General features: G+C 39.1%; 7 non-coding genes across 7 annotated transcripts; 2 read left to right on the top strand and 5 right to left on the bottom strand.

Moving 5' to 3' along the window:
* Positions 1 to 5,381: 5,381 nt before the first annotated feature.
* trnan-guu (transfer RNA asparagine (anticodon GUU)) lies at positions 5,382 to 5,455 on the bottom strand. Its single transcript has one exon. It is a non-coding gene; the product is annotated as a tRNA-Asn (tRNA).
* A 4,163-nt stretch (positions 5,456 to 9,618) lies between these two features.
* On the bottom strand, positions 9,619 to 9,690 carry trnaa-cgc (transfer RNA alanine (anticodon CGC)). The gene has a single exon. It is a non-coding gene; the product is annotated as a tRNA-Ala (tRNA).
* A 31,845-nt stretch (positions 9,691 to 41,535) lies between these two features.
* trnas-gcu (transfer RNA serine (anticodon GCU)) lies at positions 41,536 to 41,617 on the bottom strand. Its single transcript has one exon. It is a non-coding gene; the product is annotated as a tRNA-Ser (tRNA).
* Positions 41,618 to 51,769: 10,152 nt separating this feature from the next.
* Positions 51,770 to 51,852, bottom strand: trnal-uaa (transfer RNA leucine (anticodon UAA)). The gene has a single exon. It is a non-coding gene; the product is annotated as a tRNA-Leu (tRNA).
* Positions 51,853 to 55,383: 3,531 nt separating this feature from the next.
* On the bottom strand, positions 55,384 to 55,471 carry trnay-gua (transfer RNA tyrosine (anticodon GUA)). The gene is given in 2 exon segments: positions 55,384 to 55,419; positions 55,435 to 55,471. It is a non-coding gene; the product is annotated as a tRNA-Tyr (tRNA).
* Positions 55,472 to 64,675: 9,204 nt separating this feature from the next.
* Positions 64,676 to 64,748, top strand: trnak-uuu (transfer RNA lysine (anticodon UUU)). Its single transcript has one exon. It is a non-coding gene; the product is annotated as a tRNA-Lys (tRNA).
* A 2,851-nt stretch (positions 64,749 to 67,599) lies between these two features.
* On the top strand, positions 67,600 to 67,673 carry trnat-agu (transfer RNA threonine (anticodon AGU)). The gene has a single exon. It is a non-coding gene; the product is annotated as a tRNA-Thr (tRNA).
* The last annotated feature ends 4,416 nt before the right edge of the window (positions 67,674 to 72,089 follow it).

Genomic DNA, 72,089 nt, shown 5'->3' with positions numbered 1-72,089 from the left:
TAACCTCTAGAGGGCTCAGGATTGGGTTCCTTGAAGTTAAGAACAGGTTAATTAAGGAGCTGCAGGCTGAGTTCGTTGTAGTCTTAAATTCAAGAATTCTTCGATTTTAAGAAAAAAGACAGGTATGTTTTGTGTCTCATGGTGATCCTCTTCTCGATCCAAATGAAAGGTTTAATATGATCCCTCTAGAAAAAAAATAAGTCAATTTCCGCCTGGAGTGATTGATGCCCCATCAAACATTGTGTAATATTCCTGGACGTTTATACAGTAGAATCCTGGTTCGTGTCTTAAATTCAAGGTAAACAAGACTAAGGAAACGAGTTGGAAACTTGATGTTAAACTGGGATTTAAATCACCCGGAACATGACACTACATTGGGCAGTATGTGTGAAGAAACAACTCCTGTCATCCCTTCGATAGCTCAGTTGATAAAGCGGAAGACTGTTGTGGAAACAGCGTTGAATCCTTAGGTCGCTGGTTTGACTCCGGCTCGTAGGAAGGTCCCTTTTGTGTACTTTAATCAAAGACAATAAATAATTTTCACTCAGACGTTGATCAGAAGCTCAATAAACGACGAAGCAGAGGCTCCTGTTCCGAATTCCCCTCACGTCTGATGGTCTTGTTCTAACCGAGATCAATCTAAAGTGGTACAAGGAATTTTAACAAATCTGTTCTTTGAATTCAGGGACTGCTCTGTCTGCTTTGTGCTGACCACATTTATATGTCTAAGGTATGTGTTTAATAGAAGTATATTCTACATCTTTTGCCCACTGGGCCAATTGCTGTTCACGAGCTCCTAGCCCCACTTGTTCCCAGTGGAACCAGCCTGAAGCAGCAGAACAGAGGTTTTGTTTCATTATATTGTCTGCTGTTGTAAAACAAGTCATCCCTTAGGGATAAAAACTCTCCCTCGAGTAACGCGTCTCCCGTATTTGCCCCATACGCCCAGGGCTCATCTCTCAGCTGAGTGATCAAAAGCTGAGCTCCAAGATACTGAATTTCAAGTTGAGGTACAACAGACCCTGCTGTGAGATTGGGCAGGGGAGAGCTGGTTGTGCTCCTGAACTAGTCCCTCCTCTCTTAGTTATTCCTGTATTTGCATCACAGTCTATAAACTCCAGCAGTGCCCTATTGCTTTTCTTCCAGTTCCCATATTTTGTTATAAAAACAGCTCTGGTGAGTTAGGTATCTAACTCAAATTTCACAAACCTATCCAAAACGAGTTCTGGTACAATTCCTTTTTTACTTGAAGGTCTTTAGCTTAGTTGGCAAGACCTGGGTTCGAGCCTATACAGTGAGGCATGAACTAGGGCGGGAGCGACAAGGACAGAAACCCTAGAACCCGTTACAATAACAAAAGGACAGAAATATATGGGGATAATTTCGAAATCGCAAATATGAGATACCATAGCGAGGTTTTTTCTCACTCCCTGGCGGAAATGGGCTTCATTATTATGTGTATTCTTGATACATTACAAGGAGGTACTGTTCTCTTTATCGTAGCCACGAACACCTCGTATGGAGTTTGCGTGAGTGAGGTCAGTAACGAGCTCGATCAGACCCAATCTACTGCTTTCATCCAAAACAGCCCTTTATTTGGCTTTAAACTCCACCTGTTACCCCTCACACTCAATGTTTCAGAAAAAGGTTTTAATTTAAGCTTTGCCCAGCAGAGTATTTGAGCAGAGAAAATGAATAGAAGCGCTATTCGCGCCAGTCTAGCACAGTAACCACTAACTCCAATAATAAAATAATAATAATAATAATAATAATAATAATAGCAGCGAAAAAATCCCGGCTTCTGCTTAAAAAAACAACTATTGAAATTGTACATCTCCAACACTGGCTGGAGACTTTGGGTACCCGGGCTCAGCGGTTATATAGGACAGGACTCGGCGAGCTGCTGGTGAAACTCATTGCTCTGCACTCTCCGTGCGGAATGTGCGTTTCCTCCCTCCAGACTCGTCACACCGCCTTCATACTCTACAGCGGGGGAAAAAAAACTCCCCTTTACTGTCTTCATACATCCCTCTTAAATCCCAGAAACACCGAAACTCCGGGGCGTTTCTGTGAGTCAGTACTGGGTTTTTCTGTTCGAGGTTACAAGCAGAAACAATAAAAGCGCTGAAAGCAGGAAGTTATTTCTGCTCTTAGGCATAAACGTGTAAAAATACATTTTCTGATTCCTAAAACCTAATAAAATCCATGTAAGTTTCCCTTTTGTTCCCAATGCACATAACTGAATATAAACCAGTCACTAGTTGTGGCGCAGTTCTTACAACAAAGATACTTACATTACGAACTTTTTTTTCATACGAGCTCTTGCCGTTTTTAAATTGAATATTTTGTTTCAATTCGCTAAATCACACGAAACACCAGCAACACTCAGCGTAAGCATCTGACCAATCACATTACTGAATTTTAAAAGTATGAAGTATTTATTTTAAACTTTTTTTTAATTTTATACACCTGTTTTACATATTCTTGCCATTTTTGGCATATTGTAAGTGGATTGTAACTTCAAATTGATCATTCCTGAGCTTTATAACTGTGTATCATTTCTTTTAACCTTATTTTAATATTTTTTAATTATTTTTGCATTTTACAGAACATTTTAAATATATTGTGAGCATTTTAGCATAATTTTAAAATAGGACTATCAATGCTCCTGACTTTTAAACCTGTATTTCTTCTGACATTAATCTCTCCACCTGCAGATGAGGAGGGAGGTATTTGATTTTAAATTGGTTGATTTAGGGGGGGGGGGGGGAATGTACATGCATTTCCTTGTGTGTATCACCAGTGGGAAACTTGGCATTTTTGGATGAATTGCAATCTATACTGCAAGGCCTTAAGACTGATATAGTAATGACTGGAGATTTAAATAACACATTTGATACATCACACAGGAACAGCATAACATCTAAAATGGCAGAACCCTCTAAATCACTGAAAAAATTCAGGCACATTCATAATCTATAAGATGTTTGGTGGTTACTGTGTCCTGCTTCCCTTTCATATTTTTTAGTGTGCACGAATCTGTCCCTCTTCTTTTACTAGTTTTTAAGGAATATTCTGAAATCTCTGATTACAAGATCAAGCCAGAAAAAAATGATGACAATTAGTAGGAAGAAAGATTCAGTACAATGTATTGAAAATGTATCAGGATGGTTAGGAGGCGGGCTGCGAGAATGTCCTGCCCTTGGGAGCCTTTCTGCTCCTGGGCCGTCCTTCCCTGGAATTCTTTAGAATAGTCTCGCACCCCTGGAATTCTCCTTAGAAATTCTCCTTCTGGGAGCTCTGTGTTGCCTGTTTTTACCTGGAGGAACTTCAGCTCATTCATTGGCTGAAAGTTCCATGGGCATCAGAATTCCACGTAGGTTACTCGGCCCTACCAGTCCCTGATTGGTTGATCAAGGTGAGATATGAGTCACTTACTCCTGACACTTAGGAATGCAGTCCAGATGTCCATCTGGCACTCCCTAGACAGATAGGCGCCAATGGATGACCATTGATCATGATAGCCAGGCTTAGCTAAATGCATCCCCATTTGGGAGCTGTCCCTTATCAAAAGAAAACATCTTTAAATCAGCCTGCATGAATAGTTTCTCTGTGGCTGCACCACAGAGATGAACAGAGAGATGAGGCCTCATTTGGGAAAGCACAGCAACACTTAATTCTGTCTTATTAACAAGCATTGCCGCTACAATTAGTAGGAAGAAAGATACAATGTATTGAAAATGTAATATGTTTTAAAGGATTAAAGGGAAAAGAAATACTTTATCTACGCAAACTAATTCAACTGAGCTCCTCTAAACAATATAGCCTGAAGAATTGCCAAAGCACAATGTATCAATTTGGGTGACACTGGGGGAAAAGGATCACAACATTGAGAACCACAAGGCTTATTTTCAACAGCAAACTTTGTGCTTGAAAATATTTGACAAAAAAAGGAATATTACACGCACGGAAACCAATATTTACCACTAGGGTAGAATGCAGCATAGAACAGTTGAGGTTGACTTGTTCACAGTGAACTGTCCTCCAGCAATAGTCAGCTGTAATCACCGACGCAGACATGATGTTAATACTCTGACAGCACCTTGGCTGATTTGGTTAAAGTATTTTCCCCCTGGTTATAAAAACGTCTCAAAATTCTGACACTGAGGTGTGAGACACAATGTAACAGGCTCTCATAATCCCAAAGTACAATAAATTTTACTGTAGTGTTTTTTAAATTTGATCCTGTGAACATTGCATGTCCCTCCTTCCTCATTACCAAAACATCTCAATGTCACCAACAGTATGTACATTTGTTATTACAACACTTCACTGTTGCATTTCTGAGTTGTGACGTTGTGAACATGGCATGTTAAAGTATATAGAATATCTAGATCAGAACAGGCTAAATGCAATTCATAGTGATTTATCATTTTCTTATTTTCTAAATGAAAAAAAATATTTTTTCAGTGATTATGACACTTCGGTATGATATAAAATATGCTTCAATGACAGAATAAATAATCATGGAAAAAATACCCACAGTGGTATTCATATTTGTGATTATAGGAATGTTAAATATCAGGTGAGTAGCTGCGTCAGCATGCGTAGGCTGCAAAGAAACAAGTAAAGGGTTATTCCATGCTGAAAAGAGAAGAAAGGAAACACAACGTGTTGGCCGTGGAGCCTTCTTCAGGTGTGAGAAAGACAGGGCAGTAAGCAAAGATAATTTTCTTTTTATCTTTGCTGACTACAGTTTATCTTTGATGACAACATCAAAGACATTAAGTAATTTTTACTGCTAACAGCTCCACATCAACTTCCTTTTATATCTAACCTCATCAGATCTCTCAACTCCCAACTCTTCCAGTTTCTCACTTCAGAGAAGGATAAAACATTCAATCATCCTCTACAGAGAAAAACCATCAACACCCCTACCACCTCCACAAATCCTAACCTTGTTGTTACTATACCCTCTGACCTTTCCCTTTCAACCCTTTGCATCCTCAGCTGACATATTTTAAAATTACAATAGACTGTATAGTATTTATGTTTAAATTTAAGGTAAATATGTCAAAATATCAAAATCCAACTGCACAGTGCTATCGTAACAATGCTTGTCAAGTTCTCAAACAAACCTGCATTGTATTTTTAATATATTTCAGCAGAGGATTCAACTGGAGTATAAATGACGATTCGACGATCATTTTTCTTGGGTGAATATGGTTTTCTGGGGAGTTACGATGTTGGGCATTATTGGACATTTCCTGGTGATCCTGACACGTGTTAAACACTCGCATTTGTTGCAAATATTAAAATGGCTATGGTTTCGCTGAGAAATCCAATCGACCGAAGACAATATTTACATCGCCAAAGAAACTCGTCCCTGGGTGGAATCAAACCACCAACCTTTCGGTTAACAGCCGAACGCGCTAACCGATTGCGCCACAGAGACTGACATGTAGGTTTTTCTCTCGAATCACAAATTCCCGGTTAAAAAAAAAAATCTCTAACCGTTTATTTTGCCAGCCGGTAATATTTCTTCTGCACTGATAACCAAGAATTGGATTTCATTTTCCGCAAGCTGTGTGAATTTAATCAAAAATAAGTTTTCAAGAAAGGAAATGAACACATGCATTTAACGAAAACAAGCCCTTTGTGAGTGCCCAAAATGGTACGTTCTGTACTACAAGAAAGGAAGAAAGACACGGCTGGGATTTGAATTTCGTTTTTTTTTGTTTCATAAAGAGGCGCTTTAACCAACTAAGCTACGGTGACAGGACAACCATCACCTTTTACAGCCACTTGGACACACCGCTCTGAGACATCTGCGTTTAGTAAGCGCTGAACCTGCTCTCAGAGCAAATTGCCTCTTTTACATAGCAGCCCCGACACTGAGAAACGAAGAGAACTGGCTTTAATCTGGCATTTTTCATGTCCAATGCGTTTGACATCTCCCAAGGGCGACAGAGTTCTTTTGCGACACTATTTCTTCTTCTTTTTTCTTTCTGTACGCTTTGATAAAAACGAAAAATCGTGCAAGGGAAAAATGAACTTTTTTTTCATAGAGAAAACGTGCACCAGGAAATGTGTTGAGAAGAAATGATTTAACATGATACGTGACCTAATTTATCGGAGCAATTGCTCACCCAGCAAGGTCTGGAGAGGTTGGAGAGTCTGGTGGATGTGATAATTATACGGTGTTGTGGAAGAAAACAGTCTTTCTCTGAATTCTCAATCAATCGGAATTTCAGTGCGAAACATAAAACCCTTGTCATATTTAAAGAGATTATATTTTAAAACTCATAAAAATCAGAAAACACATGTTTTTCACTTTGAAATTTTAGACGGAGCGGTGCATTACTAGTAGCGGCGCTGAGCACACTATGGGGGAATTCAGGTTATGTGAAATGCCAGCGGTTTAGTAAATAACGCGTCTGATTTCGGATCATAAGATTGTAGGTTCGACTTCTACCTGGCTCGTGTAAATTATATTCAAGCTCCTCAGTAATAGATGTCTATTATGTAATGAACCGCACCTGAAAGCAAACGTTGGGTCTGTTTCCTTTGTTTTCCAGCATGAAATAGCAAATCGTTACAAAAAGCACCTGCAAATGTACAATAGCGTTTTTTTTTTCAAATTACATTTTCAGGCTTCAGACACTTTTTTAATAAAACAAAAGTGTCCGGAAACTCATTAACTTTCAGGTTTGATTGAACCTGAATTAAAAGAAGTTATCTGAAACTTCCGGGATTCCATTCTCTGATGCAGCTGTCTCTAAAGTTGGACGTGATGTTTAGCAGATGTGAACGGTGCCTTTTCTCTTGTGTTCAAGGCTATTCGCTGTGTGAGCTCCACACTGCGTGTCCTGTACTGCTCTATTTTGTTTAGATTATCTATGTGGTGAACTGATCGTTGATAGAACTCAACTGCATGGTGTGAATTCCGTGTTCAGGACCAGCAGAACCTGAAAAACCAATAGCTGACACGCAGCTTTCTGATCTGGAATCAGACGCGCTACCGTTGCGCCACGAGTTCACATCTGTCAGTGCCTTTGAATTCCCCAAAGGAGACAAAAAAAAAAAAATCCGTTAAGAGCGCCGCTCTTCCGAAGAGCGTCTCTTCTTCCCAGACCACATTTTATTCTTCCTGTGCAGCTCTTGTGCAGGTGTTGTTCTCAATTACAGATCCAGGAACACTGATTTTTTTTCCTATTTTTTTTAAATTAAGTACCCCATGGTGCAACGGTAGCACGTCTACGTATATCGGAGTCAACTGATACTGATCAGGTTCTGCTGCTACTGAACCCGCAGTCTTCACCTTAAAGTTCAATTCCCCAAGCCTTTTGACCTTATATGTCCATCCCTTCTCGTCAAAACTCGTATTTCCACAGGGTACCCTCCAGAAATCGCAGTATAGAATGAAAAAACTCCAGTAGATCTCGGCCGCTGTTGGTGATTTTCATTTAAAAATAAATGAATCTCTGGAAATTTTACGGAGTGTATCACTTTCACCGAGACCGAGAAGTGTTAAGCTGTACATGAGTCTTTGTGGTTCGGTTGTTAACCAAAAGGGTGGTGGGTTGAGCCCTCCCAGGGACGCTATGAGCCTTTTAATGTACACACCCGTCTCACTTTAACTCCACGGCCGGTCCTGTACCGCAATCAAATACAGAGCCCGTAGGAGGCAGTAAGCCCGCGTATATAGCTCACTGTGTGTATAATGAAGAAGCAGAGGTTAGTTTCTCATCTGCGCGTTACAGAGCCTTACGCAACTCGTACTGTACGAACAACTAGAGTTTGATCCCTGCACGGGCTATTAGTTGAAAGGCCATTGTAAATGACGTGTAAGAGATTTATAGATAGATACTTTATTGATCCCGTGAGGGAAATTAATAAAGCTTATCCAGCTGGCGTTTATGTTTCACACTAAATTGCGATCTTGAAACCAAAATAATTAGAAATATGGAACACAACCGTTGTTCCCCAAGAAGGAAAGCTGTTTAACACTGTCGTCACTCCTTTTTATTTAACCCAGATTGTGAAGACAACTCTGCCCTATCAAAGGAAAATGTTGCACAAAAGTTGGAAAGCACACTCTGAATCCATCTGTACTGTATACTTGATTTCCGCGATCCGTTCAAGGCTGCTTGGTGCTTCGCTAGCGAGTCATTTCAGGGAAGAAACTCAGTTTAGAGAACTACTGGTGCATTTTCACTCATTGAATTTGATCTTTGTTTCATTCTCAGCTATAATATTTCAAAATTACAGTTCGGATTTGTTGGAAAACTTCGCAGGCATTATTAAGTTAGAACTGTACAATTGTATTTTAATATCTTGGTATATTTACCTTCATTTTAATATGGATGTAACCATAAATGTTGTACTTTTGTCGTACTTTTTAAAACATTTTAACTGAGGACGCACGACGACTATTATACCATGTGATACATGCAAGACATCTGTAAACGAAGATGTAATTACAGTCAAATTGGCAATTAACAGAAAACCACAAGTTGTATAATATTATTTCTCTATGTCGATGATTAGTTGAAGGATTTGAAGAAACTATATATTATTCCTCGATATCGATGATCAGTTGAAGGATTTGGAGAAACAGCAGCGATAGCAGGTGATTTTGGTTTTGAACCCATCTTTACACCTCAATAATCCATTTGTCCTCGAAAAAAGAAAAGACAGGCATGTTTTGAGTCTCATAATGATCATATTCTCGATCCAAAGAAACGTATAAATTTGATTCCTTCCGTAGTATTTTGGATTTTCTTACAATGATCTCACGAAGTATTGCCAGGATCTATATTACCGCTCGGTAGCGATAACACTGCTGATATTGATTGAGTAGAAATCGATGATGTATTGACAACTTTATCTGAAGCGAGAAGTCCTAGAACACTGTCTATGATGTGTTAGGATTCATACCAAGATATACTTTTTGTTTTCAACCCAAAATGCTGCTATTGCATTACACATTATATGAACATTACCAGTTTTGGTAGCTTCTCTGCGCGATTTTTCAAAACTGAAACTAATTACAAAATTACTTAAGATCAACCATGACAAAAACGTATAAATCAGGACTAATATTAATATCAACTGATGTTACTACAGAAAAAAACTACAGTTAAAATTTAACTGAAATATTAATAAGACTATGCAAGCCTAAAAAGTAGAACAATTAAATTTATATAACTTTTTTTTGAGAAATGGGCTCACACACCGGAAGACACTAACGTTTCTCTTCGTTAGAGTATGTGAATAACAGTTTAACTAAAAATGTTTGGAGTCCAGAGGGAGGACTCGCTCGCTGAATGATCTCTCAAGAAATCCCTGGTGAGATTCAACAGGTGTTTCCTTCAACAGCCACTAAAAGTCTGATGACCTTCTCTGGATTTTCTGAATATGACATTAAATTAGTTCAAATCATTTGGTAGTTAACAGAACGAAATGCTTTGGAGGTACATTTAAAACAGCAGAGCAACACTGTAGCACTTCGTGTGTGACTGAAATTAATTGTGTAAACCTGGCTCTCTATGAACACGAGCAAAGAGTTCTCACTCAACATAAGATTGCGATGTGAGCACAGTAACATAAGACACCTGGAGATGCCGGGGATTGAACCCGGGACCTCACACATGCGAAGCATGCGCTCTACCACTGAGCTACATCCCCTAGCCTACTGATGGTGGAACTGACGTAAAGATGTTCATATGTTTACTGAACACAATCCACCCTTCACGAAGAATGCCTGCAGTTTCCCACTTTCGCGTTTCTTCTACTACAAAGTAAATTAATGGGAATGAAGAAATAAGGAAGGGAAAATAATCGCATCGAAGCTTCCAGAGACTGGGCAAAATGAATAATTTATTTTTATATCCAGTCACATGGGCGACGGTGGTTGATTCTTCAACGGGGGGGGGGGGGGGTGCGTTTTTCTACCTCCTTACTCGATTGTCTTTCAATTATGTTTTCCTTGAAACCTTTTTGCATCTTTTAAGTGCTTGCGATTAAATTACGCATAGAAAAACACCAGTACAGTTGATGTTCATGGACCGATGCACACAACTCCAGTGATAAAGCCCTGTCTGTAAATATTGTAGAAGAACGTTAAAGGGCGAAACAACGCTCCAACCACGTGAATGGTAACAAGAAGGATCGTGTTCTTATTTAATATGTGCTTTTGAATTGCCTTGTCAATACACACAGGCTTTAGAGATGGACAAATAATTTACAGTGGTGTTTGTAAACAAAGATGGACCATGTTTTTTCTATACCAGGAAGAAAGGAGCAGACTCTTAAACTTTAAGAGGCAGAAACAACACCTCATCACAGCTAACACTAATTAAAACGACATCACAACAGAAGAGTGAAGCCTTGAGTGAATCAAATCAGTTTTTGTTGGTCGTCTGTGTCTTCATAACTTTGTAGGTGAGAGAGAGGATTGCGAAAATGTGCAGGTGCTTCTCAGAAGTGCGTTGGTGGTATAGGTTCCTTCAAATAACTGAGGCAGTGCATCCCAAATCTTTTCAAGATGATCTGTGATCCGGTAAAACATCTCCTGAAACAAACATTCGAGGTAGGAAGCATGCTCTTAAACACCAAAACACTCAAAAAGGAAGAAGCAGATCTCTGTACACAAGACGGCAGTGCGATATTAGAATTTCTGAGTTCTTGATGGATTCAGGCTCCTTCTCAGAGGTCCTTGCTCGCCAAATAACTTTGCATCTGAGGAAGAGCACCACGGAAAAAAACCCAACTCAACAAGCGAGCGCGTTGGTTGCTCTTGCTCTTAATGCAAGGAGCTGTTTTTTTTTTTTCCTCGCAATAATCATTATTAACCAGAAACAGCAGCACAGGTAGGTCGCATTTGTGATTATGTCACTTCTCTGCTTCAGCAAGGTCAATAAAAGACTCTGAAAGTAGTAAAGCAAAACTGAACTCAAAATCATATTAGGAATTCTGAGCGATATCTCCATACAGGTAATCCAATAAGAACGTTGAAATATTTGAATATCATCTCTCTGTATATTGCGCTGCTTTTTACCCAGAGTAAAACTATTGGATTGAAGGAATGCTAACCGCTGGGTTAAAATGTATAGTTGTTATTTGGAGAAATCTATAAACTCGTGATCTTTTATGTTTTAAAAGACAGCACAGGAAAAAACGACAGTGCTTATTATTTTCCGGAGATGGAGCACTGATGACCTATCCGAGCTGATTGATAAAGCCCACCCAGTGGATACACTAGCAGAACGTCAAAGAACATTCACCTTTGTATCCAAAGAAACCACAGGAACAACATCAGGAAGCACAATCAATTCCCCTTTTAAATCTTTCCTGTAAGTTATGCTATGTGAATTCATGAAGTTAATCCTCTGATCTCTTTTGATCATGAACAAAGTATTTCTGATGGAGCGCTTTGTTCAAAGGTTTAATAAGCTTTTCCCCTGCCAACGATTCGGCGTTAAGAATTAAAAGTTTCACAGACAAAAGCAGCTCACCACCACAGCCAATATTAAATGTGCTTGCCGGAACACTATCATGTGCACTGCCTCAAAAGTGATCTCGGCAGACGTTGTTCCCTACATAAAGCTGAACATGCCAAAGAGAATTTCTGTTGAGAAAACAAAATATTTCTTCTGCCTTGATGTTAAGCTGACAGCCTGTCTTTTAGAAAGTCTATCTCTAAGCACCTCCCGCAGCCTAACAAAAAGCGCTTTTACTGATCGTATTGCAGGTCTTAAAACACTAACATTTGGCAGCGGTGGGATTCAAACCCACACCCCAAGAGAGACTGGAGCCTAAAATCCAGCACCTTAGACCACTCGGCCACACTACCTTCCGCCATACACATCTTCCTCACATTGCTGGCTTGGACTGGGGGGCTTCAGCTCTTGTCGTCCGATCTAATGATATCATGACATGTGGAAGTGACTGCACCTTCATCTTCCGAGATGCTTTCAATAGCACAAACGCTACTTTAACCGGCACAAACTTAGCAATAACAAAGGAGGTGGGATTCATCCTTTGTGCTGTTTGTAGGGGCGCAACTCTACGGTGATGCAAGAGCAAAAATCAAAATCCTTTGCTACTACTGTTGCTTTTTTCATAGTTTCTTCAAATCCTTCATTTGAACGTCGATTTTGAAGGATATTGATGATAATACCACATAAATTGTGGTTTTCTTGTGATCGCCAATTTTATTCAAATACCAGCCTTTTTTACAGTTCCTTCTGTGTTTCACAAGGTGTAATAGCCCCCCTCGCATCCTCAGCTAACATATTTTAAAATTACAATAGATTATACAGCATGCATGTTTACATTTATATTAAAATTAAAGTAAATAAACCAGAATACATACAGTGCTATCCCAATAATTCTTGTCAGGTTCTCCAACAAATCTGCTGAGGGTGCAACAGGAGTATAAATGAATTTTCCCGCCAGCCATTCAAAGACCAAATTCCATGAGTGAACATTATTTTCTCAGACGTTGCCGGCATTGGACTTTGCCGGTGGTATTGAATTATGTCCACAACTGTTGTAGTAGTTCCTTCTTGAAGTTCGACACGTGCAAAGCACTCGTAATAACATAGGTGTTAAAGTTTCGCTGAGTCTAATCGACGTATTTGAAGCCGTTTTGTTATTCTGCTGTAAAAGCCGAAACCCGAAACAATAGTAGTGTTAAGAGGAAATGCCTCCTAACAGCTGACAAGCGCTCCTAGTTAGTGTCATGGTGTGTATCCCTGCCTATCATTGGGAGACGGGTAGCTTTTTTACACTCAAGATTCCAATCTTCAATGCTTTGTGTGAGAGCTTACATAACTTTCCTTTTCTCACATTTTCTGACGACTATTCCAAAGGGGCACCCTGTCAATTCCGAATACTTTTCAAAAATCTGCCTGCATGTTTGATTATTGTAATTTCATTTCGAAAAAGTTCAATATTGATCATAACTAAAGAAAATAATGATCACGAACAAAAAAGGGATAAAAATGCGAGTCGATCTTGAATCACAGCTGGGTGACACGGGCTTCTGTTCTGATATGGTTGTACGAGAAACAGGAGGAATCGCCAATCTCCTATAGAACATGAGTTGAATCAGGAGTGAGACATTTCGTATACTCGTGCATATGTCAACGCCTGACCTACATCGTAAAACTAACATTAAGTTGTCAGAGATATTCATTTATATACAAACAAGAGACAGACCAAGTAATAATTCTACATTAGTTCAGGTGGGTACACCTGAACTAACTAACAAACCTATTAATAATTCTACATTAACGTGTCCTACACTGATCAGACTAATTGACATGGTCTGATTCAGAGCCTGTGCAGTTCGTGCTAATTACAACAACGACAGTTCTGAACCCTCATCACCGAACTGAGCACAAGTTCAGCTGTTCTCCAGTTTTGTTACACATGGTTTTTCATTGCAAATGAGTTCAGAGCTGGAGCTGATCTCCAGACAATACAGTGTTTTGGGTAATTTGTCAAAATTCGCATGAGGCTGCAGACAACTTACCCAAGGTGTTTTCTATAGCTTTCAGGTGCAGTTCATTTATATTAAAGAATGTAAGTGGTATAAACGCAAGGAGTCAGATGGCAGTCGAACCTATAATTTTCTGATGCGAGGCCTGACGCGTTATTCATTACGCCGCTGACCCTGCTATTGTAGTGCTAAAAAAAACACGTTTTCTACATTTATGTCTGTTTAAAAATCACTCTCTAAAAAAGACAAAGGGTTTGTGTGTCGCGCTAAAATTCCGCTTCATTTTGAATGCAAATAAAAACCGTTTTATTCCAAGAAATCATAAATTTGTCACATCCTTCATACTATACTTCTCTCTTGTATTAGTAAAGCATTTTTATTTAAACTGAACAATATATGAAAGGTTTCATCTATACACTTACACATAATAAGTATACGAATAAATACTCGGAAGAAGCCGCAGCTCAGGTATTAGAGAGATTTAAAATCGGATCAGATGGTTTAGAGTCCAGACTGCAAACCAACAGCTGACACTGGTCTTTTACAGAACCGTTTTGATTTCCTCTACTTTGTCCCCGTGACGTCATTGTCCTGCTCGCAGCCGAGCCCAACACACGTCTGGTTCTTGTCGCTAGGCGCACACCCTGCGGTCCATGCGGGTCCTAATACCCCAGTACAATAACGGGGACACTAAACTGTAAACAGGTGCCGTCCTTCGGCTGAGACGTAAAACCGAGGTCCTGACTCTCTGTGATCATTCAAGAGAATGGTGGTGGTGGAGGGGAGTCCCCATTACCTGTAAAGCGCATTGAGTGGAGTATCCAGAACAGCGCTATATAAGTGTAAACAATGATGATGATGATGATGATTAATATTATTATTATGATGATGTAAAATGCAATAAAAAATGAAAAAAATATCAAACTTTGATTCAAAATAGATGAATGTAAAAACTGATAAAGCTAATGCTTTTTTCAGGGCTATATCTACTTTTTTTTTAAAAAGCGAAGTCTGTCGCGATTGTGAAAGTTAGAGAAGGTGTACCAGCGGGTGCCTTCATATCGCGAGCGTCAGTCTCGCCCGTAGCTGCGAGAAGGTTAAAAGCGCACAATTGAGCTGTCTTTCGTCAAAGTAATTGCCGGAGCAGTAAGACGCAAAGCACCATCCAGCAGCTGTAGACGATGTTCGGGGAAGAGCTAATTCTGTTTTTAGCACAGGGAGTGAGAATGAGCTCAGTCCGGCTCCCAGCAGAATCCATCCTGATTTGGTTACAGTGCGTCTGAGGCTCTTTGGATCGTAACGTAAAAAAAAAACAATTGCTCACATCGTGTGACTTCCACGACAGGAAGGAAAAGTATCACTTAAAAAAATCAGAACTGAAGATTTGGATCCTGGGCCTCAATTTGATCAAATTATTAAAATAATAATTATCAAAATATCAGACTGTGTTTCTGCAACATTTCGTGCACAGTACGCCATTTTAATCTAAAACAGTCACAACGAGGGCTTTACACGCAGTGTGGGGTATTTTTCCCTTTTATATTTTTGCCACTTTATATCGAACCTGTTATACTCCCAGAAGTGCACAGTAGCTTACACTTAATAAAAATGTACAATTCACCGCTGGTATAAACAGATGTGTGCCGTGTTTGCCGTTGTTAGCATTTGTTTAAAAAATAAGTTCACAATACGATAAAAACACAGAAAGCACAAACTTTATAATACAACGATACAAAATCAATACCAAATCATTATGCCAATTAAGTACCTATCCTTTGAAAACAGAGAACACCTTTATATCTACAAAAAAAAACTTGACATTGGTATGCATTTTTGGATTACAAAGCAGACAGTGTAGTCCCTTAATTCAAAGATCAGATCTTGGCCAAAACAAGACAATCAGACGTGGGCTGAATTCGGAACAGGAACCTCTACTTCGTCGTTTATTCAGCTTTTGATCAATATCTGATTGAAACAGATTCGCTTTTTTAACTCTTTGATTAAAGTACACAAAAAGCACCTTCCTTCGAGCCAGAATCGAACCAGCGACCTAAGGATTCCCCGCTGATTTCTCTACAGTCCTCTGCGCTACCAACTGAGCTATCGAAAGAATGTCAAAAAATACTTTCTGGCATATACTGCCCAATGTAGTGAAATGTTCCGGGTGATTTAAATCCCACTTCAACATCAAGTTTCCAACTCGTTTCCTTAGTCTTGTTTACCTTGAATTTAAGCCACAAACCAGGATTCTACTGTATAAACTTCCAGGGATATTACAAAATGTTTGATGGGGCATCAATCATTCCAGGCGGAAATTGACTCCTTTTTTATTCTCGAGGGATCATATTAAACATTTCATTAGTATCGAGAGGAGGATCACCATGAGACACAAAACAAACAGTTTCTTTCTGTCTATTAGAAAGTAGCGTTTGTGCTACATTAATAATATTTTCGTGGAAATAAAGAAGTTGTAAATTTTAAAATTTATATTTGAATCGAAATGTGGTTTTGAGTTAAATATTAGCGTGTTCATGTAATTAGTTTGTGTTTGTCATTACTATATATATATATTGCCATGTTACTAGAATTTGTAACTGAAGTTTACTAGTTGTGTTGTTTTATGATGATTAGACATTTGTTGATTACAATATTGTATATAATCTATAATTTGAACTACATATTTTTCAGGTGTGAATAATTGTATATTTTAAGAATACATTTCTAAAATAAATCATTGGCTTTATTTACTAGTTTCTACACCTATAAAAATCTTTCTTTGATGTATAATAGACCTTTAACTATATATTTATTAAAGTCTTCTAAATTTATCCGTATAATAGAACTCCAACCATTTATGTATAATAAACATATAATCATAGATGTCTAATTGACGTATAACGATATACGTATATTAGAATTTCATTCTAGACCAGTTACGGAGCACATTTACACGTCTAAGGTATGCGTTTAATAGTCGTATATTCTACATCTTTTGCCCACTGGGATGTGCCGATTTTAACTTAGCAAACCAAGATACACATTTTCTAATGAAGCCTTAATTAAAAGACAGTTTGTTTCTCGAAAGCGTGTTATGTAAAAAAAGAGAAAAACGAAAATATATGGATGACAATCTTTCAAAGCTGAAGATTTTACTTTTGAAAAATTGACATTTTATGTATGCAGATGCATTCGCTGGTTTTAGAACTTTGCTGAACTTCCTGAATCATTTTCAGTATTATAAAGTGGGTGTAGATTTTTCTTTCAGGTTAGGACGCGAGTGTGTACATGTGTTTGATTTTCGTTTCACTGATTCTAATTGAGGATTTGGGAATTAACGACGAAAGAATCAGTTGCCTCGGAAAGCAGAAGGTTTGGTTCTCAACGATATTGAAGACACGCCCATGTAGAGCAGCGTGTGATGTTTTGTACTATAAAAGACCAAGTGCTCAAAGTGACGTCTGCGTTTACCGTTTAGACTTTTCATCTCGGGCGCACTTTTAGAAAGCAAAGATAGAGCATATGTGTTGAATCGCCAGATAACAGCTGTCAGCAGAGTGGCGCAACGGAAGCGTGCTGGGCCCATAACCCAGAGGTCGATGGATCGAAACCATCCTCTGCTATGTGCACTTTATGCACGATTGATAAGCACACTATCAGTTTAATGAAGTGCATTAAAACTGATTTTTTCTCTCGTGTGTTTGCAAGCTTTACACTTAAGGTACTCTTTCATCTTTACCAATAGCAGATGCCCAAGTGTATCTTTGGTTGTTCTGCGATCCTTCATAGTTTCCTCAATTCCTTCAAATGAACATCCATATCAAAGCAATTATGTATATATATATATTACAATTAAGGTACATATTAAAAATATCAACGCACATTTGTATAATGCTCATTTAATAATGATTGTCAAGGATTGTCAAGTTCTCCAACACATCTGTGTTCTAATTTTAAAATATTTTTGCTAAGGATACAACGGGTGTATAAATGAATTCTCCCAACAGCCAGTTAAAGAAAAATTCCACACGTGAAGATGGTTTTCTTGGACATTGACTTAGGTACTTAATTGTTTACTTGTTGTAGTTGCACACGAGTAAAACACGAAGATTTCCTGCAACATTCAAGAGGGTTTGCGAAGAAATCCGTTCAATTTTAAGCGGAGATTATGTTTACATCATCACAATCTGAAGCGCATCCCTGAGTGCGTTTGACCCACCAGCCCTTCGTTTAACAGCTGCACAAGGACACATTCCCGTTGCTTTTCACAAATCACTGGCATTTTTTTGCAGCATTTCTTCTGTCCTGAGAAGCAAGATTTGTATTTTCTCTTTCAGAAGTTGTATGAATTTCTTGAAGTTCAGAAACAACTTGTTCCAGAAAAGAAATGAACACCTGCTTCAAAGTAAATCAAGACGTATGTGTCTCTTGCTGTATGTGCTCTTATCTGTCCATCTCTCTCTCCTCTTCTCTCACTCTGGCAGTCTGTGCAGAGTATCTGAAGGAGATGTAACACCACTTGGAAAAGAAGAAAAATTCTCAGGAAAAATTCTCAGGAAAATTCTCAGGCAGAATAAAAAATCATTATTCTCTTCTCAGTCAGATTCACAGCTCAGACTCACACTCAGACAGGATCTCAACTCCGTACTGCTCTCTATCCTCACAATCCAGAACCAGAAGATATTCAGACAATCAGTGCTGCTACATGAACAATATCAGACAGAACAGCCTGGACTCATGTCACATTTGCCCCTTTTATCCTTCCTCCCAGCCCTCTTAGAGACATAAAAGAGCTCCTGGTTCTCCTCTCTGTGAACTGGGCTCAGGGGTCACTGATCTGGCAGTTGTGGGCTCTGATCCAGGTCAAAAGCAAGAAGGTTTTATTAACGCTTTCCAGGACTTCCAGCCCTTCAGTATTACTTTCTTTACTGTATGTCAGCCTCCCAAAATGTTTATAAATGTTTTATAACACATATGAGTGTGGAATTATCTTATTATTTATATATAGTATTTATGTAATAAACACCAATAGTGACACTATGATCAGTATATTGATTATTTGTAGCCGATGGTCCGATAGTCGTGTCTACAATAGTGACCATTTGACCAGTCTGTAGCTCTGAGCAGTGGGACTCAGATCACACAGAAGACCTGTCTGTGTGTGATTCCATACCAGCCCTGGGATTCAGCTACTCTCACAAATGTCTCATAGACCGTCTTATAAATTTACAATTTGATGAAGTCATGTAACAGTTTTACAGATAATTTAAATAATCAGACAGCAGTTTTGCCAGTGGATACATCTCCACATGGGGGAAAGAAACTGAAATATATGTGCTCACTGTAAAGTAGGAAGAGGTGGTCAGACAAGCAATACAACTTTGCAGGTAATGTGAAGTGACATTGTTTTATGTCAATCAGCTCACAGATTTCACTTCATGTGCCTTAAGCTGTGCAATTTGTATGGTTGTTGAATGAGATTGATTTCTTCACAAGCCCAGTCAATTGCCAGTGGAGAGCTTGCCGACGCACACCTTCATGAAGACTCTCTTTAAGATTTCATTGTCACGTCGCCTTCGTTGCATACAATAGTAGCTCCGACACTAAGAGAAAGGATGAGAAATGGCGTTTATCAAGCGATTGCAGTGTTTGTTTGACTGAGGATCCTTGTGTGCTGAACTGGCCTCTGAAGAAAGTGTAGTGCAGTAAAACAGAAGGTTTGTGTCACTCAAGATTGTTACAGAACAATACAATTACAATACTTTTATGAGAGTAAATATTACTGGTGCATCACAGTTCTTATAATGGTGAAAACAGGAGCACTTCCTCTACATTTTTGACTGAAGTATTTAAACGGAAAGAAATACTATTACTATGCAATTCATAAATGCAATTGAGCTCCTCTAAATGTTCTAGTCTGATGAAACAATGTATAGAATTAGGTGACAATATCGGAATTCATTCAAATGCACAAGATTAATTTTCAGCAACAAAAAAAGTGCTTGGAAATATTTTACAAGAATGAAACCTTACATTCACCTAAATAAACATTCACCCTCTACATTAGCAGAGAACAGTAGGACAGAAGGTTAGTGTCACTGGACACTGCGTCAGAAAGGCCGATCTCTTCTCCCTCATTATGCAGGCTTACCCACTCATGATGAACTGTCCTCCAGCGATACTCAGCTGCCATCATCAACTCAGACATGACGTTCATGTACATATCATACCTTAATATAGCACTGCGTTACAATAATTTGATCAAAACAACTAGTGAAAAAAAAAATCAAATATTTCTTTCCTTCTTTTAGTAGATAAAGACTTTGTCCAAAAAAGAAGCATTTATACCTTTACTCTCCTACCAGCCCTTACAAGTCACCCAGTTTTTAATTTAGAGCTGGATTAAAGCTCTAGTCTCTTTGGGGGTGTGAGTTGGAATCCCACTGCTGCCAAATATCTCCAACTATCTTAGTGTTAAGAAGCAAAAAACACACATTTGCTGCAGAAGTAACAGGAGAATTTGTGCCATTCAGCCTTATAGCGTGATGTCATTTTCTCATGCTCATTTTTAGATGCTTGTGATCGAATCTATGATTATTATGAGTGTGCCCTCCATAAAGGTAGCACAGATATAACGTGCCAAGTTTTCAGAGAATCGTATTAAATACAGGTCAGAAGAAGGTGACAAAGTGTCTGCTAGACAGTTCAGCAATTTCAACGGTGTTCTCTGTTGTTTAGGTCCAGAATGACACCCGTTACAACCAGGAAACACACAGTGTCAGGCATCAAAAAGACTTCCCAAAACCCTGATCCTCTCCTTGATCCGGTAATGGCATCCAGACATTTCCTGCAACAAAGCCAGGATACAGTCTTCAACAACACGAGTGAAAGGCTAATTCCCAACCTTTGCAATCCTTTACAAAGAAGGACCGCATGTGCTCAGTGTTAAATGCACTGTTCATTATTATTAATAATAATCATCTTTACATTATATAGGGGCTTTAAAGGTGGCATTTCAAAGTGCTTTACAGAATGAAACCAATAAAGTTAAAAAATACACAAGATAAGCAGGATGAGAATACACAGTTAGAGGAGACAATAGATGGTGGTATTAAATAGAGTAGGAACAGAGGGGTAAAGAATAGTTCATTAAAGGCTCTTCTAAAGAAGAGGGTTTTGAGTCTGGATTTGAAGGAGTTTAGAGAAGGTGACTCTCTGATATCCTTGGGGATAAAGATCCAGAGCTTTGGGGCAAAACAGGAGAAGGCCCTGTCACCCATAGAGTGTAGATGGACTGGGGGACAGATAGGAGACCAGAATTAGAAGAGCAAAGGTTGTGAGGTGGGGAGTAGGGCGATAACCCAGACAGGTACTGAGGTGCCAACCCATGGAGAGCCTTATAGGTGAGCATGAGGATTTTGAAGTTGACAGGAAGCCAGTGCAAGGAGTCCAGGACAGGAGTAATGTGATCACAGTCCAGTGCTAATTTCTTTCTTGTGGCTGCTGGTTCATTTTCAACTGTGGACTCTTAAGAAGTCCTTTATTTGACTTGATCAACACCAATCCCTAGAGGATTTCGAAAGGTTGAATCAAAATGATACATGACTCTGGTGGGACTCGAACCCACAACCTTTTAATGACTTCATTCTATCAAGCCCTAAAAGTCCAATGCACTCTCATGGTTTTTAGTGAGGCATCTTAACCAGCTAAGCCTCGGAGCCAAACCTGCTAAATGTTATCCACAGCTTCAAACACCTGTTAGAAACGGGCAACTGCAGTGTTACGCCTGCTGGCTCAACAGATAATCCTTTTCAAAGTTTAAGGAGAGGATTTCTTTGTTAATTCAATTAAACGTTTCAGAAATGCTGAACGATTGATGTGTTTCGCGCGCAGCGCTGGCTCTCCTTTGCTTACAAATATTTTTTTTTTACACCAATTTACTCAACTACGATTTTTGCTGAGCATTTTGTTTGATTGCTTCCTATTGTATACTGCACTGATTTCTGTATTGTTCAATTTCCCTGTTGATTTTAATTTCTTGTTTTCTAAGACAATCAGACCAGCTGTTCTGACCTTACCTTGCACTGGAGCCACTCTTTTCTTTCCAAAGGCGTGGAGAGAGATGCTACTGCAGGTAACACCCCATGAGAAACATCATGAGCATCTGTAAAAGCTCTCTACCTGCCCGCTCCCCACACCGACGTGTGTGAGCGGGGATTTAAAGGGACATTCTGAAGTGTAGAAACATTTTATCGTTACGTACTTTTCTGTGCAGTTAGTTCTCCTTCAACTCCGCCCAACAACAGAGGTCGTTTTTAATACAGGAGTAAAGGCACACTGCACATCTGCAAAACATCACGTACAGGTTTAGGGAGAGCGACATCAGTGATTGGAAGGTAGGAAGTTTCGGGTCACTTTTTTATTATAGATTCAAGCAGCCCTGAATACCTTTTCAAGAAACATTTCAGAATCCCAGTCACATCCAGTATGATTTCTACACAGGTCTACAGTATACAATCAGAATACTGTTTGTGCGTTATATAAAACACACCGCCCAAAGCATTTCTAAAACAGGAGTTACACGTTTCTGAATGCACTCTCCTTTATAAATCAAATAAAAGGTCTGAAGCCTGCTCCAAAAAAGAACTATATTCAGAGCTGACAAAGAAGTGATAGGAAACATCTCGGAAAACGAAGGTGCAGTCATTTCCACGCGTCTCACAAGAGCTGAACCCACCCGGCGCTCTCTGAAAAAGTAAGGTGTTGGGAGCGTGGCTGGGTGGTCTAAGGTGCTAGTTTTGTGCTCCAATTTCTTTGCTGGGTTACGTTTGAATCTCGCCTCTGCTAAGTATTTGTGGGTTAAGACCTTCCTTCTATTGCGAGTTCAATGGGTAAAAGCTTTGCTTGACAGTCTGTCGAGAGACTGAACTAGGTGTTTCAAGATAGTCTTTGTCAGCTTAACATCAAGGCATAAAAAAGCCTAATTGTGTCTTCCCAACAGCAAAGCTCTTTGGTCCCTTCAGCGTTATGCAGGGAGCAACATCTGCCGTGATCACTTTTGAGTCAGTGTGAATCGTAGTGTGCCGCAGTTGTTTTTAAAATTGGTTTTGTAGGCATGGTGCATTTGTCTGTGAAACTTGAATGCTGTGCTTTTTCACGCCTAATCATCGGCAGCAGCAAAGCTTATTCAATCTTTACGCACAGTGCTCCATCAGAAATACTTTGTCCAAGTTTTGAAGAGATTGTGGGATTCTCTGCACGCGTTCACATCGCGTACCTCAGACAACACCACCATTCGATGAGAAATTGATTCTGCTTCTTGCAGTTGGTCCTGTGGTTGTGATAGTTACAAAGTTGCACTTTCCTCCACGTTCTGCTATAGTATTCACTGGGTAAGCTTCATAATTTGGCTCAGAAAGGTCAACTGTGCTTCGGAAAAAATCAGCAATCAGTCTTTATTTTGTCGGTAAGTATGGCTGTCTTTTAAAGCACATGAAAATCACGAGTTTGTGGATTTCTCCAAATAGCAACGAATTCAGTTGTGCAGTGCTTTACTGCTTTCAGAGGGTCTTTTATCGCCGCTGCTGTAGTAGAGAAGTGACATAATCACAAACGCAACCATTTGTGCTGGCTGTTTCACTAAGTATTAAGCTTTTTTAACTATCACATGATTTTAACTAATTTAACATAATCTCCAGGAGAGCACCTCGCACTGCTCACTGAGCTGATGTATGTGCCCATTTCTCAAAAAATTAAATATCATCTGAACTGATTTTTTTCTACTTTAAATGCTTTCCTACTGTACTCTTTTAATATTTCAGTTAAATCTTTTATTTTGAAGTACTTTCCATTGATATTAATCCTAGTCCCGATGAATGAATCTGGGACATGGTGCGTCTTGAATAATGTTCTTATAGGTTTCAGTTTGGAAAAGTGCGCTCTTCAGAAGCTACCGAAACCTCTAATGGTCGCACAAAGCTTAATGAAATAGCAACGTTTGGGGTTGAAAAAGAATATAACTTGCTATGAATACGAACACTGTTACAGGAGGCGTGTAAGGACTATTTTAGCTCAGATCATCAATTTATCTTACATTTCTACTCCATTAATATCGCTATTGAGTGCTAAAGGTAGGTCCTGGCAATACTTCTTGCGATCTTCTTTAGAAAACTTAAAAAAATATATTTCCAGTACTAAACAAAAAGTAAAAAATACCGATTACGTGCAACTGATAAAATCTCTCTTCCAGGGACGTTGTAGCTACATGCAAATTACAATGGAAAACTTTTATCAGCTTTAAAAGTTTCTTTTGCATTTATAAGACGATCAGCATGACACTCAAAACATACCTGTATTCAGTAAGCGCTGAGTCTGCTGGCTGAGCAAGTTGCCTCCTCACACACAATAGCAGCCCCGACGCTAAGATAAATGAAGCTTTTATTGCTTTTATTGGGCACTTTTCATATCCGATGAGCTTGACATCTCCCAAAGGCGATGGAGTTTTTTTGCGACACTGCTTTTCCCTTTTTTCTTCTTTCTGTACTCTGATGGAAAAAAAAAAACTAGAAATCATGTTAGGGAAAAATGTATTTTTTTTCGTGGAGAAAACGTGCACCAGGAAATGTTTTGTTTTGAAGAAGTGATTTAACATGATACATGACCTAATTTACTGGAGTAAATGCTCACACTGCAAGGTCTGCTTTACTACAAGAGAGAAGTAGAGTGAAATATGTCATAATTTCACTGCGTTGTTGAAGAAAACCTTTTTCTTTGAATTCTAAATCAATCAGAATTTCAAAGTGACACACAAAGCCTTTGTCTGTATGAAAGAGATGATATTTTAAAACTGATAAAAATGTAGAAAACACGTTTCTCACTTAGAAATTTTAGATGGGATGGTGTATTACTAGTTGCAGCGCTGAACTCACCATGGTGCAATTCAGTTACATGATTGGCCAGTGGTTTAATGAATAACGCGTCTGATTTTGCATCATGAGATTGTAGGTTCGACTTCTACCGGGTTCGTGTGTTTTTAAATCAGGCTACTCAGAAATAGATGTCCATTATGTGAATGAACCGCACCTGAAAGCAAACGTTGGTCGGGTTTCCTTCTTTCCAGCATGAAATAGCAAATTGTTACAAAAAGCACCAGCTAATGTCCAATAGCGTTAGTCGTTTTAATTAACATGAATATACTGTAAGGTCTTGGTACATGGGATTGGATTTCATCCACAATTTAAAAGGGCAAATTATATTTATAGGCTTCAGACACTTTTTATTACAAAAGTGACCTAAAACTCTGTAACTTTCAGGTTAGTTTGAACCTGTAATGAAAAAGGGGCCTGAAACTTCCATTCTGTGATGTACAGATGCAGCCATTCAAAATGCACGGGCGATACCGCATTATTTTCCGGTACGCTGTATGCAGTCTACCGCGAGTTACCGGTAAATACCGCTAGCAAAATAATAGTATCCGGAATTTCCGCAAGTTGGAGCTAATAAAGCTCAACCTCTCATGTTTGAGCTGTAGCTATCAAAGTCTTTAACAAAGATATTACTGATAGTATTAATAATAAATGACCTTGGACAAGCTGTAAACTCAAAGTATTGCCCTGGTCCACATTCTTTTTTTCATTGACCGTCTTTGTAAAAGTAACACCACAGCATTTCGCAATCACGCATTTTTTTCCAATCATGCAAAGTACAGTAATTTTTGAGAATCGATTCACCATGCCTTTCACATGCTCATAAAAGAGATTGATTTAGGAACATAAACATATTACCGTATGCAAACTGTACTGTATACAGTATGTATATGTATATTTAATGTCTTAACTGTGCCTATTTAAGTATTGAATATTTATATGGAATTTTAGCTCTGAAGGGAAATCTTAGTGCCTGAGCATAAAAAGAATAGGAGCATACTGCAATGCGTGTGAAGGCCATAAACAATATTAATTTTGGAACATAAACATACAGTATATGGCTGGTCTCGGTACTTTAAAGAAAACATACACGAAACATGGTTTCATTATGACCAGAATCGGTTTTGAGATATTTTTAACTTGATTTACAGTATTTGAGAGGTATGTCTTGACACCGATACTACGTAAATACTGCTCACGTATATGTTTCTAGGTTTATATTATGCATTTCATACGGTCAAATTACTTTTGAGCAACTGATAAGAAGCGCGAAACGGTAGGCCCAGGGCGTTTTAGTTTCGTTTTGTGCGGGGACTGCTTTAACTATATCGCCGTGGATTGATTAGAGATATCAAGTACATACAAGTCATTTTTTAAATGTTGTAGTTCGTCTTGTAAAAATGTTACGAGTACATCATCTGTCAACAATTACACAGGTTCTGTTTCCATATTGCGGATTTTGGTTACGTAATATTATTTTCTAATTTCATATTGTGAATATATGTGTAACGTTGCCATAGCCAAAATGTAATGTAGTGGCTCTCTGAAGGCACTAGTTCTGTAGGGTTTGGGCATTTACTGTGACAATTATTAATTGTAGCAGTAAATCACAAAGTTGATTCTTGCGATGGCTTTAGAATCCAACCATGCGACATAACTCAAACAACTCACACACACAGGTACTAATACACGAGGATACATTTATTAATACATAGAATATGCAAATAAACCTAACAGATCTTATCAAGAGGGTTATCAGAATACAAAAGGTATATATTCAATCAGTTACGAAGAGTTACACATCAAGAGGACATATGTTCAGTATATCATTCATTTAGACCGTTTCATAAATGAACTTGGTTATAACTTCTACATTAGATACTCAAAACAAGTACATAACTCTTAGGAATTAAATTGATATCAACTGGTTGGGATAACAATTGAATTCTTGAGCTGTAATGCATTGAAGTTGAATACTCATCCAATCTCTGGGGATTCAGATCTCCTGCGGGCACAAAGAAACAGTTGCAGGCTGTTGCTGTCCAATCCGCGCTCTCTGGCTGCATGCCAGGCTGTGCTGTGCGGCTTGCGACGGTGCGCTGCAGATACTCACTGGCCGGCTAGTTAGTGTTGGCTTTAACTAGCAAAGTTTGCGCACAGGAGAAAAGATGACTGTGAGTCCCAGCAAGTCAGGAAGAGGACCAGTTCGTTTCTGATGAAGAGCTAGTTCTGAATAGTGATTCAGCTGTCCACAGTTCCGACCTGTTCATGAGGCACGATGCTAACCTCAGGTGGATCCTCTGGTTACTCTCTGGCAACCTCCGCTCTAGACTCTTAGAACAAAGCAAAGTTCTGGCACTCGGACACACTGGCCGTTCCGTGGTTGTCCGGGCTGAGTCTCAGGATGGTCAGGAGGCGCGGTGCGAGAATGTCCTGCTCTTGGGAGCCTTCTGCTCCTGGGCTGTCCTGCCCTGGAATTCACCTTTGAATTCCCTTTAGAAAAGTCCACTGAATCTTCCTGAATCTCCCAGGCTCTCTGTGTTGCCTGTTTTTACCTGAAGGAACTTCAGCTCGTTGATTGGCTGAAAGTTCCATGGGCATCAGAGTCCCACGTGGGTTACTCGGCCCTACCAGTCCCTGATTGGTTGATCAAGGTGAGATATGAGTCACTTACTCCTGACACTTAGGAATGCAGTCCAGATGTCCATCTGGCACTCCCTAGACAGATAGGCGCCAATGGATGACCATTGATCATGATAGCCAGGCTTAGCTAAGTGCATCCCCCTTTGGGAGCTGTCCTAGGAAACCTTATCAAAAGAAACCTTAAATCAGCCTGAATGAATAGTTTCTCTGTGGTTGCACCACAGAGATGAACAGAGAGATGAGGCCTAATTTGGGAAAGCTCAGAAACACTTAATTCTTTCTTATTAATAAGCCTCGCCACTACATATGATTTGGGCAAACAGAGCCGCAAAGAAGTACATTATGGGTTGTTGTTTTTTTTGCAGTTTTATCTAGAACAAACGATGCTTAAACCTTTGTCTGATTCTTGTGAAACTATCCACACGACAGTTACCTAGGAGTTGACTTCAGTGATGTCACTGATGGGATGTTTCTAAAAATCCATCCACTGTAAAACTTCTTCTCCAGTTATCCTGCATATGTATTCGCTAATGAAGCTGTGTGTTCTGAGCCTGGTTCTCTACATTTCTGTATGAACCAGCTTAGAGGGCTAAAGACAGCTTGTGTTTAAATTGAGTGTAAGGTAATTTATGCTTCTAAAGTCATGGTCAGCATTTATTATTGTACTGTGCTGTAAACTTGTTCTGTGCCTAATTACATTATTTTATAGCTTTATCAAATCTGTACATTGTCTGTCGATAATGTTTCTGTAGTGCTTTTTCAGACCTCAGCATGCGACCATGCTGGTGGTGCTGTGGGTTAGTTTCCTGACTCCCATGTCACATGGTCTGTGATTGAATCCAATGGAACTATGACTTTATTTTTTAACAAACATTTCTTTGAAAAAATGAAACGTTTCCCTTGGTCAGAGATTAAATAAAACCTCACTCGCACCAAACAAATTTATATTTCTACATATCACAACATGATCGGATTGAAGTCTTTTTAATAACAATGAATAGTCACCTATGCGTTACAAAATAAACATTTATATTGATTTGAATCGCGTTTTGATTTAAATCGTAAACACGTGTTTAAATATATGTGTTTAAAGGCGATATACTGTATAAAAGCGCTGATTCTTATGGAATGTGTTCCACCGGGGATTCAAAAAATGTATTTTTTTTAATCGCGTATCTAATGAAAATTGCAGTATAACTTTGTTAAAAGTTACAAACAGTGACATGTTACATTATAATTTGGGTGTCTCCTCTTGCCAGAAAGCTCTAAATTGCATTTTGAGTGCGGTTTTTGACTTTTTCTAAATTGCAACCCATAAATAAAGCTGATACAGTTTAGACTTACTGTATTCTAAACTGTATTACAACAGCACATTGGACAATGCAACGTAAATTGCAAAAATGCACTTGGAATCTGTCCAAGCCGTACTACGAAAATTATTTAAACTGCGACACTTATCATTCACCTTTAATAAACTTTATTTTATATAGCGTTTTAAGCGAATAGGTAATTAGATTGCTCATACAGATGCAGCCATTCAAAGTGCGCGTTACAGACACGTACCGCAGGTGACGTCGCTCAGTATGACGCAAGATGACGCGGGGCACCGCAGTACGTGATTGGTTGACCGACAGGGGCACTCGTGGTCCGTTGGTCTGTCGTGGAAAGACAGTAAACGTCTTTGCTGTGCCCGTTGTAGGTATTGAATTTTACCACTGAAGGGAAATCTTAGTAGCTGAGCATAAAAAGAATAGGAGCATACTGCAACGCGTGTGAAGGCCATAAACGATATTAATTTTGGAACATAAACATACAGTGTATAGCTGGTCTTGGTACTTTAAAGAAAAAAATACACACCAGTATTCCATTTCTCCCTAAACATTTTAAGCTTCGAAGTCTTTAACTAACGCGATACCGGAGTCAACAAGCATACTTTTAGAATTTGATTAAAAGGGAATATAATATGGAATCGCGTATCTAAAGAATTTAATAACGGTATTCGTGTGCTGCGACAGGGCTGTGTAGGGCTGTTTCGCCTGCCTGTTCATGTGAGCTGTCTTGTAGATGTGACTACCAGCTGACAGGTTGTGTTTTCGAATCCAGCTGGTGCTGCACTTTTCTTTTAACAAACATTTCTTCGAAAAAATAGAATAGCGATATTATGGACAATCAATTGACTTTTATATTTCAAAATATCGCAACATGATCGATATTTGCGATATTTTGAACATATCTTCCCTTCTGACAGCGGTGCCTGCTTCTATTGTGTGTGTGTGTGCAACAGAGTAAATTTTTAATAGCGTTTTAAGCGAATAGGTAATTAGATTGCTCGTAAACCTAATCGCTTTTTCTACATAAACACAGCATGATTACTCTCTGAAAATGCTTTTCCTTTATTTTTAAAGTAGGCTCAGATTTCAACTATAGATCGTATTATTATAAACTTTCTTGGAAAAATGTATTTTATGTAAACCATGTTTGCTATTAATTCATTTAGGGCTAAAATACGTTCATTGTCTTCCAATCGAGTCGAGTTGACATTGGAAGCCTGCCACACCCGGACTGTTAAACCAACGCATTAGCACGTCAAAGCCCATTGAGGGTATTGAGCCAGTATTGGCTTTAGTATTCCCCCCCTCTCCCCTCAATTCAATTCAATTCAAGGTGTTTTATTTGCATGACAGATGGGTACAAGCAGTGTTGGGTATGTATATTGTAACGCTTACGGCAGACAGGCACTGTGTAACAGCCGGCGCACCAGAGCAGCGCACCGAGGGAGCGTCTGCATTTATAACTTGGTTTTTAAAATTAGTCAAGCAATATGAAGCATCTTCTTTTACTTTTGAGTCCCTTAAATACATTGAACACAGCTTTCTCACCACTTAAGATTGCTCTTGATACCATCCTTACACAAAGCAGAAGGGAGATTTTAGTGCCTGAGCATAAAAAGAATAGGAGCATACTGCAACGCGTGTGAAGTCCATAAACGATATTAATTTTGGAACTTAAACATTCAGTATATGGCTGGTCTCGGTACTTTAACGAAAACATACAGATGCAGCCATTCAAAGTGCGCGTCACAGACACGTACCGCAGGTGACGTCGCTCAGTATGACGCAAGATGACGCGTGGCACCGCAGTAAGTGATTGGTTGACCGACAGGGGCACTCGTGGTCCGTTGGTCTGTCGTAGAAAGACTTACAGTAAAAACGTCTTTGCTGTGCCCGTTGTAGATATTGAATTTTACCACTGAAGGGAAATCTTAGTAGCTGAGCATAAAAAGAATAGGAGCATACTGTAACGCGTGTGAAAGCCATAAACGATATTAATTTTGGAACATAAACATACAGTATATAGCTGGTCTTGGTACTTTAAAGAAAAAAATACACACCGGTATTCCATTTCTCCCTAAACATTGTAAGCTTCGAAGTCTTTAACTAACGTGATACCGGAGTCAACAAGCATACTTTTAGAATTTGATTAAAAGGGAATATAATATGGAATCGCGTATCTCAAGAATTTAATAACGGTATGATTATATCCGTGTACTGCGGCAGGGCTGTGTAGGGCTGTTTCGCCTGCCTGCTCCAGCGAGCTGACTGTAGCCGACTGGTCTAGGTGCGTGCCTGCCAACGGGCAGGCTGTGTGCTCGAATCCAGCTGGACCTTCTAGTTTTATTTATTTATTTTTTAATCGCGTAACATAAACATATTACCGTATGCAAACTGTACTGTATACAGTATGTATATGTATATTTAATGTCTTAACTGTGCCCGTTTAATTGAATTTAAAAAAATTATTTAACACGAACATTAAGCTGTTTACATCTTCCGCCTGAGAACAGTCACCCGTTGCTACCCAACGCAGAATGGTGATTGGCTGACACCATCTGACACCCCTCTGATTGGAGAAAAAAGACGTGCTGGTTTGCTATACATACTGTAACAGGAAGAGGATTTCTTTCTATTCAAAACGTGTATTTTAAAAGTTTAAGTAAAAACCTTACAGCGTACACAGATTTCTAAACTGATCAGGATCGTTATCTTTGTCTTATGCATAATAATATTCACCGCTCTGTGCAGCAAATTAATAATAAACTTTATTTTATATAGCGTTTTAAACGAATAAGTAATTAGATTGCTCATAAACCTAATCACTTGCTTTTTCTTTTTATTTAGGCTCAGATTTCAACTATAGATCGTATTATTAATAACCATAATAACAACCAACCAACAAAAACAACCATATAAACATAATACCAACCAAAAACATAGATAACAACCACAATACAAAATCAAATATATCAAACCATTTTACTCTCGCAAAGTCCTCCAATTATCATAATCCCGCCCCTTATGCAAAACCAAACCTTCCTCCCATCCCAGTTTATCCTGTTTATCATAAACAAAATCCACCTCAATTTTCAACATAAAGCATTACACAAAATCAATACCTCAACACTCCATACTCAACAACGATAATTCACAAACAGCCAGAACATGTAACTACACATTCCCAAACAGACCTAATTTCCATAGCCCCGCCCCTTATGCAAAACCAACATCCCTCCCCTGTTCTCTCTCTCCCCTGGCGGTTGTAATTGTTTTTATTTTCAAATAAATTTTAGCAAAGTCATGCATTTTAAAAATCTTAAGATTTTTATATTTATGTCTTTCTTTAGTGGTTTCATTAGTGACAAAGGCTAAACTTTCTTGGAAAAATGTCTTTTATGTAAACCATGTTTGCTATTTATTCATTCAGGGCTAAAATATGTTCATTGTATTCTAATGAAAGAAGGGTTCCTTTCGCCGTAGTCGGGAGCCTAGCCTTTAACTAGTAAGTACTGTACTTACTGGGTTTTTGAGGGGGGGGGGGGGGGGGGAGTGTCTTTCGCTGGAAATCTCGCCTCCTACTTTGAAAATACCCGTGAGACGGTTCAATTCGTCACAGCCAGCACTCCTGCAGAGAGGGGGGTTGTACTTGGAGTGTATACAGTACACGCGTTATGCTCTTCGTTAATGTCTAAGCCGGAACATATCATTATATCTCATTTTGTATTTCTTAAAAAAAATCGTTTTCCCAGCCTAACAGTATTGTTTTTAACCTGTAAATTTGCTGGACAGAGAGGTGAACATTATTACACAGAAGACAAAGATAGCGATTTACGTTGCATTGTGTATCGTGCTGCTTTAATACAGTTTTAAATAATTGGAAGTCTAAACAGTATCAGCTTTATTTATGGGTTTTAAATAAAGGTGATTTAAACGCGATTTAAATCAATATAAATGTTTATATTGTAACGCATAGGTGACTATTCATTGTTATTAAAATGACTTAAATTCGATCATGTTGTGATATTTAGAAATATACATTTGTTTGGTGCGAGTGAAGTTTTATTTAATCTCTGAGCCATACTGATTCTTCTGGAAGCGAGTTTCCGCCAGGGAGTAAAAAAAAAACACACTATGGTATTCTCTCCAATGCAGTGCAGTTAAAAACATACCTCTGATGCTGCTCCTAAATGAATATCGTTTATGACCATCAGAGGCTTTATGCTCCTTTTCTTTTTTCCAGTGGATTGAACAGGGAGAGGCATTTCATGATGTACTTTTCACTGATGAAACAACAGTGGCTCTGGAACAGTTTTCAACCATGTTGTTTTATAAAAAGGGGAGATATGTACACGTTACTGAAGCTAAAAGTTTAGCCTTTGTCACTAATGTAAACACTAAATAAAGACGTATAGAAATCCCTACGTTACAGACTGTATATGGCTGGTATTGGTAGTTTAAAGAAAAAATACACACCATTATTCCACTTTCTCCCTAAACATTTTAAGCATCAGAGTCTTACATGTGGTTATTTATTGCATAATTAAATTTTGAAAGCCACTGAGACATCAGGTACTACTGTTGTATTTATGAAAAAGAAACAAAACAAAAAACATACTAACAACTGTGCCATCCTACTCCTTAGTTAATACATTTTATTATTCATAAACAGTTAACATTGTTAGCAAAATATTTTGAATTATATTTATCCCTATTTTTTCTTTAGTTTTGTATTTAACTTATTATATGATAGTCAGACTTAATGTATATTTGAACAATGAAATGAAAATATATTTTTACAAGATTTTACATTAAGCACTTAAAATTAATATGGTTAATAAAAGTAAACTGTAACATGCTGTAACAAGATCGGTTAAACTGCGAAGAAAATGCTTTCAGAGAAAATGTTTCAGGTGTGAAGAACATAGATCTCTAATGCAATTTCAACCAAACCTGTTCCCACACACCCTGCCCCCACTACCATTAGAATATACACAAACATTCGCGTTTCATTCTGAGCAGAAGACCCTCACACCTGAAGAGTGCTGGCTGTGACGAATTAAACCGGTCTAACTGGCTTCAATCACAGACCATGTGACATGGGACTCAGTAAACTAACAGCGCCACTGGATTTGATAATACCTAACCAAAATCCGCAATATGGAAACAGAACCTGTGTGATTGTTGATAGATGATGTACTCGTAACATTTTTTCAAGACGAACTACAACATTTAAAAAATGACTTGTATGTACTTGATCTCTAATCAATCCACGGGTCCCAGCACAAAACGAAAGTAAAATGCATACCGTTTCGCGCTTCTTATTAGTTGCTCAAAAGTAATTTGACCGTATGAAATGCATAATATAAACCTAGAAACATATACGTGAGCAGTACTTAAGCACTGTAGTATCGGTGTTAAGACATACCTCTCAAATACTGTAAATCAAGTTAAAAATATCTCAAGACCGATTCTGGTCGTAATGAAACCATGTTTCGTGTATGTTTTCTTTTTCATCTTGAAATAACTCATTTCTAAATACCTTTTTCACTGTTAACATCTTGCAGCAACTTTGCGAGCAAAATATACACTCTGACAGTTCATCCTGCTACCAACATTAAATAAAACAAATCTTAAGATTTCTATATTTATGTCTTTATTTAGTGGTTTCATTAGTGACAAAGGCTAAACTTTCTTGGAAAAATGTATTTTATGTGTTGCAGAAAAAACTGACTTGCTTTAACAAAATATGTTTACAAATCCTTTCACCTGGCATTTTCGTAGTTAGAAATTATGGAACGCTCTGTTAAAAGCAAGGGAGTTTTTATGTCCGTTGCAGTTCTTTTGCAACATGAATATAATTATATCGTTATTAATTTCTTGAGATACGCGATTCCATATTATATTCCCTTTTAATCAAATTCTAAAAGTATGCTTGTTGACTCCGGTATCACGTTAGTTAAAGACTTCGAAGCTTACAATGTTTAGGGAGAAATGGAATACTGGTGTGTATGTTTTCTTTAAAGTACCGAGACCAGCCATATACTGTATGTTTATGTTAAGATTTCCCTTCAGTGGTAAAATTAGATATGAATATTCAATACTTAAACGGGCACAGTTAAGACATTAAATATACATATACATACTGTATACAGTACAGTTTGCATACGGTAATATGTTACGCGATTAAAAAATAAATAAAACTGGAAGGTCCAGCACCTTCCACCTGGATTCGAGCACACAACCTGCCCGTTGGCAGGCACGCACCTAGACCAGTCGGCTACAGTCAGCTCGCATGAGCAGGCAGGCGAAACAGCCCTACACAGCCCTGCCGCAGTACACGGATATAATCATACCGTTATTAAATTCTTGAGACACGCGATTCCATATTATATTCCCTTTTAATACTTTTACTAATACTTTAATACTTTAATACTTTTAATTCTAAAAGTATGCTTGTTGACTCCGGTATAACGTGAGAAATGGAATACCGGTGTGTATTTTTCCTTGTGATATTTTAAGCTCTAGTTGAATGATAGGTGTCGCATTTTAAATCATTTTCGTAGTTAGAAATTATGAAACGCCCTGTTAAAAGCAAGGAAGTTTTTATGCCCGTTGAAGTAAAACAAAATGCCTGACAAAGTATGGCTTGGACAGATTCCAAGTGCTTGTACAAATGTGCTAAAGAAATTATACTTTGAGTATACAGCTTGTCCAAAGTCATCCATTATTAATACTATTAGTAATATCTTCGGTAAAGGCTTTGATGCATAAATATTTCTGATAAAGGTAGGTTGTGTACTTTTGTCCAACTGAGCAATCTTGCTTTCATAAAATATACCAACATTTTAATGACTGAAGATTAACATGCTGTAATACACTGTTCAAAATTAAAGGCTCAAATGCTGTACATGAGAGGTTAAGCTCCCCCTGGCGGTTTTACAAGGTGACGCCGGATAGTTTCCGGCAGAGCGTCAAATGATGCGCGATTAACCACGTGACACTGCGTGATACCGCGACACGCCCACCGGGGTATGCCGCAAAATAACGCACCCATTTTGAATGGCTGCATCTGTACACACCAGTATTCCATTTCTCCCTAAACATTTTAAGCATCGAAGTCTTTAACTAACGCGATACCGGAGTCAACAAGCATACTTTTAGAATTTGATTAAAAGGGAATATAATATGGAATCGCGTATCTCAAGAAATTAATATGCAATAACTGAGTCAAGGGACTCAGAGGATCCAAGGCTAGACTGAGTATAATAGGCTTCGGGCTTCTATTGTGACATCTACTGTAAATTACAGAAATGTTAAAAGTAAACAAAATAAAGTAACTAAAATGTGGTCTGAAGTCACCCCTTTAGACACCCCTTTTACTTCACTGGTGTCAGATATGAAAGGCAATAGTCTCCCGTTCTGTCTGCTGTGTGTTGCAGCAGAGGGACTCCCTGCAGCCGAAAGGGGCAGAGTAACTTGCATGCCCTCTAGTACAGTTTACACATGCACGACTTTAAAAGCTAGCAAGACAGGTTTCGATTCACATTAGCTGGCGAGCCTTGTTAAAAAAACGAATGATAATGTAACATGCCACTGTTCATGAACAAAGTTATACTGAGATTTCCTAAGATACGCGATTAAAAAATAAATAAATAAAAATTTGAATCTCCTGCGGAACACATTCCATAAGAATCATTGGTTTTACAGTATATATCGCCTTTAAAGGTGGCTTCTCAAAACGCTTTACGGGATAAAAACAACCAGAACAGCAGCAACAACAATATTGTATTTCGTTGCACTTTGAAAACCAAGTAATAACTTAACTATACAGTACGTGCAAACGTTTCGTATGTTGCTGTCGTGAATGCCTGCGTACCCATAAGTATCTTATTTGCCTTGAGTCTGTCTACAGTATCTCTGTCCCACTACCCCCATCTCTCCCTCAATTCAATTCAAGGTGTTTTATTTGCATGACAGATGGGTACAATTCTTGTTGGGAATGTATACTTTGATATTTACACCCGGTGCGGCACCGAGGGAGCGTCTGCATTTATAACTTGGTTTTTAAAATTAGTCAAGCAATATGAAGCATCTTCTTTTACTTTTGAGTCCCTTAAATACATTGAACACAGCTTTCTCACCATCCTTACACAAAGCAGAAACTGTCCGATGACTCACAGTACAAGTGGAAAGATTACAGATTTTAATCGTCTTTAATTTTGCCTGTGGAGTGTATCTTATTAAGCTCTAAATTGCATTTTGAGCGCGGTTTTTTACTTTTTTTTAAATGCATTTTGGGCGCGGACAGCACATACAAGGGTTAATGAACTGCGCCAAGAAATTTAAAATAGTATTCTTTAGGTGTGAGGGTAGGAGTGGACCGCAGCAGGCATAATCAGCAAACCAGGAAAACAAAGAACAGGACAGGTGAGATGTGTATCCAGAAAGCGAGTGATCAGAAAAAGGAAATGGAAAACGCAGAAAAAAAAAACGCTTTACAGGATAAAAACAATAACAACAGTAGTGGCTGGGCAAACGATTTTTTTTATCGAAATACAAATTGAGATACTGTACTGTATATTGATGTGCATGAACAAAGGTATACTGCAATTTTCCTTAGATACGCGATTAATGCTTCGTAGGAGGAGGCGGTCTTTTCCTCTTGTCTAACAGTCTGTCCACAAACAAAACATTCCTGTTAGACAAAAGGAATTGAAAAAAAACAATTTTGTCAATGAAAACCGGTGTGTGTGTCTCTCCCTGCTGGATGTTCCTCTCACAAACTGCTGAATGAATAAAATAATTTTATTGAAAATGCGTTTGCGATTGTCTGGTATTTAATTTGGTCCCTTTTAACTGTTTTTCGATCTACTGTATTGCTTTGAGATGCCACTTTTAAAGGCGATATGTAAAATAAAGTTTTTTTTATTATTGTTATAGAGAAACATGATCAGATTTTCCCTGGTTCAGAAAAAAGATCTAAAGTGCTACACATAACTTTCTTAATTCGATGTATTTAAAGCAGTGAACTACTGTAGGTGTCACATAACATTCAGAAATACAATCACGTATTTGACAAATAAAAACGATTATAATCTAATCCTTCCACGTTTGATCCCAAAATCCCAAGAAATATAAATCTTGACGGGTAGAAAGCTATGCTGAAAGTTTATTAAGATGCTTAGAAGACAAAGATACTGTATCAATTTATGTTGCATTAGCCTGATTATGATTAAAAAACACATATAATTAAACACGCGTTTGCGATTTAAATCAGAACACGATTTAAATCAATATCGATTCCATATTATATTAGCAGAAAAGCTTAAAACTACCACTTTTTCACACGCTATTTCACATGCTAGTTAAATACTTCGATGCTTAAAATCGTTAGGGAGAAATGGAATACCGGTGTGTATTTTTCCTTTAAAGTGCCGATTCCTGGAATCTGACTGGCTGACACCCCTCTGAAGTGGTTCCATAAAATCTGGTATACGGAAAAGAAAGCGTTGATAAATACAAGTGTCTTTTAATACACTCTTTGCTGTGCTCTTGAGGATCCTTGTGATGTTTTGAGCTCTAGTTGAATGATAAGTGTCGCATTTTAAATCATTTTCGTAGTTAGAAATTATGAAACGCCCTGTTAAAAGCAAGGAAGTTTTTATGCCCGTTGAAGTAAAACAAAATGCCTGACAAAGTATGGCTTGGACAGATTCCAAGTGTTTGTACAAATGTGCTAAAGAAATAATACTTTGAGTATACAGCTTGTCTAAAGTCATCCATTATTAATACTATTAGTAATATCTTCAGTAAAGGCTTTGATGCATAAATATTTCTGATAAAGGTAGGTTGTGTACTTTTGTCCAACTGAGCAATCTTGCTTTCATAAAATATACCAACATTTTAATGACTGATGATTAACATGCTGTAATACACAGTTCAAAATTAAAGGCTCAAATGCTGTACATGAGAGGTTAAGCTCCCCCTGGCGGTTTTACAAGGCGACGCCGGATAGTTAACCACGTGACACCACGTTAACTGCGTCATACCGCGTGATACTGTGACACGCCCACCGGGGTATGCCGCGAAATACCTCACGCATTTTGAATGGCTGCATCTGTAGACCTAATCGCTTTTTCTACATAAACACAGCGTGATTGCTCTCTGAAAATGCTTTTCCTTTATATTTAGGCTCAGATTTCAACTATAGATCGTATTATTATAAACTTTCTTGGAAAAATGTCTTTTATGTAAACCATGTTTGCTATTAATTCATTTAGGGCTAAAATACGTTCATTGTCTTCCAATCGAGTCAAGTTGACATTGGAAGCTTGCCACGCCCGGACTGTTACACCAACGCATTAGCATGTTAAAGCGATTTCATTGAGGAGCCTAGCTACTAGTTAACACTGTACTTACTACTTTGAAAATACCTGTGAAACCAGTTTAATTCGTCACAGCCAGCACTCCTGCAGAGAGGGGGGGTTGTACTCATTAATGTCCGATGACATACAAGTGGAAAGATTACAGATTTTAATCATCTTTTTTCTGAACCAGGGAAAATCTGATCATGTTTCTCTATAACAATAATAAAAAACTTTATTTTACATATCACCTTTAAAAGTGGCATCTCAAAACAAATAAAATAAAATAAAAATAAATATTTTTATATTATATATTTTTATATATAAATAAAATGTAAAATAAAGTTTTTTATTATTGTTATAGAGAAACATGATCAGATTTTCCCTGGTTCAGAAAAAAGACGATTAAAATCTGTAATCTTTGCACTTGTACAGTATGTCATCGGAAAATACAATCAGTTTCTGCTTTGTGTAAGGATGGTGTCAAAAAGTAATCTAAGTGGTGAGAAAGCTGTGCTCCTCAAAGCGCTTTACAGGATAAAAACAATAACAACAACAGTGGCTGGGAAAACGATTTTTTTATATAGAAATACAAAATGAGATACTGTATAATGATGTGCATGAACAAAGTTATACTGCTATTTTCCTTAGATACGCGATTAAGAAAAATACATTTTTTTTTAATCCCCAGTGGAACACATTCCAAACAGCAGAAATATTGGCGATCTGTGGCTACAGAAAATAGTGTGAACTTTATAGGCAAATGTAAGGTTATATTAAAGAAAATCACTTATTGTCACCTTTATCAACGTGATTATTTAAGACAGTTGTTCGGAACAGTATCTCTTCTCATATCTGTGGCTGTTGTCCTACAACAACGGTGGTGAAACAGGCAGAATGTGTGGAAAGGACTGGAGATGGAGCAGGAGACTCATCCAGTCAATAGTAAGGTTGTGTAGGACCGCACACACTAGGGGACAGTGTTGAGTAGCGTGGTTTAAAAGCTTGACGAGCCAGGCAGGAATCAAACCTGCAATCTTCTGATCCGAAGTCAGACGCGTTATCCATTGCGCCACTGTCACTTTACTCAACTGCACTACAGTGAGCTCAGAGCCGCTACTAGTAATGCATTGCCCCTGTCCACATTTTCTCAATTAGATTCACGTGTTTTTCACGTGTGTCTAATTACTACGTCTTTCGTTTTGTCTGGTTTTAAAAAAATGTCTCTTTAAAACAGACAAAGGGTTTATGTGTCTCCCTGAAATTCACACACGAGGGAAGTCACACGAGGAAGGAAAGATATCGCGTTTAAAAGGAATCCGGAGTGGAGACGCCGGCGATTGAAAACGAAGCTTCATAGAGTACGTGCGCGCTACCACTGAACTAAACTCCCGATACCGAGTTTTTTCCGCAGGTCTTTAATAGTGTTAGGAAGAGTGAACCGTCAACGGTGCACATTTTAAAGGTCAAAGCAAGACAATCAGACGTGACGATAGATCAGAACAGAAGTCTCTGCTTCTCTGTTTGCTGAGCGTTTGGTGAACGTAAAAGTGAAAGACAAATTCGCTGTTTTCACTTTTTAATTAAGGAACAAGAAAACACCATGCTTCGAGCCGGATTCAAAACAGCGACATAACAATCACCCGTTGTTTTTTAAAACAGTTTTACGCTCTAGCAACTGAGCTATGGAAAGATCACCTCAAAACGCCCACGTTTTGTCATACGCGTAGCCCAATGTAGTGTACTGTTTCTGTTTATTTAAATTCCAGTTCGACATCAAAATACTCACTCCCATAGTCTCTTTTAGTAGAAGAAATAGACCAGGATTCTACTGTATATTCTACCTGAGATCTTACAAATCGTTTGAAGGGATATCAGTGCAGGCAGAAATTGACTCTTTTTCTAGTGGAATCGGGATCATACAAAACCTTTCTTTTGAATTGAGAAGAGGATCATGGTGACACTCAAAACATCCCTGCCATTGTTTCTTTCGAGGACTAATGGATTATTGAGGTGCAAACATCGGTTCAAATCAAAACTCCGCTACTGGAGTTGCTTCTTGGAGAGTTTCTTCAAATCTTTCAGCTGAACGTCGATATCTTGGGATATTAACGATGATATACAGAGTGGTTTTCTTTTGATCGAAAATTTTATTAAAATATGAGCCTCTTTTACCTTTGTCTTGGATGTTTCGCAAGGTATAATACTTTCCCTTGCATCCTCAGATAAACATTATAAATACCACAAAGTTACAATATATGGAATAGCATTTACTTTTACATATATTTTAAAATTTAGTCTTATTTAAAGCTACATTTAGTGCTAGATAAAGATAACGTTGCTAATACTGATGTAGTAGAAATGTAAGATGAATTGATAGCTTTATCTGAGGTAAAAAAAAGTCCTAAAACGCCTCCTGTAACAGGTGAGGACTCATATCTAGATTCAACTCCAAACGTTGCTATTGCATTGCGCATTATGTAAACACGACCTGTTTCAGCTTCTGGTGAGTGCAGTTTTTCCAAATTGAAATTAACAAGAACATTTTTCAAGATGCACCCAAAACCGTTCATCAGGACTACTATTAATATCAGGTGAAAGCAGTACAAAACATAAGTGTAACCTAAATATTAAGAGACTATTGTCTGTCAGCTACTGCTGTAAGCCATGTTTAGCCAGCGCTAGAAATATTACTGCTCTACTACAGTAGCACAAGTGCACAAACCCGACTTAGAAACGGTTCACAAGTCAAAAGCTCAAGACGACGAGGATGGGATTCGAACCCACGCGTGCAGAGCACAATGGATTAGCAGTCCATCGCCTTAACCACTCGGCCACCTCGTCGAGAAAGTCAGCCCCTTCGGACATGAGTTGGCGCGCTCAAGATCATCTTTCTTCATTCTTGATGGTCATTTTCTTCTTCCACTTGCCATTTCACTATTTTGCTTGAGTGATGTCAATCCACCAGGCGTGTCCTGTGCTTCAGTGGCAAGTATAGAGGACACCCTGTTGTACACGGAAAGCACATCGATCTCCTTGGATATGAAAAGTGCCAGATAAAAGCCATTTCTCTTCCTGTCTCTTAGTATCGGGGCTGCTAGTGCATGAAAAGGAGGCAACTTGCTCGGCGAGCAGGCTCAGCGCACACCGAACGCAGATGTCTCAGAGCGGTGTGTCCACGCGGCTGTAAGCATAGCGCTCTGCCGGCGCCGTGGTTTAGCTGGTTAAAGCACCTGTTTAATAAAGAGGAAATTCTGCGTTCAAATTCTTAGCGAAACCTTTCTTCCTGTTTTGTTTTACAGAACAGATCATTTGGGACACTCACAGAAGGCTTGATTTGGTTTAATGCATGTATTCATTTCCTTTGTCGGACTTTTTTAAATCATATATCTTACGAAAGATTAAATGTGAGCGAATTTTGTGTTCACCAAAAGTATGTAAATGGCAAAAAGCGGCGGGTAAGCGTTTCTGTGGTGCATTTGGTTGGCGTGTTCGGATCTTAACCCAACGTTGGGTGTTTTGAGCCCACCCAGGGACGCACTTCCTCCCATAGTAAACATCATCACCACAGATATTTAATTTGTCCGCAAAACCTTAACTATTTTGATATTTGCAGTAGCAAACAATTGAGGGTTGGTCAGAGGTAAAGACTGCGATAGAGTCAACATTACCGGGAATTTCCAATAATTACCGACAAGGGCAACTTCCAAGCAGATAGTATTCACCCATGGAAATTTATGTTCCAATGTGTGGCGGGAGAATTCACTTATACTCCTGTTGCATCCTCAGCTAAAATAATTAAAATTATCTGAGAACTTGACAAGCAAAAACGACAGATCGCCGGAGTTATATTTTAATATTTTCGTATATTTACCTTAATTTGAATTCTAAATGTTAACCTAGTGTAATTTTGTTGTTCCTTTAAAATATTTTAGCTGAAGATGCGAGGGAGGATATTACACCTTGCCAAACATCTAAAATAACTGTAAAAGAGGCTGGCATTTTAATAAAACAGGCGATCAAAAGAAAGCTACAGATAGTATGGTATTATCCACAACATCCCTCGATATTGAAAGTCAGATCAGGAATTTGAAGAAACTATCAAAGAAGCAACGGCAATAGCAGAGGATGTTGATTTTGAACCAATGTTTACACGTCAATAATATAGCAGTCCTCGCTTGCCAGACTTCTTCAAGATATTCTGTGTTCGATACAGAAAATCGAAAATTAAGCGCACATGCGGCAAGAGGGGTGGTCCGAAGCAAAGACTGCGGTAGAGGAGGAAAAAACTCCGCACGATGACTCGTGTCTAATATTCGGCCCCTGAAAAGCATCATATTCGTTGAATTGCTTGTGAGCGTGTGATTTCGCAATGCCTGTGTGCGGGCTTATACTTCCGGAATATCCATGGTCAGATGCTTGCGATGAGTGATTGTGTTTTGTATTATTTAGATAATTGAAAATAAAACATTTTCAAATTTACAGCTCGAATGAAATAAAAAAGTTAATTTGTCTCTATTTTGTAACAACATTGCCATAACTATTCAGATACATCAGAATAGTACCTGGACGTGACAGGACTTTATTGGATTTTAGGGGATTTATTTTTGCGCATCTTCGCCTACGATCAGGAATACCTTCCTGTTTTCAGCGTGTTTATTGTTTCTGCCTGTGATCTCGGAAAGAAAGACCCAACAAATGTTCACCGAGTTTGCTGTGGTTTGAGAGGAGTGTATGAAGGTAATAAAGGAGGGAGGACGCGCGCATTCCGCATGGGGAGCGCAGAGTAATGAGCCGCACCTGCAGCTCGCTGAGTCTTTTCTCATATAACCGCTCAGCCTAGACACACAGCCCCTCCAGTCTGTGTTGGAGATTTGCAGTTCAGAAAACAGCTGTGTCGAGCAGAAACTGATCTTCCTGCTTTAGTTAAGGTTATTGGAATCGACGGTTACTGTGGGGGTATAGCGCTTGTATCTCTCTTCTCTGGCTAAACACTATCTACTGTAAAGTATAGAAATAGACAGAAGCTGAAATACAGCTACAAATACTTCAGTAAGGCCAGGCACATAGGAAAGTTTAATACAAATGTTCTATGAATCACTTTGCCTAGATTTTCGAACTCTGTTCGAGCTCTGATATACTGTAATCGTCTCGGCTCCTGCCGCTGTCACTGGGAGAGTGACTGCATTCCGTAGGGCTACAGGTTGATTTCACAATGCCACATTTAGTGAAATACAGGAGAAAACTGCAAGGAAAACAATGTTTTAATAAATCTTCTTCTGTTTTTTTTTTTATTGCGGTCTTTCACATTTGAATGCATACCTTGGAGTAAATCTTTCCAGATTACAGGCAGCCCAAACAGTTCTTAAGGCAGAATTCGAAGCCTATTTGACTTTCTGCTGATCACATTGAAGAGTTCACGAAGCATTTCCCTGCCTATCATGTGCCCGCAAACTGGTTTCTCCATTTTTCCGTGTTAGCGAGCACAACAGTCGGGAAACATGCAAGATAGTAGCTGTAAGGAGTGGGATATGAACCCACGCGTCTAGTCAGAGGACCGGGACACCCAAGCAAAGAAAGACAAGAGTTCTTGAGTTTGGCGCCTTAGACCACTCAGCCATCTTGACAAGCTAAATAAAACGATCTGTTAAAAGCACCAGTAAAGTAAATGCTTTGCAGGAGAAGCGCCAAGTTCCCTGTTGGAGCCTAAACGGTTCGCGGAAATCAAATTTTCGGATCGATTCAGAGTGTGCTTTACAGCCTTTGTGTAATATTTTGATCTGCTAGGATGCAGTTGTCTTCACAATCTGGATTATCTCATAAAGAACGACATCAGTGTAAAACAGCTATCATTTTTAAGAACAGACGTTGTTTTGCATTATTCTAATTGGTTTATTTTCCTGATTGCAATGTATTGTGAAGCATAAAAGCCAGCTGCATAAATCTCTAATTTGCGTCTTTGATGAAGGCGTTTCAAATAGCAGCCAGTGCAGGATTAACGCTTTTAGAGCATGTATTACATTGTATATAGTAATACATAAGCATAAATTCGCACACTGTTATTTAGACAGTGCCAACCAGTCTGACCTCCTACAACTTTCTGTGCTGACGGATTAGGTCTTACAGCAGCTGCAGCCAGAGTAGCCGTAATGGCAACACAGTGCTTGGAGTTCGGCTATTCTTATTTCTTCTGCAGAACCAGCGGTATCGGAATATATTGATCCGCATAAGAAGCGCTTTCGGTTTCTGATCGTTTTTATTGAGCGCTGCTCTAAACTTTACATGTGCTCGTACTAGTTTTCCCTATGAACAAAAGACATTTCCCTAATTACATGATTTCACTTTTTTCTTTTCAACAAGTAGAAAGAAATAATATATAATTCCATATAAAAGCCCCAGGCAGGATGGTTGGTGGTCTAAGGCGTTGCATTCAGGTTGCAGTTTCTCCTTGAGGCGTTTGTTGAAATTCCACTTCTGACAAAGAAGTTAGAGTAGAAACGATAAAATCCCTAGGTAGAAAACATCTCTCATTTCACGTGTTTAATGTTAATTGTCTCAGTGGTTGCCTCGGTGATTGATGGATCTTCTCTCTTGCAGGGTGACGGCAAACGTCTTCAGAGAGGGAGTCTCACACGCACGGCTTTTCTTCATCAGGCGCGGAGAGAACAGAAACAGACTTCAAACTGAAATGAATTACTTCTTGAGCGTTTATGACCGTCTATAAAATGCTGAGAGCAGGTGAAAACGTCTTTTGAAATGAGGAAATGTCTGCTGACAGTAAACAGAGCTCACGCTGAGCTGCAAACAAGTGCTCCTCGTTAGTACAGTGCTGAGTACCCCCGCTTGTTGCGCGGGAGACTGGGGTACGTTTCTGTGACAGGGCGCTGGTTTAATTTTTTAACAACCTGACTTCACTTAAAAAGTGTGTACTGTGTTCTAAGTTTCGGACTAGTTAGTGTGGTAGAATATGGAGATCATCCCCAGCTCTGAGCTCAAATGCAACAACATGTCATGCTGAACAAAGTCAGAGCCCAGCTGAACATGTGCTCAGTGTAGTGCTCAGGACTCAGGAGCATTGTTGAGTTCTAATTAGTACGAACTGCAGGGGTTCTGAATCAGAATATTTCAATTTATCTGATCAGTAAATTAAAATGCAGGACACTGTAAAATAGGATTATGACTGTGTCTCTGTCTCGTTTGTCCCTCACAGTTTAAAAGATACCAGTAAGGACACACAACTACTAATGTGATACTTATTGGAAATAGTCCCAAAACAAGCACGTCTGGCAGCTGGTAGACTCCTGTAATTTTGCAGTGACAGAACACTTAGAAGATTTGCAATCTATTTAAATATGAATTTACTAAATTTCAGTTCTCTTCACTCCCCGGCATAACTGAACTTTCACTGTCGCATACTAAAGGCTTTACATGCATTAGCTGTGATAAAGCTTCTAATAAACACATAATGAAACTTAGTTTTGTTCCTCATGATCCTCTTCTCGATCCAAATGAAATGTTTAATATGATCCCCTGAGAAAAAAAAATGAGTCCATTTCCGCCTGGAATGATTGATGCCTCATCAAACATTTTGTAATATCCCCGGAAGTTTATACAGTAGAATCCTGGTTCGTGGGTTAAATTCAAGGTAAGAAAGACTAAGGAAACGAGTGGGAAACGATGTCGATCTGTGATTTAAATCATCCGGAACACTGCACAACATCGGGCAGTATGTGACAGAGAGCAGCACCTGCTATCCCTTCGATAGCTCAGCTAGTAGAGTGAAGGACTGTAGTGAAAACAGATGGGAATCCTTAGATGTCTGGTTTGACTCCAGCACGAAGGAAGGTAATTTAATCAAATAGTTAAAATAGCGAATCTGTTTCATTCAGACATTGTTCAAAAGCTCAATAAATGAAGCAGAGGCTCCTGTTCTGAATTCAGCTCACGTCTGATTGTCTTGTTTTGGCCAAGATCTGATCTTTCAATTAAGGGACAACTCTGTCTGCTTTGTAATTCAAAAATACATACAAATGTCAAGTTTTTTGTAGATATAAAGGTTTTCTCTGTTTTCAAAGGATAGCTACTTAATTGGCTTTATGATTTGGTATTGATTTTGTATCGTTGTATTATTAAGTTTGTGCTTTCTGTGTTTTTATCGTATTGTGAACTTATTTTTTAAACAAATGCTTACAAAGGCAGACAAGGCACACATCTGTTTATACCAGTGGTGAATTGTACATTTTTATTAAGTACAATCTACTGTGCACTTTTGGGAGTATAACAGGTTCGATATAAAGTGGCAAAAAATATAAAAGGGAAAAATACCCCAGACTGCGTGTAAAGGCCTCGTTGTGACTGTTTTATTTTTAGATAAAGACGGTGTACTGTGCATAAAATGTTGCAGAAACACAATCTGATATTTTAATAACTATTATTTTAATAATTGGATAAGTATGAGGCCCTGGATCCAAATCATCAGTCCTGATATTTTTAAAAATGATATCTTCCCTTCCTCTCGTGGAAGTCACACGATGTGAACAATTGTTTTTTTTCCACGTTGTGATCCAAAGAGCCTCAGACGCACAGTCAACAGTAACCAAACCAGGATGGATTCTGCTGGGAGCCGGACTGAGCTCATTCTCACTTCCTGTGCTGAAAACAGAATTATCTCTTCCCCGAACATCGTCTACAACTGCTAGATATTGCTCTGCGTCCTACTGCTCAAGCAATTCCTTTGACCAAAGACAGATCACTTGTGCGCTTTTAACCTTCTTGCAGCTACAGGCGAGACTGAAGCTGGAGATGTGAAGGCACCCGCTGGTGCATGTTCTCCAAATTTCACAATCGTGACAGACTTCTCTTTTTTTAAAAAAAGTAGATATAGCCCTGAAAAAGCATTAGCTTTATCAGTTTTTACATTAATCAAACATGATATTTTTATTACATTTGTTTAAACTTATATAGCGCTTTTCTGGACACTCCACTCAAAGCGCTTTACAGGTAATGGGGACTCCCCTAGTGCGCCAGAACACTCACCACACATCAGCTATTAGTGGGGAGGAGAGCAGAGTGATGAAGCCAGTTCAGAGATGGGGATTATTAGGAGGCCATGAGTGGTAAGGGTCAATGGGTAATTTGGCCAGGATGCCGGGGTTACACCCCTACGCTTTCGAGAGACGACCTGGGATTTTTAATGACCACAGAGTCAGGACCTCGGTTTTACGTCTCAGCCAAAGGACGGCACCTGTTTACAGTCCAGTGTCCCCGTCATAATACTGGGGCATTAGAACCCACACAGACCCGCCCAGCGACAGAAACCAGACGGTACCGTGTGTCGGGCTCGGCTGCGAGCAGGACAATGACGTTATGGGGACAAAGTAGAGAAAATCAAAACGGTTCTATAAAAGAACTGTGTCAGCTGTCAGTTCGCAGTCTGTACTCTAAATCCACCGATCCGATTTCAAATCTCTCTAACACCTGAGCTGCGGCTTTTTTCGAGTAGTTATTCAGGAGAACATTATGTTAATCATATAGATGAAACGTTTAATATATTCAGGTGGGTAGCTACGTCAGCATTCGAATCTGCAAAGGAACAAGTAATACTGTAGGTTTATTCCATGCTGAAAAGAGAAGAGAGAAAACAAACCTGAAGAAGGTTTCACAGCTGAAACGTGATGTTTTCTCTCTTCTCTTTTCAGCATGGAATAAACCTATTCCCAGTGGGTGGTGATTCGTCGAATATAGGTATATTCACAGCGAAAATACGGCTATACGTATATATACGTCGTTGCGACGTATAATCAACGTCGAATTGCAACCGTAAAATTGACGACATTAATAAACGCATATATAACGTCGAAAACACATCTAACACAGTGCCTGAGGCTTTTTACTGTATATATCGTGTGTGCCGCAACTAGGAGTATACGGCACTCTGCATAGTGTACGAAGTAAATTTATTTTATTATTTTATTAATAAATATAATAAATTAATTAATTACTGCGAAAATAATTTACTTCGTACACTGTGCAGAGTGCCGTATACTCCTAGTTTTAAAACTGACAAAAATGTAGAAAACACGTTTCTCACTTAGAATTTAAGATGGGGGTGGGGTATTACTAGTAGCGGCGCAGAACTCACCATGGTGCAATTAATTTACGTGACGGGCTAGTGGTTTAATGGATAACGCGTCTGATTTCGTTTTATAAGATTGTCGATTCGACTTCTACCGGGGTTTTGTGATTTAAATCAGGCTTTTTGGGCAGTGTGCCTTTTCTCTTGTCGTGTTCAAGATGATTCGCTGCATAAGCTCCTGACTGGGTGTTCTGTACTGCTCTGTTATTTCATTCAGATTACTTAAGTGGTGTACAGATAAAACCCAAATGCGTGGTATAATTTCCGGGTTCGGCACCAGCAGCACCTGCAAACATATCAGCTCATCTCGACGTGAGTTGAACACACAACTTTCTGATCTGGAGTCAGACACGCTACCGTTGCGCCACGAGGTCACTCGCCACAAATGCTTTTAATTCCCCCAAAGAGAAAAATCAGCGTCCCTGGAAAAGATTTTTTTCATTCTCTCCTGTGAGGAGCGCCGCTCTTCCAACGAGGGTCTCTTCTTCCCAGACCACAGATTATTCTTCCCGCCAGGCTCTCTCACAGAGAGCACACACACCGTCTCCACTAATGTGTTTACTACATCTATAGATCTGACCCCCTACAGCCCCGATATACAGCCCGGATATTCGATATTCCCCATTAAAGAACAAAAAATATTCCTGGATAGGATATTTACCACCAGCCTCGTGAACATCTCATCTTGACCTCTTCCAGGAGGAGCACAATTAACACAGAATCCTCTCTCCATTTAGCAAATAACACAAAACACTGTTTACCTGTCAAGACAGAAAACCAGGCTGCTCCAGGTGAGGCTTAAACTCACAACCTCGGCATGACTCCACTGATGATGTCATTTTACATGGCCTGAACCAGGAAAGAGTTTGGAAGTTATGTCAAGAAGTTATGGTGTTGTTTTAATACTTGCCTACTCTTTTAATTTTTCGGTCAAATCTTTTATTTGGGAGTACTTTCAATTGATGTTAATCCTTGTCCCGATGCACGATTCTGGGCCATGGTGCATCTTGAATAATGTTCTTATACAGTAGGCTTCAGTTTGGAAAAGTGCGCTCTTCAGAAGCTACCGAAACCGCTAATGGTTACATAACACTTAATGCAAAAGCAACGGTCGGGTTTGAAAAAGAATATTACTTGCTATGAATACAAACACTGCTACAGGAGGGGTGTTAGGGCTATTTTAGCTTAGATCATCCATTCATCTTACATTTCTTCTCCATCTATATCAACAGCGAAATCGCTACTGAGCGCTAAAGGCAAGTCCTGGCAATACAATCTTCTTTAGAAAACATTATTCAAACTAGTTCTACTACCATACGTCAAGTAAAAGATACCGATTGCACGCAACTAATACAATCTCTTTTCCAGGGACGTTGTAGCTAGATGCAAATTACAATCGAAAATGTATCAGCTTTAAAATTTTCTTTTGGATCCACAGGATGATCAGCATGAACCATCAAAGAGCCTGTAGCTGCAAGAAGGTTAAAAGCGCACAAGTGATCTGTCTTTGGTCAAAGGAATTGCTGGAGCAGTAGGACGCAGAGCAATATCTAGCAGCTGTAGACGATGTTCGGGGAAGAGATAATTCTGTTTTCAGCACAGGGAGTGAGAATGAGCTCAGTCCGGCTCCCAGCAGAATCCATTCTGCTTTGGTTACTGTCAGACTGTGCGTCTGAGGCTCTTTAGATCGCAACGTGAAAAAAAAAAGAACAAAAAACATTTGCTCACATCTTGTGATTTCCACGAGAGGAAGAGAAGATATCACAAAAAAAAATCAGAACTGAAGATTTGGATCCGGGACCTCATACTTGTCAAATGATTAAAATAATAATTATGAAAATATTAGGTTGTGTTTCTGCAACATATCGTGCACAGTACGCCATTTTTTCTAAAAATACAGTAGATTGTACTTAATAAAAATGTACAATTCATCGCTGGTATAAACAGATGTGTGCTGTGTTTGCCTTTGTAAGCATTTGTTTAAAAAAGAAGTTCACAATATGATAAAAACACAGAAAGCACAAACCTAATAATATAACGATACAAAATCAATACCAAATCATAAAGCTAATTAAGTACCTATCCTTTGAAAACAGTGACAGTTGTATATACTTTTGAATTACAAATCAGACAGAGTAGTCCCTTAATTCAAAGATCTTGGCAAAAACAAGACAATTAGATGTTAGCTGAATTCGGAACAAGAGCCTCTGCTTCATCGTTTATTGAGCTTTTGATCAACGTCTGAGCGAAAAAGATTCGCTATTTTAACTCTTTGATTAAAGTTCACAAAAGCACCTTCCTTCGAGCTGGAGTGAAAACAGCGACTTAAGGATTCCTAACTGTTTTTAATACAGTCCGCCACGCTACCAACTGAGCTATCGAAGGGATCTAAAGTGCTCTTCTCTGGCACATATTGCCCAATGTAGTGAAATATTCCGGGTGATTAAATTCCAGTTCGACATCAAGTTTCCAACTCGTTTCCTTAGTCTTGTTTACCTTGAATTTAAGCCACAAACCAGGATTCTACTGTATAAACTTCCGGGGATGTTACAAAATGTTTGAGGGGGCATCAATCATTACAGGCGGAAATTCACTCCTTTTTTTTCTCGAGGCATCATATTAAACATTTCATTTGGATCGAGAAGAGGATCACCATGCGAGACAGAACAAACTGTTTGATTCTGTCTTTATTGGAAGCTGTATCACAGCTAATGGATGTAAAGCCTTCAGTATGCGATAGTGAGAGTTCAGTTATGCCAGGGAGTGGGAGTGAAGAGAACTGAACTAAAATTTAGTGAATTTATATTTAAAAAGAGTGTAAATCATCAAAGTGTTTTGTCACTTCAAACTTAGTACAACACTACCAGGAGTGGGGATCGAACCCACGTGGACTTTCGTCCATTGGATCTTAAGTCCAACGCCTTAACCACTCGGCCATCCTGGTCTACAGCAATATGCTGCTCAGTTGTTTAACATTTGAATATGATTCATCTATTAAAAAAAACAGCGTCCTGTCACAGAAACGTACCCCGGTCTCCCGCGGTCTCCCGCGCAACAAGCAGGGGTACTCAGCACTGTACTAACGAGGAGCGCTTGTCCGCAGCTCAGCGTGAGCTCTGTTTACTGTCAGCAGACATTTCCTCTTTTCCAAAGACGTTTTCGCCTGCTCTCAGTAATTAATGTCGGTTTGAAGTCTGTTCCTGTTGTCTCCACTCTTGACGAAGAGCAGCCTTACGTAGGAGACTCCCTCTCTCAAGAATTTTGCCATCACCCTGCAAGAGAGAAGAGCCATCAACCACCAAGACACTTAACATTAAACACATGAAATGTGAGATGTTTTTTACTTAAGGATGTTACCGTTTCCACTCTAACTTCTTTGTCAGAAGTGGGATATGAACAAACATCTCTAGGGGAAACTACAACCTGAACGCAACGCCTTGGACCACCAGCCATCCTGCCTGTGGCTCTTAAATGGAATGATATGTTTTATTTCTACTTGATGATAAGGGGAAAAAAAAGTTAAATGTAATTAGGGAAATGTCTTTTTTCATGGGGAAAACAAGTCTAAGCAAATGTAAAGTTTAGAGCAGCACTCAATAAAAACTATCTGAAACCGGTAGCGCTTCTTATGCGGGTCAGTATATTCCGATACCAGTGGTTCCGCAGAAGAAATAAGAAAAGCTGAACTCCAAGCACTGTGTTGCCATTACTGCTACTCTAGCTGTAGCTGCTTTAAGATCTACTCAGCGGGCACAGAATGTTGTATGAGGTCAGACTGGTTTGCGATGTCTAAATAACAGCATGCGAATTTAAGCTTATTTAAGTAAGAGTATTTAGAATATAATACATGCTCCAAAAGCGTTAATCCTTCACTGGCTGCTATTTGAAACGCCTTCATAAATGACACGTAATAGAGATTTATGCAGCTAGATTTTATGCTTCACCATACATTGCAGTCAGGAAAATAAATCAATTTTCTTTAACACCTCTGGATAAAGTTCTTGGATAAAGTGGAGCAGGTTTCAGACCTCTGCGTACAGCGCCCTTGATGTCATTTTATTTTTACAGCAGCAAGCATCCTGAAAGTTTTTTTTATATATTTTTTTTATTTGAACAACAAAAATACATATAATTCAAAAAAGATCACATATGACGTATCAACAACATCGTCAGGGGCACGTGCTATAATCCAATTACACTTTCTGAAAAATCTACTGTCCATGCAAATGTACATGCTGATCTACAGGGTTCTTTTCTGCACTGAGCTGCTCATTTGAAATCCAGAAGGCAACACAGACGCGCTCCTATACCAAGAGTCTTATCTGGACCACCTGGGTAAAAAAACAGGAAACCTAAGCACTATTCTATACTGACAGCTTTTGAAAAGGAGCTCTGTAATATGCACAAATACAAAGACAAGGTATAAATACTCCATAGGTTTAAAATTCAGGAATATGAATGGTCAGTTGTTTACAATTGGAGTTTTTATGTTTCGTATGATTTAGCGACTTTTTTTCAACATGTAAAAAAAAAACAGCACACCTAAATGACAAAGCCTTAGAGCTACAGAGAAAAAACAAATTGCGTTTAAAGTAATTTTAAAGGCTCGAGAAAACATTGCACTATGAACGCAAATGTTTGTCTTCTTTGTCGCACTTACGTTTTGTTGCTTTAGCAAATTTCATGCAGTTTATTTCTGACACAAGACATAACAAGCTTGTGTATTTATGACAAAAAAGCAGGGCAACAATTTTCATTGACCTTGAAACTAAAATTGTTAAAAAGTAAGTTAAATGCACATATAGTAAATATATTTTCTCATATAATGGTGTGTTTTTCTGTCTAAGAATCCTTCATGAATGGTTTAACAGACACTTTGCATGATTAAAACAAATATTTACGAATTTTAACGTTTTATACAATAAAGTTTTATTGTGAACATGAGCCCTGTTTATCGATATCACCAATACAGTTCTGGATTTTATTCTGCCTTCCTACGCACATATGAATTTTCTTTCACACAACAGCTCGCATGTGTGGTAGGGTATTAGCGCCAGGGATAAAAAGAATGATGTTGGCTTTTAAATGATAAACCATTTGCGTTTATACAAAATCACAATGCGTTATCGCAGACATTGGGACATACTCTGTTTAAACACCTGTCGTTTTCTCTTATATTGGCTCCTGTGCTTCGGTCCATTTGAGAGAGAAGACACTGAAAAAGTCGTGTGAAAGTGGATTTTGCACCTGCGCCAGTGCTGTAGTGGTATCATACAGACGCCCATACAAATCCATCACACGTTGAAAGCTCCGGAAGGCAACATAAAATATTGCTCTGTCTGTTGGTGGATTAGGTATGCACGCTTTTCCAATGTAAAATACAATGTAAAAAGATCAAATTTGATTCAAAATCGATTAATGTAAAAACCAATAAAGCTCATGTTTTTTATCTAGTTTTATCTTTATCTATATCTATATCTAGTTTTTCAAAGGTCTTTTAAAAAAAAAGTTTATCGCGATTGTGAAAGTTAGAGAAGGTGTACCAGCGCGTGCCTTCATATCGCCAGCTTCAGTCTCGCCTGTAGCTGCGAGAAGGTTAAAAGCGCACAAGTAATCTGTCTTTCGTCAAAATAATTGCTGGAGCAGCAGAACGCAGAGTACCATCCAGCAGCTGTAGATGGTACTCTCAGTCCGGCTCCCAGCAGAATCCATTCTGGTTTGGTTACTGTCAGACTGGGCGTCTGAGGCTCTTTGGATCACAACGTGAAAAAAAAAAAAGAACAAAAAACAATTGCTCACATCGTGTGATTTCCACGAGAGGAAGGGAAGATATCACTTAAAAAAAACAGAACTGAATATTTGGATCCGGGGCCTCATACTTATCAAATTATTAAAATAATGATTATTAAAATATCAGATTGTGTTTCTGCAACATTTAGTGCACAGTACGCCGTATTTAACAATAAAACAACAGTCACAACGAGGGCTTTACACGCAGTCTGGGGTATTTTCCCTTTTTATATTTTTGCCACTTTATATCGAACCTGTTATACTCCCAAAAGTGCACAGTAGCTTATACTTAATAAAAATGTACAATTCACCGCTGGTATAAACAGATGTGTGCCTTGTTTGCCTTTGTACGTTAAAAACACAAAAAACACAAACTTAATAATATAACGATACAAAATCAATACCAAATCATAAAGCCAATTGAGTACATATCCTTTCCTTTGAAAACAGAGAACACCTTTATATCTACAAAAAAACGTGACATTTGTATATTCTTTTGAATTACAAAGCAGACAGAGTAGTCCCTTAATTCAAAGATCAGATTTTGGCCAAAACAAAACATTCAGACGGGAGTTTAATTCGGAACAAGAGCCTCTGCTTCGTGGTTTATTGAGCTTTTGATCAACGTCTGAGTGAAAAAGATTTGCTATTTTAACTGTTTGATTAAAGTTCACAAAAAGCACCTTTCTTCGAGCTGGAGTCAAACCAGCAACCTAAGGATGCCTCACCATTTCCCCTACAGTCCTCCGCTCTACCAACTGAGCTATCGAAGGGAAGTGGGGATTTCTGTTTACCTTGAATTTAAGCCACGAATCAGGTTTCTACAGTATGAACTTCCAGGGATATTATAAAATGTTTGATGGGGCATCAATCGTTCCAGGCGGATATTGACACCTTTTTTTTCTCGAGGGATCATATTAAACATTTCATTCGTATCGAGAGGAGGATCACCATGAGACACAGAACAGTTTCATTCTGTCTTTATTAGAAAGTAGTGTTTGTGCTACATTAATAATATTTTCGTGGAAATATAGAAGTTGTAATTTTTAAAACTTATATTTGAATCGAAATGTGGTTTTGAGTTAAATATTAGCATGTTAATGTAATTAGTTTGTGTTTGTCATTACTATATATATTCCCATGTTACTATAATTTGTAGCAGAAGTTTACTAGTTGTGTTTTTTATGATGATTATCATGTTTATTACAATATTGTATAAAATGCATAATTTGAACTACATATTTTTCAGGTGTGAATAATTGTATATTTTCAGAATAAATTTCTAAAACAAATCATTTGCTTGATTTACTAGTTTCTACACCTATAAGACCTATCTTTGATGTATAATAGAGCTTTAACTACATAGGTATAACAGTCCTCTAAATGTATCCGTATAATAGAACTCCAACCATTTATGTATAATGGACATACTGTATAATCAGAGATGTCGAATTGACGTATAATGATATACGTATATTAGAATTTCATTCTAGACCCATTACGGACCACATTTATATGTCTAAGGTATGCGTTTAATCAACGTATATTCTACAGTACATCTTTTGCCCACTGGGGAGACACTACAACAGGTACTCATAAGCATCTGTAAAAGCTCTCTACCTGCCCGCTCTTAACAGAGACGTGACGAGGGTCTAAAGGGACATTTTGAGCCGTAGAAACATTTTTTCATTCTGTACTTTCCTGTGCAGTCAGGCCAATTCCACTTCAACTGCGCCCAACAACAGAGGTCGTTTTGAAAACAACGAGAGTAAAGGGACACTGCATATCTGCAGAACATCACCTCCGAGTTTCAGGACAGTAACATCAGAGATTGGAAGCTAAGGAGTTTCAGGTCTGTTTTTTTATTATAGGTTCATGAAAGTCATACCTTTGCAATAAATATTTCAGAATCCCAGTCAAATCCAGTACAATTGCTGCACAGATCTGCATTCTACAATAAGAAAACTGTCCGTTTAATCAAACACGCCGCATAAAGCATTTTTAAAACAGGAGATATCGTTTTGGAATGCATCTTTCTATAAAAATAAAATGATTTGAAGGGCGCTATAAGCAGAGGTGTGAAAGCCTGCTCTACAGAAGAACTATATCCAGAGGTGCCAAATAAGTCGAGGTTTCACCTCGTGAGAGAAAGCATCTCAGAAAACGAAGTTGCAGTCGCTTCCATGCCTCATAACACCACTAGGTCAGACAACAAGAGCTGAAGAGCCGCTGTCGAGAGTAACGCAGCCGAGCTCTCTAAGGAGCTGGATTGAAGCTCCAGTCTCTTGTCAGGCCCCCCGGGTGATTCAGGAGCACAATCCGGCACACTCGCTCCCCGGCTTGCAGGCCCGGTCCGCTCCGGTGACTGCCACCGCCACTGCCTCTTTTTCCCCCGGCTCCGGCAAGCCCACGTCCCTCGGCCTTTGCCGGGCCTGCCCTCCACCAGGTGAAGTCGCTCTCCCTGCCACACCAACTCCTGCCAGCCCAGGTACAAATTGGCCCCTGCCTGCTGCAGCAGGTCCAGCCCCAGGATGCAGTCCTCCTGGATGGGTGCGAGGTAGCAGGGGTGGCGCACCGTCACTGTACCCAGACGGAAGGCAAGCACCTGTTTCCCCTGGACTGCAGCAAGCTGTCCCATCACGGTCTTCAGCTGCAGGCCGGAGGCCTCCCATCCTGGGGGGTTGGTGCCCTCGGTGTCGGGGAGGACGCCAGGCCGGAGTAGGGTTACCGATGAACCGGTGTCGAGCAGGGCCAGGCAGGGTTGGTCCTCGATTCGGCAGTGGAGGTACAGGCCCTGGCTACAGCTGACTCGCCCCACAGTGGCGTGCAGGGCGCCGGTCTTCACAGCGCTCTCCGGAGCTGGGGTTGAGGTGTTCCAATGGCGGCCGTCCCCGCGCTGAGCCGCCCCGTTCCCGTTTCCCGATGCCGATGTAATTGTGCGAGGCTTTGGGGCCCGGCAGTCCCGGGCTCGGTGTCCCCTCTTCCCACAGCCTTGGTAAAACCAAAACCGTTGGTCAGCCGGCAGGGTGCACTGCATCTGCTGGTGCTTCCAGCCACCCCAAATACGGCCTCAGCCCATGTAGCAAGGGCCAAGGCCTGCCCCAGCGAGGCTGGCGCGGCCAGCTGTACGTGGCGCCGCAGCTCCTCAGGTGAGAGGGCCTTGAGAAAGGCCTGGAGAGCCATCTCCCGCTGCGCCTCCTGGGGGAAAGCTGGGTATCCTTGGCGGGGAGGAACATGACATCAGCGGCGACCGAGCCCAGTCGCTCTCCTGGTCGGCGCCGCCGTAGGGCCGGCCTCTCCCACATCAGGTCAGGCACCTCCTCCACCTCCAGCCGGAGAGCTGCTGCCAGTGCTGCATATTCTCCTCTGTCCTCCTCCGGGACATCCAGGAGCAGCTGGCAGGCTGCTCCTTCCAGTGCCACAGCCAGGTGGCTGGCCATCTCTGCCCGGTTCCAGCCATTCGTTCGGGCCGCGAGCTGGAACTGCCTTAGGTTTCCCAAGGTGCTTCCCAGTCGTAGAGACCGGGTCGCACCCGCGCTGATGAGTGTGGGAATCGCTGGTCGGCTCCGGCAGGGAGGGTATCTTCTCTCTGGGGTATCCGCTGGCCAGGAGTAGCAGCCAGTTGCCCCAATTCTACCGGCAGAACCACTACTGAGTAGCCCTGGTAAGGGCTGTGGCCACCTGTCGCACCCAGGAGCTGCTCAGGCTCCATATGTGCGCTGCCGGTGGGTTCTGTCTCTTTTAGAGTCAGCCAGCGCTTGACAGAATCGGTTAATGTCTGCCACGGTTTGTTCATCCTGCCCGCTTCTGACACCAATGTAGCGTTTACAGGTTCTTCTCAGGACAAAGGACCAATGGAGATGAGATAAATGAACCAAGCGATAGCTTTATTCTTTATCAACCACACAAAACCAAACACAGAATATACACACACGAGGAGACTGACGGAGCACGTAAACATCTTCAGGGTGGTAATTACATAACAACAAGCTACAGATGCAGCCATTAAAAATGCGCGGGCGATACCGCATTATTTTCCGGTACGCTGTACGCAGTCTACCTCAAGTTACCGGTAAATACCGCGAGTTACCGGTAAATACCGCTAGTTACCGTAAATTCTCCTATAATACGACAAGCAAAAGAATAGTATCCGGAATTTCCGCAAGGTGGAGCTAATAAAGCTCAACCTCTCATGTTTGAGCTGTGGCCATCAAAGTCTTTAACGGAGATATTACTAATAGTATTAATAATGAATGACCTTGGACAAGCTGTAAGTGTAAACTCAAAGTATTGCCCTGGTCAACATTCTTTCTTTCATTGACCGTCTTTGTAAAAATAACACCACAGCATTTCACAATCACGCATTTGTTTCCAATCATGCAAAGTACAGTAATTTTTGAGAATCGATTCACCATGCCTTTCACATGCTCATAAAAGAGATTGATTTAGGAACATTAACATATTACCGTATAAAAACTGTACTGTATACTGTACAGTATGTATATGTATATTTAATGTCTTAACTGTGCCCGTTTAAGTATTGAATATTCATATCTAATTTTACCACTGAAGGGAAATCTTAGTAGCTGAGCATAAAAAGAATAGGAGCATACTGCAACGCGTGTGAAGGCCATAAACGATATTAATTTTGGAACATAAACATACAGTATATGGCTGGTCTCGGTACTTTAAAGAAAACATACACGAAACATGGTTTCATTATGACCAGAATCGGTCTTGAGATATTTTTATCTTGATTTACAGTATTTGAGAGGTATGTCTTAACACCGATACTACAGTACGTAAATACTGCTCACGTATATGTTTCTAGGTTTATATTATGCATTTCATACGGTCAAATTACTTTTGAGCAACTAATAAGAAGCGCGAAACGATATGCCCAGGGCGTTTTAGTTTCGTTTTGTGCTGGGACTCTGCTTTAACAATGTCGCCGTGGATTGATTAGAGATATCAAGTACATACAAGTCATTTTTTAAATGTTGTAGTTCGTCTTGTAAAAATGTTACGAGTACATCATCTATCAACAATTACACAGGTTCTGTTTCCATATTGCGGATTTTGGTTACATAATATTATTTTCTAAATTTCACGATGAGAATATATGATTTGGGCAAACAGAGCCGCAAAGAAGTACATTATGGGTTGTTGTTTTTTTTGCAGTTTTATCTAGATCAAGCGATGCTTAAACCTTTGTCTGATTCTTGTGAAACTATCCACACGACAGTTACAGTACCTAGGAGTTTACTTCAGTGATGTCACTGATGGGATGTTTCTAAAAATCCATCCTCTGTAAAACATCTTCTCTAGTTGTTCTGCATATGTATTCGCTAATGAAGCTGTGTGTTCTGAGCCTGGATCTCTACGTTTCTGTATGAACCAGCTTAGAGGGCTAAAGACAGCTTGTGTTTAAATTGAGTGTAAGGTAATTTATGCTTCTAAAGTCATGGTCAGCATTTATTATTGTACTGTGCTGTAAACTTGTTCTGTGCCTAGTCACATTATTTTATAGCGTTTTTATAGCGTTATCAAATCTGGTGGCGCTGTGTATTAGTTTCTTGACTCCCATGTCACATGGTCTGTGATTGAATCCCATGGAACTATGACTTTATTTTTTAACAAACATTTCTTTGAAAAAATGAAACGTTTCTCTTGGTCAGAGATTAAATAAAACCTCACTCACACCAAACAAATTTATATTTCTAAATATCACAACATGATCGAATTTAAGTCTTTTTAATAACAATGAATAGTCACCAATGCGTTACAAAATAAACATTTATATTGATTTGAATCGCGTTTTGATTTAAATCGTAAACGCGTGTTTAAATATATGTGTTTAAAGGCGATATACTGTATAAAAGCGCTGATTCTTATGGAGTGTGTTCCGCCGGGGATTCAAAAAAATTATTTTTTTTAATTGCGTATCTAAGGAAAATTGCAGTATAACTTTGTTCATGCACAAACAGTGGCATGTTACATTATAATTTGGGTGTCTCCTCTTGCCAGAAAGCTCTAAATTGCATTTTGAGTGCGGTTTTTGACTTTTTCTAAATTGCAACCCATAAATAAAGCTGATAAAGCTTAGACTAACTGTATTCTAAACTGTATTACAACGTAAATTGCAAAAATGCACTTGGAATCTGTCCAAGCCCTCCTACGAAAATTATTTAAACTGCGACACTGATCATTCATCTCTAAATAAACTTTATTTTATATAGCGTTTTAGGCGAATAGGTAATTAGATTGCTCATAAACCTAATCGCTTTTTCTACATAAACACAGCGTGATTGCTCTCTGAAAATGCTTTTCCTTTATATTTAGGCTCAGATTTCAACTATAGATCGCATTATTATAAACTTTCTTGGAAAAATGTATTTTATGTAAACCATGTTTGCTATTAATTAATTTAGGGCTAAAATACGTTCATTGTCTTCCAATCGAGTCGAGTTGACATTAGAAGCTTGCCACTCCCGGACTGTTACACCAACGCATTAGCATGTTAAAGCGATTTCATTGAGGAGCCCAGCTACCAGTTAACACTGTACTTCCTACTTTGAAAATACCTGTGAAACCGGTTTAATTCGTCACAGCCAGCACTCCTGCAGAGAGGGGGTTGTAGTCGTAAAGTAGAAGCAGGCGAGATTTCCAGCGAAAGACACCTCCCCCCCCCCACTCAAAAACCCAGTAAGCAGTAATGCTTTATGTTGAAAATTGAGGTGGATTTTGTTTATGATAAAGAGGAGAAACTGGGATGGGAGGAGGGTTTGGTTTTGCATAAGGGGCGGGACTATGATAATTGGAGGAATTTGCGAGAGTATAATGGTTTGATATATTTGATTTTGTATTGTGGTCGTTATCTATGTTTTTGGTTGGTATTATGTTTATATGGTTGTTTTTGTTGGTTGGTTGTTATTATGGTTATTAATAATATGATCTATAGTTGAAATCTGAGCCTAAATAAAAAGAGAAAGCAAGTGATTAGGTTTATGAGCAATCTAACTACTTATTCGTTTAAAAAGCTATATAAAATAAAGTTTATTATTAATTTGCTGGACAGAGCGGTGAACATTATTATGCAAGACAAAGATAACGATCCTGATCAGTTTAGAAATCTGTGTCAGGTTTTTACTTCTTAAACTTTTAAAATACACGTTTCGAATAGAAAGAAATCCTCTTCCTGGTACAGTCGCATGAAGAGAGAGGCAAAACAGCCCTACACAGCCCTGTCGCAGTACACGAATATAATCATATCGTTATTAAATTCTTTAGATACGCGATTCCATATTATATTAGCAGAAAAGCTTAAACTACCACTTTTTCACATGCTATTTCACATGTTAGTTAAATTTAATTTATTTATATATTATATATTTATATCTCTGACAAAGGGAAACGTCTCATTTTTCCAAAGAAATGTTTGTTCACAACGGCGACTGTCAGAAGATAGGACACAGCGGCTCAGGCACCCGCTGAATGGAAAAGGGGCACTTTAATGTTCTGTATGGCTAATACTAAAGCCAATACTAATATTCAATACTTTAATATCCTTTTCTGTATGTTTAACAATAGTGGGTACTGGCCTAATTCGTCCCTGCTCCCATTGTTAGGTGTTAATGTGTTGTTAAGTGTGAATTTGTAGCTGTTTCCCTGGGGTCTGGCTTTTTTTCTGGAAAACCATAACTGGTCTTGTCCAGATTGACTGTCGGCGCCCAGGTCTGATCTTTGTCTTCTAAGATCTCTGTGTACAGTGGAACCTCCTGTCCAGCCAGCACATGTCCACAGACATTCACAACAGCGACATATCATAAAACGTTTGCACATATAGTGTGCAAAAATGCACTTTATTTACTAAAAATAAGACAGAGATACTGTATCAATTTATGTTGCATTAGCCTGATTATGATTAAAAAAACACATATAATTAAACACGCGTTTGCGATTTAAATCAAAACACGATTTAAATCAATATAAATGTTTATATTGTATCGCATACTGTCCAGCCTCCATTTCTCTATACAAATTTACTCTATTACACACACACACAATAGAAGCAGGAAGCAGAAGCAGGGACCGTTGTCAGAAGGGAAGAAGGTGACTATTCATTGTTATCAAAAATGACTTAGAATTGATCATGTTGCGATATTTTGAAATATAAAAGTCAATTGATTGTCCATAATATCGCTATTCTATTTTTTCGAAGAAATGTTTGTTAAAGGAAAAGCCCAGCAACAGCTGGAATTGAACACACAACCTGAAAATTGCTAATCAGGCACGTAGACCAGTAGGCTACAACACAACGCGCATGATAGGGAGGCGAAACAGCCCTACATAGCCCTGTCGCAGTACACGAATATAATCATATCGTTATTAAATTCTTTAGATACGCGATTCCATATTATATTAGCAGAAAAGCTTAAAACTACCACTTTTTCACACGCTATTTCACATGCTAGTTAAATACTTCGATGCTTGAAATGTTTAGGGAGAAATGGAATACCGGTGTGTATTTTTCTTTTAAAGTACCGATTCCTGGAATCTGACTGGCTGACACCCTTCTGAAGTGGTTCCATAAAATCTGGTATACGGAAAAGAAAGCGTTGATAAAAAAAGCCTGGATTCTCATGTATCTCATACAAGTATCTTTTAATACAGTCTTTGCTGTGCTCTTGAGGATCCTTGTGATATTTTGAGCTCTAGTTGAATGATAAGTGTCACATTTTAAATCATTTTCGTAGTTAGAAATTATGAAATGCCCTGTTAAAAGCAAGGGAGTTTTTATGCCCGTTGAAGTAAAACAAAATGCCTGACAAAATATGGCTTGGACAGATTTCAAGTGCTTGTACAAATGTGCTAAAGAAATTATACTTTGAGTATACAGCTTGTCCAAAGTCATTCATTATTAATACTATTAGTAATATCTTCAGTAAAGGCTTTGATGCATAAATATTTCTGATAAAGGTAGGTTGTGTACTTTTGTCCAGCTGAGCAATCTTGCTTTCATAAAATATATACGCGATTCAAAATTATATTCCCTTTTAATCAAATTCTAAAAGTATGCCTGTTGACTCCGGTATCTCTTTAGTTAAAGACTTCGATGCTTAAAATGTTTAGGGAGAAATGAAATACTGGTGTGTATTTTTTCTTTAAAGTACCAAGACCAGCCATATACTGTATGTTTATGTTCCAAAATTAATATCGTTTATGGCCTTCACACGCATTACAGTATGCTCCTATTCTTTTTATGCTCAGCTACTAAGATTTCCTTTCAGTGGTAAAATTCAATATCTACAACGGGCACAGCAAAGACGTTTACTGTAAGTCTTTCTACAACAGACCACGAGTGCCCCTGTCGGTCAACCAATCATGTACTGCGGTGCCTCGCGTCATCTTGCGTCACAATGCGCGACGCCACCTGCAGTACGTGTCTATAACACGCACTTTGAATGGCTGCGTCTGTATGTGATCAGCTGATATTAAATAGGACTAATACGAATCAATACAATTGATGTCTGGCAAAGGCAAATAACCTTTGTACATGATCTGGAATGTGACTGGTTAAATTTCAGCACAGTTGCTACCCCCTTTATAAAGGGTGTGCACACGTATACAACCAAGACATTGAAGGTTTTTTTTTTATTATTGTTCCAAAAAATGTTCCATTTGTTTTCTTTCTTAAATGTTGTTGATTAAAGGATCTTATTAAATGTGAAAAAATCTGATTGTGAAAAGGTCAAATTCTTTGTGAAAAAATCAGTAATGTGAGGAAAGATGAATTGTGGGAGTCCCTTGACTCCTCGTGTCATACTGTATTTCTCTCTCATTCTACTGGGAGTGGCGCCGTCACTTCTGGATAAAGTCCGTCAGTGGTCATTCCAGACGGGTCAGGTACGACTGCGCTTCGGAACAAGAAGAGACGTGACTTGCAAGAATCCCGACAGTATTGCTTTTCTTGTGGGGCCTGGATAGCTCAGTTGGTAGAGCATCAGACTTTTAATCTGAGGGTCCAGGGTTCAAGTCCCTGTTTGAGCAGTTGTGCTTTTCTTCAATCTATTGTGAATGTCATTCTAAACCATCTTTTATCATTCCCTCTACTAGCTGTACTGTGGTTATTTTAAATGTTCATCACTTGTATTTTCTTTAGTGTTTCCTTTCACAAACTGAAAATGTTCAAGGTGATCTTCTCACCACACTCCACGTAGATAAATTAAAAGAAATCACAGTAGAGTAAAGGACACGCAGTGAGGAGCTCCCGCAGTGAGTACTCTTGAATACGACAAGAGGAAAGGCACACTGCACATCTGCGGAACATCGCAAAGTAATATTTTTTATTAAAGGTTCAAGGAAACCTGAATATGTTTGCTAGAAGTATTTCAGAATCACAGTCAAATCGAGTACGATTGCTGCACAGATCTGCCGTGTTGAAATTAGAATACTGTTTGTGCGCTGTTCAAAGCTTTTCTAAAACTACAGAGATACGTTTCGGAATGCGTCTTCCTGTAAAAATAAAATCTCTACACGGGCGCTATAAGCAGAGTCTGAAGCTTGCTTAACAGAAGAACTATATTCAGAGGGCCAAAGAAGTGAATATTTCACCAAGTGAGAGAAAGCATCTCGAAAAAAGGAGGTGCAGTCTCTTCCATGGAGCATAACACCACAAAGTCAGACTAGAAGTGCTGAAAAGCTGCTATCAAGCGTAACCCTGGTCGAGCGCTCTAAGGAGCTGGATTAAAGCTCCATCTCTTCGAGGGCGTGAGCTGGAATCCCACTGCTGCCCAGTATCTCCTTGTTAAGAATCATGGTTTTGTTGTTGTAGATTCTGCGCGATTAAATCAGTTTCAATAGAATTCATTTGAACAGTCATATTTGTTTTATTCCTCCTACCATGGCAATTTGTGCTCAAAGATTGAACTTTTTTGTATTTTAAAAAACGTGCTAGCCTTGATGGGAAAGTAAGTGGATCTGCAGGCGTGGTGGCCAAGTGGTAAGACATCGGTATCAATTAGGTCAATAATCTGTTAAATATTTTATGCCATTTTTTCCATAGATGTTCACATTGGAACAGTGAGAAAGGTGTGCCTGGATGCACTTGAACCATCACCTTACTATAATTTTAGTCCCAACCTGGCCGCACTAAGCAATTGTACCACAGAGACTCCAAAGAGTCTGTTTTCTCCATTTGCAGTTTTGCGTAAAAAATAATCTGCACTTTTAAGCAAGTATTGTATTTCAAATTTTGCAAATTTCTTGAAAAACGTTGTTTCAGAGAGAAACTGAGTAGACAGGAATAGCCCAGTCAGTAGAATATCGAACTTTTTATCTCTAGGTCACTAGTCAGGTGACTGGTTTTCTTGCAACTACTGTGAACCTGCAAAATAGATGGTCTTTTGTCCCTCAGTTTTCAAGTTGTTCTATGAATGTTTAAAATGTTCAATATTTTTTATGCTCTTAAGCACTTTCCGTCACAAAGTTTATGGTGTTCTTGGTGCTGTGCTGCACATCGATAATGCAGACGAGAGCACAGGTAACAATACAGGACAAGCAGTGAGGAGCTACTGTAGCTTTCAACTCAGTGCAGAGTCCAGAGGGAGGCCTAGGTCGCTAAACGATCAACAGATATCTAATAATGACGTTCACAAAGGTGACAATACATTTTTTTCAACATATCCTTACATTTACCTGTACAGCACAACATATTTTCTATACCCTCAAACCCCCAATGTAACGACTTTCTCCTGAGAAACACAAGTATAGAGTGAAATCACAATAACTTATACAACAAATCTATTCAAACGCCCAGATATGACAGAACACACCCCTTTAAATGTGTATTTCCTTCATTTCAGTTTTCTTCCCTCCCCAGGATACCTGAAAATTCACTATCACATATTAAAGGCTGTACATGTAATACATCTACTAATAAAGATGGACATTAAAGTTAATTATTAAAAAAATTACACTTTTCATTAAGACATGTATTGATAAAATTATTGTGAATAGTTGTGGTGTCTGGAAAGCAATTTTTGTTAAATATAACAATTTTCAAGCGAGTGGTGCATAAGCTTGTTATTTAGTGACTAAATTATTTCCACTGCATTCACAACAGTTCGAAATGTGTTCACTTGTTCTGCATAGCCTGCTACTGAGTTGTTTTCGGGAACTGAAATCTATAAGAACATTATTTAAGATGCACCATCGTTCATTGGAACTAGGATTAATATCAATTGAAAGTACTCCCAAATAAAAGATTAAACCTGAATATTAAAAGAGCAGGAAAGTATTAAAACAACACCATAACGTCTTGACTTCCAATCTTCTTCCTGGTTCAGGCCATGTACAGTAAAATGACATAATCAGTGGAGTTATGCCGAGGTTGAAAGTTTAAGCCTCACCTGGAGCAGCCAGGTTTTCTGTCTTGACAAAAAAAGCGTTTTGTTCCACAACGGTGTGAAATGATCACGTCTTTACTCTACTTCTCTCTTGTAGCAAAGCAGCTCTTGCTAGGTGAGCATTTGCTCTGGTAAATTAGGTCACTTTTCATGTTAACTCACTTCTTCTAAACACAACATTTCCTGGTGCACGTTTTCTCTATGAAAAAATACATTGTCCCTTACATGATTGCTCGTTTTTTTTCATCAAAGAGTACAGAAAGAATAAAGAAAGGAAAAGTGTCGTAAATGAACTCTGCCGCCCGTGGGAGATGTCAAGCGCATTGGACATGAAAAGTGCCCGATAAAAGCCATTTCTGTACCTTTCTCTTAGTGTCGGGGCTCCTATTGAATGTAAAGGAGGCAACGTGCTCAGCCAGCCGACTCAGCGCTTACTGAACGCAGGTGTCTCAGAGCGGTGTGTCCAAGTGGAAGTAAAAGAGGCGAATTCTGCCGGCGTCGTGGCTTAGTTGGTTAAAGCGCCTGTCTAGTAAACAGGAGATGCTGGGTTCAAATCCCAGCGGTGCCTGTCATCCTGTCTTCGCGCACCGTTTATTGTTACAGACAATATTCTTCTGCATTATGTTTAAATGAAATGTTCATTTCGTTTTTGGCACGACTTGTTTTTCAAGAAATCCACACATTGCGAAAGATACATTGCTCATCTTTCTTATCAGTGCAAAAGAATTACTGCCAGCTGGCAAGAAAATGACAACGATTTTTTTTTTTACTTTAGCCAAAAATCTGTGAATGTAGAAAAAATACGACGTGTGTCAGTTTCTATGGCACACTCAGTCAGGGTGTCCTTCAGTTAAACACAACGTTGGTAGATCAAACGCACCCAGAGACACACTTCGAATTAATCCGATCTAAACATTACCTTCTCTAAATGTGATTGAGTTTCTTTCCACGTCCTTAGCCATGTTGATGTTTGCAGAGATTTTCAACTTTTGACACGAGTCAAACTACAAGTAAGTAGTTGAGTACCTAAGTCAATATCACCGGGAATGTGAATATAAATGTAAACATCAATATTTCTGCTGTCTCCTGAGAAACACAAGTATAGAGTCAAAACACAATAAATAATGCTAAAAAACTGTTCAGTTAACACCCAGATGTGACAAAACACATTTAAGACTTACATCCCCTTTAAATATGTATTTCCTTAATATCAGTTCTCTTCCCTCCCCAGGATACCTGCAAATTCACTATCGCACATTAAAGGCTGTGTGTAAGTCTTACATGTGTTCTGTCACATCTGGGTGTTAAATTAATAGATGTGTTGTGTTATTTAATATGATTTGACTCCACGCTTGTGTTTCTCGGGAGACAGCAGAAATATTGGGGATTTGCGGCTACAGAAAAGAATGTGAACTTTACAGGCAAAAGTAAGGTTACCTTAAAGAAACAAAAAAAACGTATTGTCATCCTTTTCAACGTGATTTTTTAAGACATTTGTTCGGAATAGTGTATCTTCTCGTGTCTGTGGCTGTTATCCTACAATAACGGTGGTGAAATAGCAGGAATGTGCGGAAAGAATCGGAGATTGAACAGAAGACTCATCCAGTCGATAGTAAGGTTGTGTAGGACCGCACACACTACGATGTCAGTGTTGAGTAGCGTGGTTTAAAAGCTTCTTCACGAACCGGGAAGGAGTAGAAACCTAAAGTCTTCTGATCCGTAATCAGACACGTTATCCATTGTGCCACTGGCGTTTGCATCGCATTCCCATACAGCACCACATTGAGTTCAGAGCAGCTAGTAATACTGTACATCGCCACGGTCAACATTTTCTCAATTAGATTCATGTGTTTTGTACGTGTGTCTAATTACTCCGTCTTTCATTATGTCTGGTTTAAAATAATGTATCTTTAAAACAGACAAAGGGTTTATGAGTCTCCCTGAAATTCACACACGAAGAATAAAAGATATCGCGTTTAAAAAGAATACAAAGATGCCGGCGATAGAAAACGGAGAGTCTTAAGTGCGCGCTATCACTGAACTGAACTCCCGATCGGTAACTTGTCGGCGGGTTTTTAATTGTGTTAGGAAGCGCAAACAGTCAACAGTGTACATTTTAAAGGTCTAAGCAAAACAATCAGACTTGAGGATTAATCAGAACAGGAGCCTCTACTTCTTTGTATACTGAGGTTTCGGGTGAACATCAAAGTGAAAGACAAATTCGCAATTTTCACTTTTTGATTAAGGAACAAGAAAACACCATCATTTGAACTCGATTCAAACCAGGGACATAAGAAACGCCTGCTGTTGTTGTCTACAGTCTTAAGAGTTAGCAACTGAGCTATCGAGAGGTCGGAAAGTAAATGTTTTGTCACACGCGTAGCCCAATGCAGTGTAGTGTTCCTCTTTATTTAAATCCCAGTTCGATATCAAAATACTCACTCCCATAGTCTCGTTTAGTAGAAGAAATGGACCAGGCTTCTACTCTATAAACGTCCATAGTTCTTATAAAACATTTGAAGGGACATCAGTGCAGGCAGAAATTGACTCTTTTTCTAGTGGGATCAGGATCACATAAAACCTTTCTTTTGAATTGAGAAGAGGATCATGGTGACACTCAAAACATACTTGCCTTTGCTTCTTTCGAGGACGAATGGATTATTGAACTGCAAACATCGGAACATCGGATCAAATCTCTCCACTACTGCAGTTGCTTCTTTGAGAGTTTCTTCAAATATTTCAACTGAACGTCAAATTCAATCTTACGGATTTTGGTTTTCTTTTGATCGAAATTGTATTAAAATCCGAGCCTCTTTCACAGTTGTATAATACTTTCCCCTGCATCCTCAGATAAAAATTCTAAATACCACAAAGTTACAATATATGGAATAGCATTTATTTTTAAATGTATTTTAAAATTTGCATTTATTTAGAGCTACATTTAGTGCTAGGTAAAGATAACATTGCTAATATTGATGGAGTACAAATGGAAGATGGATTTATGAGCTAAAAGTCCTAAAACGCCTCTTGTAACAACTAAGGACTCGTAGCAAGATTTATTTTCAAATCCAAACTTTGCTATTGCATTGCGTATTATGTAAACACGACCAGTTCCGGTTTCTGGTGCGTGCATTTTTTTCAAACTGAAATTCACAAGAACATTTTTCAAGATGCGCCATGTCCCAAAACCGTTTATCAGGACTACTATTAATATCAGGTGAAAGCAGTACAAAACATAAATTTAGCCGAAATATTAAGAGACTATTGTCTGTCAGCTACTAAGCCATGTTCAGCCAACGCTAGAAATATTGCTGCTCTCCTAAAGTAGCAAAAGACCGCCAACCCAACTTAGAAACAGAACACAAAGGCTCAAACCGACGGGAGTGGGATTCGAGCCCACGCGTGCAGAGCCCAATAGATTAGCATTGCAAATTCGTGCCAAAACTATTGAGATACATCAGAATCGTACCTGTATTTCTTTGGATTTTAGGAAATTTATTTCAGTGTGTTTATTTTTTCTGCCTGTGATCTCGGAAAGAAAGACCCACTACCTGTTCACCGAAATATTCCGGGAGTTTGCTGTGGTTTAAGAGGAGTGTATGAAGGTAATAAAGGAGGGAGGACACGTGAATTGTATAGCTGCTGAACCCGGACACACACCGTCTCCAGCTACTGTTGGAGATTTACAGTTCAGAAAACTGCTGTCTCGAGCAGAAACTGATCTTCCTGCTTTAGTCAAGGTTATTGGAATCGGAGGTTACCGTGGGTTATAGCGCTTATATCTCTCTTCTCTGGCTAAACGGACAAGTTTAAGTTTACAACTGTAAAGTATAGAAATAGACAAAAAAAAGCTAAAATACTTCAGTAAGGCCGAGCAGATAGGAAAGTTTAATAAAATGTTCTGTAAATCAATTTCCCTCGATTTCCGAACTCTCTGTTCGAGCTCTGATATAATCTCTCTGCTCCTGCCGCTGTCACTGGGAGAGTGACTACATTCGGTAGGGCTACAGGTTGATTTCACAATGCCACATTTAATTAAATAAAGGATAAACCACAAGGAAAACAGATATGTTTTAATAAATCTTCTTCTGGCTTTATATTTCGGTCTTTCACATTGGAATACATACTTTGCAGTAAATCTTTACTCGATTACAGGCAGCCCGAACGTAAGGGAGAATCGAAGCCTATTTGACTTTCTGCTAATCACATTGAAGTGTTCACGAAGCATTTCCCTGCCCATCATGTGCCCGCAAACCGGTTTATCCGTTTTCCTCTTCCTGTCATTGTCAGCGAGCGCAACAAGAAGGGAAAATGCAGGACAGAGAAAAGGTATTATTTGTCAGGAGTGGGAACCCACGCCTCTATTCAGAGACCAGAACACCCAAGCAATGGAAAGACAGGAGCCCTTGAGTCTGGCGCCTTAGACCGCTCGGCCATCCTGACGAACTACGTTCACATCTCTTAAAAGCACCAGTAGTTCACTAAACTGATAAATGCTTTGCTGGATAAACGTAAAATTGCCTGTTGTAGCCTAAACGGACCGGGAAATTAAATATTCGGATCGATTCAGAGTGTGCTTTACAGCCTTCTTGTAATATTTTGATCTGCTAGGGCGCAGTCGTTTTTACAATCTGGATTATTTCAAAAAGACCGACATCAGTGTAATACAGCTTTCACGTTTGGGAACAGACCTTGTATTGTACATTTCTTATAGGTTTATTTTCCTGATTGCAACATACTGTGAAGCATAGAAGCCAGCTGCATAAATCTCTATTACACGTCATTTATGAAGGCGTTTCAAATAGCAGCCACTGCAGGATTAACGCTTTTGGAGCATGTATTATATTGTAAATAATCTTATTTAAATAAGCTTAAATTCGCATACTGTTTTTCAGACAGCGCAAACCAGTCTGACCTCCTACAACTCTCTGTGCCGCTGAGTAGATCTTAAAACAGCTGCAGCCAGAGTAGCCGTAATGGCAAC

This window comes from Atractosteus spatula, chromosome 10 (assembly GCF_055471065.1).
Source record: "Atractosteus spatula isolate fAtrSpa1 chromosome 10, fAtrSpa1.hap1, whole genome shotgun sequence".
NCBI classification, from domain to species: Eukaryota; Metazoa; Chordata; class Actinopteri; order Semionotiformes; family Lepisosteidae; genus Atractosteus; species Atractosteus spatula.
Note: the sequence above shows the minus strand (reverse complement) of the source record. Positions and strands in the feature narration are given on the sequence as shown.